The sequence below is a fragment of the Trachemys scripta genome, chromosome 7 (genome assembly GCF_013100865.1).
Source record: "Trachemys scripta elegans isolate TJP31775 chromosome 7, CAS_Tse_1.0, whole genome shotgun sequence".
NCBI lineage: Eukaryota > Metazoa > Chordata > Testudines > Emydidae > Trachemys > Trachemys scripta.
In genome coordinates this window covers 78190516-78262604 of record NC_048304.1, presented here as the reverse complement: position 1 = coordinate 78262604, position 72089 = coordinate 78190516, and positions in this window count along the sequence as shown.

Genomic DNA, 72089 nt, shown 5'->3' with positions numbered 1-72089 from the left:
GATGGAAGACAACTAGGGCCAACCACCCCCCCGTTAGCTTATGAATTTCACTCTTTTTCTTCCCACATCAGTCTTCCAGGCCCCCAACCACTATCCCACGTCTCAGAAGGGAACACTCCTCCTAATGGTCCAATTTAGAATTACACCTCCCACCTCTGAACAAAATACTTGATTAAAGACTATATAGCAATCTGAAACATACTCCAACAGGAATGTCACCGATACTGGAAATTGGCCTTATTCTTCTGTGGTCCTATACAGGCATAGATGCTTTGACATCAGTGGAGTTGCAAACACTTACAGAAGCCATACATTTAGCTCAGAAGACAGAAGACGATCACATCCAACTGAAGTTACAGGAAGAAGTTAGGAATCCTGCTGTGGATTAAATAAGAAATGACTCATTGCTAAAGACTCAAACTGAACAAAAACTTTTTGAAAGTTCACAAAAAACTATATATATTTTTTTAAAAAATGCATTTCTTCATTTCCTCGTTTCAGTGGGAAATAGAAGTAAAAAAAACACTTCGATAAAACCCCACTCCTATCACATCTGCTCAGACCACCACACATCAGGTAGTGCAAAATTGAGACTCATAGGACTGGAAGGGACTTTGAGAGGTCATCTAGTCCAGTCCCCTACACTCATAGCAGGACTAAGTATTATCTAGACCAGTGGTGGACAACCTGCAGCCGATCAGGATAATCCGCTGGTGGGCTGCAAGACAGTTTGTTTACATTGACCTATATTGACATTTCCTAATGTCCAACCTAAACCGCCCTTGCAGCAATTGTGACAAAGCCTGACCAAATGAAGCTATCCACCTTATTCACAGACCAAAAAAGGTTTGAGTATGGCTGAATTTTGGTAGGATTATCTGAACTGAACCTTTTGAGCTTGGCCCATCATTGAGGCTGTGCTCTAAATTTGTCAAATGTTAAAATGCCTATAATTAAAACAACCTACCTTTGTCTGTTGTTACTATTTCCTAGTAGAGAACAAAAGCCATAACCTTTTTAATTACACTCCTGCTAAGCCATTAAACCAAAAACCACATACCACATCTATAGGGACATAGGAATTGCCAAGCTGTACTCAATCATTTATCCATCTAGACTGGTGACTTTGGCCAATATTTTTCAGTAGAAGGCACCCTGAAGCCCAAATATAATGCACCTAGCCAGTGGTGTAATCCTGTCTGGCAAAGGGTAGAGGCATTTCCTATCAGCTTGTGCCTTGAGCATGAGATTTGTTATCTTACCTTAAAGAGTTAGAAATGTTATTGGCAGTAAAATTATTCAGCCCCTAAAGATCCAGCCACAGTATTCATCTTGGTAATGTCTCTTGGAACTGAATTAAACAAGTTTGCTAGATTCTAAGGATAGTACTATTTCCCTTTATTGATTTAATGTCAAATTCCTATATTGAGAGAGCAAAGAAGAAGGGTTTTGTCTATTTTCACTGTGCCCTTTAATTTTGGATAATTCAACAATTCCCCCTCTTTTCCTTTTCAATTTAAGCTTATATAATAGGTTTGTACTAATCTCAAAAGCTAATGAGTATTGGACATTGTTGTATTTTCTTGCACACATGCCCTCCAGTGCCATCAGCATCTCTCCTTTACTTGTCATCCTGTTGATGTGACTGAAAATTTTTGGCTGTGACAAGGAGCATGGTTTATAGATTTCCACTCAAATACAATCACTTTTGTGGAGATCTTCAACTCTGGATCCTGTGTGTGTCCTGACATACATTCCCAAGTTAACAAATGTGGCATTCTTCTAACTAGACTAGGACTTGGACTACATATTCACACAGGAAGTAGGAACCCCCCTTACACACCTGTTTGACCAACTCAGACCTTGGGCCAGGTCAGGCCTCAGTAAGCAGGGCTACTCAGTCACTTGTTCCATTCCTGGAACCTGTTGCATGGAGAATGGGCAGAGTCGTGGCTTCACCGCCCTGCTCATTGGCCAGAGTAGCTGGGCCAGTAGATGTGGGTGGATTTAGGTGTTGGTGGTGGGGTTTATTATACAGTTTAGTGTAGGCCAGAAGTAAATAACCACACCACCACCACTCCCACCAAAGGTAAGGAGGGGAGGAACTGTGACACAGAAGTGTGTCTTTTGTCATAATGCCTCCTGGGGAGCTGCAACTTATGCACTACCCCTTGCTCAGGGCTGTGCTTAGAGTCACAATCTAGCCCTCAGTAACTGTACTGTATTGAATTTGACCTGAACATTTCAATCTATTCGTATATACACGTACTTTTCCCAGGATCAATTTTTTTTTTATAACTAACTCTGAATGAGCGCTATTTTCACATTTATTTTAGCTCCCTGCCTTCAGTTCATCTCATGAATCTCAGGCAGAGGCTTTGAACAACACTACAATCTTATTTCTCTTTTAATAGAGCCACTCTTCTTTATCACACCTTCACTTGAGCATTTTTATGAGTACAATAAAAAAGATGGAGGGACTCTGCATTCAAATGCTCTGCTTTGTGGCAGAACTGTACTCTCCCACCCTTGCTAGCTGGACTGCATACCCCTGTCACAGACCGCATGTAGGAGTATGTGTGACACTGGCTTACCACAGACTTACTTAGCTAAACCTTGAAGTCAACGGAGTGGGAAAATGGAGTCCTTGGTAGAAACATGAAAATACATGTTCAAGAACAGGATGCTCTAGTCAACTTTTTACATGGATTATCCCTTGTAGAGCAAAAGGATGATTTTGTGGGTATGACTCAGCCAATCGGGGTTCAATTCCTGGATTCACTATAGTCTTTCTATGTGACCTAGGAAAAAGTCACCCCGTGTCTCTTCTCCCCATTTGTACAATGGGGATAAAAGTTCCTTACCTCAACAGAGTTAGACGATAAACCCATTATTGTTTGTCAGGTGATCAAGTACGATAGTGGGGCGGGTGTCTTATAAGTAATTGGAAATCTAGAAAGATATAGGCCACCACCTGGTTGTGGGGTCATTAATCATTCCTGCTACACAGCATCAACCCTGATTTGTCCCTTTGTGGCTATTGCTGCTCGCAAAGGGAGAAGATTGTCAAGAGAGTCATGCTGCCATGAGAGCAAGAGAGAGTGGAAGGGCTGGAGAGCAGTGTGGCAGATCTGTGAGTAATGGGTTTGGAATAAAGGTCCTCATGGATTCTCATGCTCTACAGGTAGAAACCCTTAGATTAGCCGCATGGAAATCCTGGGTCTTTTGTCCCCCTTTTGTGTCTTTTCTGCAGAAAAGTACAGAGTGGCTCAGAGCCAAATGCAAGTAAAGTCCATGAGAATTTTGCCATATGCTTTAATGGGATTGGGTCATAGGTCAGCACAGCTGAAGTGAAATCCAGTTTCCTGGAAAGCTGCTATAGATTTTAGACTCCTATGCAGTCCCAAAGCAGCTAAAATATGGTTCCAATCAAATAAGCTGAACTAAATGGAAAACATAAACAGGTGATACAATATAAGGGAATACATTTTTAAAACTCCAGTGTTTCATGCAAAAAAAAAAAAAAAGTCTAAAAGTAAGAGTAAAATCTTTCCAACATATTCCAGGATTCTTTGTTTACGTGCTCTAGGATGTGTTTCCAGTTTCAAACTTTGGCAGTATTTATCACGATGCTCTTGAGCCACATGTTTATCAAATTCTAACCCACACCCTGTCGAGCGTTATTGCTTACTTATGTTGCAGACAGGAAATAAATTAATAACAGAGCAACACTAACATGAATGGCCGAATTTGAAACAGCAGCAAGCCATCCTTGTTCTCTAATTTTTAATAGATTGATATATTTGACACATACAAAACAACATTAGAAATTGTACTTCTAGTTCTAATTGTATTGTCCAGTGTTCTCTGCTCCTTAGTGGTCTTAAACTACAGTACGAGATCTGGAAAAGCAAAGCTGCCAGGAAGTAATAAGTCAAGAATAGTTTGGCAGTTTTGGATCACACAATATGTATCTTCATTGCCACTTCTATCTAGAGAAATATATTCTTCCTCTCTGCTTCTAGAATGGTGATTTTTTTTTTTTTGCTTAACCCAAAAGATAGAGTTAACACCACCATTCATTATCCACATTTAAAGTTCCCCAAAAGTATCACCTATGTGAAAGTCCCGCCTCTTCTTTGAGCACCCATTTATCAAAACAAATTGTAAGCCACCTCTTCCATTCAGATAAATGGGATACATATATGCATACAGGAGAATATTCATAGACTCATAGACTTTAAGTTTGAAGGGACCATCATGATCATCTAGTCTGACCTCCTGCACATTGCAAGCCACAGAATGAGGTCTCACCAGTGTCTTGTATAATGGTACTAACACTTCCCTGTCTCTACTGGAAATACCTTGTCTGATGCATCCTAGGTCTACATTAGCCTTTTTCATGACTACATCACATAGTCATCCTGTGATCAACCAATACACACAGGTCTTTCTCCTCCTCTCTCACTTCCAACTGATAAATCCCCAGTTTATAGCAAAAATTCTTGTTGTTAATCCCAAAAGTGCATGACTTGGCACTTTGCACTATTAAGTGCACAGAGTAAGTGCATTAACTCATAATGAAAACAAACTCTGCAAACTCAGATGGCTAGTATTAATCTCTGAATTAATTTACTGTAGTTTTTCCTAAGAAAATAAGTAGGGGGAGAGGTTAGTTGTAGATCTGAAACTGATAATATCTTGTAATATTGTCAGCAAAAGGCACTAACTAACACATCCTTTGCTGTGATTTACACTCTACAGAATAAACTTCCTTCCCAGAAGAGAAAAAATGACTAAAGCATACCATTTCTATTTTAATAAATCAGTGTGTACTACATGAAAAATGAGACGAGCATTTTTCAAGTTTTTGCTTTCAGATGATATGTCTTACCATGAAGATTGATCCATCTGAAGGGAAATTTCTGGAGCATACTTCTCTGAAACTAGCAAAGTCAAATGAATGCATGAAACCTTCTCTTTCCCCCCAAGGGAGTCATATCCCAGAGACTCCTGCTGCAGTCACCTGCTGTGATCTATTCGTTAGAAGTAGAAGAACCCTAACTTTAGCAAAAAAGCATCTCCCAGAGCTGGCCTCCTGAAAAGTTATTCCTCCTCTACATTTGGATTGTTATGCCTGAAGGTGCAGATATCCTCACAGGGGTGGAAATATCTTCCTATTTCCACAGAATTCTGTTTTCCTTCTGCAGCTGACTCAGTAAATATTTTCTTAGGCTGGAGTAACTCTATTGCCGGAGGCCACTCTGGCTATAGGCCAATGGGGCAGCAGCCTAGAGCAGCAGATTCCTGTCATGACAGAGGGGTGGCCAGATGAAATCTTCCACCCTAGGCCTATGGGGGTGACACCGAACTTCTGCCTAGGGCAGCAGATTGTCTTGAGTAGCCTCTCTCTAATGCACAGCTGTGCAAGGTGAAGGACACTTAGTAGCCTGTATCCACAATAAACCTTTAAAAAAAAAACACACACACACACACATGTATTGACCTCTTGGGGAATTCTCTTACATTTGGAGCATCTTGAGCCATTTGCTCCTTTAAAATAATCAGCTGACAGGCAGGGCTGGAGCAATAATCCTTATTTCCAGCAGAGTTGCTTCATGGGTTGTTCTTTCTGGCACGCTTTGTTCCTTTAGTTTCATCTTTTTAGCTGGAGGACAGTTCCATCAGATGAATGTTACTACTGTAAATTTAAACTCCCAGAGGCTAGATTTTGACTTCAGACACAGCCATGAGCAAAGGGTGGTCCAAAAAGTACACTACTCCAGCAATAGCAAGAGATTGTGACTGTACATTCAACTATTCACTTCTACACAGTAGTCCAGAGCACCACTACCAGGCCATAAGGTTGCCATTTCTTAAGTGCACTTAAACGTTAACAGTACTTTGTTCCATACCCCTTGAGTCAAAGACACGCTGTGGCATGTGTAAAAGGCCACTGATATCCATCTCAGATCTGATACAGGCACTCAAAATGGAAAAATGAGGCAGAAGAGGGTTGGAAAACAAAGGCTAAGAGGGAACCAGGAAAAACAACTATTAGAGGGAACCAGGAAAAGCAACTGTTAATCAGAAGCAAGAAAGATAACCACACAGACAGGACCGGATTAATCTTTTGTGGGCCCTGGCACCTGGACCATGGCCCCAGTCCCTGCTCTGCCCATACTCTGCCCTGAGGCTCCACCTCCCCTCAGCCTCTTCCCTCCGAGGCCCCGACAATGCTCTGACCCAAGGCCCCACCCCCACTCAGCCTCTTCCCCCAGGCCCCACCTGCTGCTCTCACAGGGGAGAGAAGGGGGAAGAGGGCAGAAAGGAGTGAGCGCCAGGGGAGAAGAGATCAAGTGGGGGAGGGGCTTGGGGCACAGCATGGGCGGAGCCATGGACCAATCACCGGGGCCCCTTCTGAATGTGGGCCTGGTTCCATTGGCACCACTGTAAACCCAGTAATGCACACAGCCAGTTTCTAAAAGGTGAACTTTCTGCTTGTCCCAATCTTTAGGAAAATGAATTGTTTCTTTCACCATAATACGTGCACCAAGGATCAAGGGTTACAGCCTTGGATAAAAACCTGTCTTGGCAAAAGGAATCAATTCATAGCTAAACATGCTGTCCTATCCCCACTTTCCCCTTCCTGCTGCTCTTTTTATAAGGAGTCATGCCCTCATCACCCAGTTTATTAAGGTCCCACACATGTCCTCTCAGTGTGTCAGGCAGGGCTAATTGGACAGGCTGGCTCTGAAAGGAGTAGGCTACCCATTTACAATCTGGAATACACACTCGGGGGGGAAAACTTCATTCTCTTCTTTCTTCTTCAATTTAAGACAATCCCTCCCTCCACAAACAAAAAACAAAAACAAAAAACAACCCTAGGTTTTAAATCCATATGCCCAAAAGCCTTAGGCTAGGTCTACACTACCCGCCGATTCAGGCGGGTAGAAATCGATCTGTCGGGGATGGAATTATCGCATCTCGTCGGGACATGACAATCGATCCCCGAATAGACGCTTTTACTCCACCAGCGGAGGTGGGAGTAAGCGCCGTCGATGGGGAGCCGCAGAGTCGATTTTGCCGCTGACCTCACAGCGGGGTAAGTTGGCTCCGATAGGTCGAATTCAGCAGTGTAGCTGAATTTGCGTATCTTAAATCAACCCCCCCCCCCCCCCCCTAGCGAAGACCTGCCCCTCGTGAAGAAGTGTCTAGGGAATAGGGGTGGGGGGTACAAATAAACTGGAAAAGTAGAAGTCCCTAATGTGAAACAAACTTATTAAAAATAAAAGAAGCCACTAGATGGCATAGAAGTCTGTTAACTGCAGTCTGTCGCGTTTCCACTGTAGCTAGTTGTTTGCAGTCACTGTCAGCATGACTGTCACAACAATTAAGAATCAAAGTCTGTTACTTGATTAATTTGCGATCATGATTTAAGCAAGTTTTTCCTACATCATTTGCTGTTTTGCTTATTTAAGTCCCATTATACACATCCAAAGCCTGAGGTTTGCAATTCTTTATATTTGAGCAAATGCATTGTCAGTATTCAGTATTATACAGTACTTTAAATCACACTGAAATATTTAGCAACCTAATGGTATAATGGCTCCCTGGGTTATTGAAATAATGATAAAATAATGAAAAAAACAATATTTATGTTAGCATCACTTACATTGTTTTCAGTTTCTCTAGAGTTTTTTTTGTGGGGGGAATGGTTGAAGGTAAATTAAAATTATTGTTTTATAAGGGGAAAAACACTATAGCAGACTTGGCTAAAATATACAACCACTTGATAAGGAATGAATATTGATATCTTGGGTTTAACCCTCTCAGAAATACTTATTCTCACCTATCATAAAATCAGTCAATGAAAAACATGTTATCTTAAGTGGCTAGTGTATGAGATAGTAGGAGAAGTTATGTATGTGTGACTGTAATACATTTATAGCTAACAGCAAGTATGAAGCTTGTGATGGTGTCTCAAGAGTCAACGTACAGATTTTTGACAGGTAATCTGGTAGATTTCAAATATCACATGATCTTGAATATAAAATAACATCTAATACACATAAAAGGGTACATTTTCCTTTAGCTTCATATCTCATAATACAGTATATAAAACATATACTACTTGTATAGCATTCAAATATGTTACCTAAACTTTTCCCATGTGGGAAATTGGAGACATCATTGTCCCTAAGCAGAAGGACACTATATGATAAAACTGATATCATTTAAGACCCCAACCCTGCAACTGATTCCACATTGGTGGAGCCCCGCTAACTTCAGTGGGGATTTGTGTGAGCAGAGTCATTTGCAGAATCAGGACTTACACTCTTAAAATGGCTGGTTTTGTGGTGTAATGCAACTCTAGTCATAGTGGTGCTAAGGTCTAGAAGAAGTGTAACCCAACTAACTCAGCTTAGCTTCCCAAACCCTGGAGCCTTTAATGTTGTGGGAACAGGGTCTCAGATGCAGAACTGGAGCCTTGAAAAGAATCCAAAGAAGAAAGGCATACATGGAGATTAGAAAACTGAAAAGTGGGGTAGGAAATGTGTCCAAGGTGCAGATGAGAGAGAAATATTTGTTCCTAACTGTGGATATCCAAGTCTGAACTAGCACACTTTGCTATTAAAAATCCATTTTTTGTTTATAGCTTAAAGAATTACTAGAGGAACTGAATGAGTGTATGTAAAACTCGCATCTGCAAAGACTGTCCTTGTGACAACCCTGCTTGTTTACATTTTATATTCCTTTTATTCCGGCAAATAAGTACAACACACCATAACTCCCAACCCAATGAGTCCCACATATTTCTTCAGTTTCCTTCCAATAACTTCCTTGTTCTCCTCCTGTCCCCAGTTAGGTCTCTGACTTGGCCATCTCTATTTAAAATCAAGGCTCTTCCTCAGTGGGAAACACCAACTGAAAATAAAACCCACACTTTATTTTAAATTGATTTCCTAATGTCCCTGGAGAACATATTGCTAGTGCAAGAGAGAGGTAGAAATGGGACTCTTCACTCAGAAATTTAGTGCAAAATAACTACGACTTTTTATGTATTTTAGGTCCAAAGGAATGACTTCTATTGATTTCTAATGTCATTGGATCGGTTCTTTGTTCTGCTCACCCGTGACACTTTCTATAAATGACATAACAATCCGAGCCCTTCCTTTTGGTAAAGGGAAATCAGAGGCCACTGAGCTTCCTTAAGGTAGTCAGCATGAGCAAGTAATATAATTTCAGGGTCCATTTTCCCACCAACATATGCACCTAGCTCCCATTATTGTCAGAGCTACATGCAGATCAGAGATGAGAGTCTGTAGTTCATTGCTTTCTTTAGAGAGAGGAAAATGCTGAACAAATATTGATTTTCCCCCTTTAGAACATTAAATATTAATGTCAACAATACATTAATGGTTTAAACTTTCATACAGAGCAGTAGTTTAAATAATTTATCTGGAAAATGAGAAGATAAATGTGTAATGTGTTAATTGCTTGACTGAGTGGAGCAGATGGCAGGATTTAGTGTTACATTGGGTGGAGGGCATGGGGAAGCATTATGGGACTTGGAGCCTGGCCCAGGCTGAAGATAAGGTTACATACATGATTTCTGCTCCTTCCCATTAATAGGGCCCCAGTTTTATAATTTGTAAAGCATTTCAGTTCAGATTCTAGGTAGACGAAAAACCATGTGGCCAAAATGTTTGTCATCTCTCCATCGCTTTATGCTGGCAGTGAGTGAGGAAAGAAAGAAAACACAACTAGCTTTACTGCCCATTAGAGGTGCCTCTAACTCTGGACAGTAATCCAGGTGGACAAGGAAAAGAGAACATATATATATATATATATATAGAATTCTTAGCTGAGGTGTAACATAACCGCACCGCATTTCAGTGATGGGATGGAAACCACTGTGAAACCACATCTTGACAATTCTTTGACTGAACTACCAGGTCTAACTGAGGATTTATTTTTAGAGAGAACAGAGAACTGTCAGCTTTTCTACAGATTTTCAAAAGACTGCAGCCAAGTTATAATACTAATGCTATTTTCCTACAACTTAGGTGCAGATGTTTTTAATATTGGAACATTAACACGCTGCCTTTCTAATTATAGAGGTAGAAGAGGTTACAAACCTGGTGTAATAAATCTCAGCTAAAACATTTAATTCAAAATATGTGTACAACTACTTTCAAAATTACTTATAAATTCCATAACATTAGCAGGGCTCTCGTGTTTCCAGAAGGTTTTGCCAACCTCAGATTCCTCTCCTCTGTATTGTAACTTATTATACGTGGAGAATACTCTACCAAAAGTGCTGAGGTGAATGCTCAAAGCATACTAGAGAATTATATGTTTGGCATAGTGGCCTCTCCTTTTCTATCCAGGGAAGAGGGGCAAAGTGCCCCCCCCCCAGAGTGGGCTGTGAGAGGGGCGGGGAACCCATGGAATAGAGCCTATTCAAAGAGAAACTCCATATGTGGGGTGAAAAGGGAGATGCAGATGTTTCCATTGTCTTTATCAACCTTGTTCATCAGCTGGTGCAACTCTTCAGAAGGTGAGGAGCAGTGAAATGAAGGGAGAATTATCCAAAAGGCAAACACAGCCCTAGGACACACCTAGAAATTTAAGTTTTATTGAGCCAAATTGTTAGGCAGAGATTTGAAAAAAAGGTTGGCACAAAGGCTGGCTACAACTGGACAGGAATTTTTCAACAAAATGTTTTATAACTGGAAAATACTAATTCATCAAAACCAAACATTTTCATGGGAAAGACTTGGTTTTGACAAAACTTTTGTCAAGAAGGTTTCTCAAGTTCATAATGGAACCTCTGGTCACAAACAAAAGATGTCCTCTCCCCAGAATACCCAGTACCTGGGGCGCTCTCCTGGAATATGGGAGGTCCGGGTTCAAGCCCCTCCTCCAGAACAGGGATTTGAACCTGGGTCTTCCACATCCCAGGCTATTGGGGGTGGTAGTGGATAACTTTCTTTTTCTGGTATTTCACAAAAAAGTCAAAAGGTCTCAGTTTTATTTCAGTGTGGAGTGGATTTTTTTTTTTTTTAATTTCAAAACATTTTATAGGATAGGAAAACTGTTTTCCACCAAGCTGTATTGTCCACGCTTTCCTTAAGGAAATTTGGTACACTAAAAAATTTGTCAACACCATTGTTTAGTTGGCTCAGAATACATCTATACTTACCTCTGGGTTCGGCGGCAAGCAATCGATCTTCTGGGATTGATGTATCGCGTCTAGACAAGACTTGTCTAGACGCAATAAATCGATCCCGGAAGTGCTCGCCATCGACGCTGGTACTCCTGCTCCGCGAGAGGAGTACGCGGAGTCGACGGTGGAGCCTGCCTGCCGCGTGTGGACCCGCAGAAAGTACCTTATAGTTCAAACTAAGGTACTTCGACTTCAGCTACGTTATTCACGTAGCTGAAGTTGTGTATCTTAGTTGGAACTGGGGGGTTAACGTGGACCAGCCCTCAGTTATCATGGTGTCACTAGATCAGGTGGCTGGGGGTAAACTGCCAGATTATGACAATCTCCTCCAAAGGCTAAAGAGGAATTTTTCCATAGCCAAGCCAGAACCCCTTCAGCTCCAAGCAGAAGTAAACCCAGAAGTACCATAGAGGATACTGTTTCCAGTGTTTCAAATAGCAGTAGAATCCTCTTTCCTTCCATTCCTCTTAGCTGTTGAATGCTGACCTCAAGTTCTTTAACTAATGCTGGGCTTGGCTGAGGCCTAGTGACAGCTCCTGTCAAGTTGTTGACAAAGGTTCTGAATCTTTCTAGAACAAGCTAGGGAGGATAACATTGACTCCTTTGTCTCATCAGATAAAATACCCCTTTAAAAAGGGGAAAAGTGATGGCAAAAAATATTATTTTCAAATGAGAATTACAACATGAGAGCCCTGCTCCAATCACCTGAAATCTTAAAGTATTAAAGGGGGTGGAGAGAAACCCAGAAGATTCATGCACAAGGATAAGCCACCATGTCACACAAGAGTCACTGATTCCATAATTCATGTAAATACAGATGACATTTGAGGTTCTAAGTGAGTAGATGGGATAGAACCTTGGAGATCTATAAAGCTGAACAGAGGGTTGCTTGGGAAGCTAAAGGGTAGCAGGAACTCAATGACAACTCTTTGTTGAGACAGAGAACCAAAACAGAGAAATCTCAAGGGGGTTATGATCCCCAAAGAGGTCATCAGGTTCCCAAAAATGTTAACAAATTAATTTTTGGCATTTGCAGTGTCATGTTGAGTTTATGAAGATGAACTCTGGCATGGCAATTTCTGTGTTCTAATTTGCTAACACAGTATATCCGCTGTTTGTATTTATACAGCAAATATGTTATTTGTGGTGTTAAACAAACCATGTGACTTTTGTTCCTTAATATCTAGGGTTTTTTGCCCTCTTCAACATGACCGTGCTATGACTTAGGGCTATGGATCAGCTTCCATATGAGAAAAGATTAAAAATACCAATTATACCAATTAAAAAAAAAATAGAGATAACTAAGGGGAGATATGGTAGAGGTCCATAAAATCTTGACTGGTGTGGAGAAAGTGAATAGGGAAGTGCTATTTACCCCTTCCCATAACACAAGAACTAGGGGTCACTCAATGAAATTAATAGGCAGCAGGTTTAAAACAACAAGAGGAAGTACTTCTTCACACAATGTACAGTCAACCTATGGAACTCGTTACCCAGGGATTTTGTGAAAGTCAAAAGTATAACTGGGTTCAAAAAAGAACTAGATAAGTTCATGGAGGATAGTCCATCAATGGCTGTTAGCCAAAATGTTCAGAGGTGTAATTCCATGCTTTGGGTGTCCCTACACCACCAACTGCCAGAAGCTGGGGGATGGATCATAATAAATTGCCCTGTTCTGTTCATTCTCTTTGAAGCATCTGGCATTGGCCACTGTCGGAAGACAGGATACTGGGCTAGATGGACCATTGTTCTGACCCAGTATGGCCGTTCTTACGCTCTTATGACTTTTTGCAAAATTTGATTTGATAAAGTCAGAATAGTCCTGCTTAGCAGAGAAGGCCAGAGGCTACTGACCCAATAATGAACAAATGTAATTTGCAGGAATTCATTCTCTTAGCACAGTGTGCACGTAATCCCCATCCCTGGTAGAATGATGGGCACATATAAGAAGGACAGTTGTCAATTGTTGTCAAAACGTTGGACTAAACTCCAATCCCTGTAGCAACTGATCTGGGAATATGAATGTAGGCAAGAAACACTCCAAAAACACATTCTGTCAAATGACTGGGTGCCTCTGAGAACTGAGTGGAACAATTAACTTAAAGACAATTAGCAGATAAAAGGAGAAGAATAAAAAATATTTTTCCAAGCTCAAGTACTCTACATCACCTTCCTTCTGTAGACTTTAAACCACCTCTGAGCTATATTCAAGTCTGTCTAATTAGCCATGTTTTTACCTGGTTTGTTTAGACTGAGCAACAAAATAATTAGAGTCTTGAAATGATGAATTACTAAGGACTGTATGATTTTTCTGAATTTCTCATAACAATGCTCCACATCACATTTATACTGACGTGCTGTATTTTTGAATTTGACATGTGACAGGAATGATTTTTTCATGAAAACAACATCCTGACAATGCCTAAGATACCAGCAGTACATCTTCTGAGCATACCAGTAGATTGATGGATGAAAAAATATTGTTTAGTGATTCATTCTTCTGCATTAACAGGAAGATTTATAGATTCTTCCCTGGCAATATTGAAAATTTACAATGACACTGACTGAGTAGTGAACATGAAGACAGCAAATAGGTCAGTTACTGAGTGAATTATTCCCAAGGGTTTCCAGAAGCAACTACAGGTTCTGTACTATGAATCGCTGTAAAAAATTGCTGATTGGTTAGTGAGCTGAATGTTTACATCTCATAGATGCATCATTTAAATAGCTTTGGTTTGCAGTCTCTGTCCCAGGAATCACATTAGAAGCCCCACTAGTTGTGTCATGTAAAACTAGACTGGACAAAACACTCAAAGTACTAGAGGGAACATTCCTACATTGGCAGAAAGAGCGAGGATGAACAAAATGATCCAGTAGGTCCTTTTTCACCTCTATTACCCCATGTTCAATGGGGGAAAGTATCAAACATAAATGAAGGAAGCACCAGCTCCACTGCATCTTTCCCTTCTGTCCCATTCCCTCTGACCCTGCAGAAATACTCAATGGGTGCACCAAAGAGGTTGAGCTAGTGAAGAGGGCAACTCTGAACAGCATCATCCTCCTCAGCCCCAAAGGCAATGTGCCATGTAAGGCAGTATAGTCTCAAAGCACTTTTGGAAGGGCTTCTATAGAACTGGGAGACAATATCAAAAAGCCAGCATTCAGCTTGCTCAACACTATCTTATTCTGGTGCCCATATGTACCCTGAAACCTGCAGCTCTCTGCCCCGTGCACGCTTTTCCATCTTTCTTTGTTTTCAGTGTCCTGTGCTTGTCTTCATGTTTACTTCAAGGGCCTAACAATTTATTCCATTTTTTTAAAAACTATGGTTTCTTTAAAGTTTCTCACCCAAAATCATTATGAGATTTCTCTGTATGTGACTATGTAAATAACTTCAAATAACTATTTCAAATAGCATTTTTAAGATCTTTGGGGGCTCAGGCACATGCATCCTCACTTTCATGAGATCCTTGCTGTAGCTTTCTGAATATTGCAGCAAGTTGGCTAAAGGGCTGGCAGCAGCTTCCATCCTAAACTCTTGATCTACCCTCCATGTTTGTGATGGCAAATCTCCAGAAACAAGGGAGACATGGTGGCGGCAAAATGAATCTATTATTCCTATTCGACAATCTGAAAAAACCCAATCTGGAGATACCTGAGTGAGATTACATTTTTTTTTCCAAAGTAAAAATTAATTTACACTCTGTGGCTTCAGCAGACGTGAAGTTAACAAAGATGAGTGGCTATATGGGATTTCACACATCTTTCAGCTAAACTGGCACTGCAAATACAAATTCAAGTACATTGAGATGTTGTGTGGGTTTGTGCCACTCCCTGGAGGACTTCAGGCCCATAAATCAATGAACGAAAGAAAGCAAAATTAGAATCCTCTTTCTGATGTACATTTTCCTTGAGAAATAAAAAAAGCTTAAATTCTGCCTGAAGGATTTTACTCTCCTGAGACCTGATTGTGAACATATTTGCAGCATTCCCCCCCTCCCTCCCTGTTCTTATAAGCATGCTGCTGTAACTCATTGCTCTCTGTGCAATGTTAATGGATACCCACATTCCACGTAACTCTTTAACTCCATTTCATACCATACTTGTAAATTGCTTGGGCTTATTAGGACATCAGAAAATGCTCTTGAGCCAGGAAATGCTTCTTACATAGAGGAGTGCTATGCAAAATGAAGGGCCTGGATAAGATCAGGCCTCAGTGCTCTCTCTTTTAGGCAGCTGGGTTATCTAATTACTCTGAGGGCAGATCTACACTACCATTTATGTTGATCTAACTTACATCACTCAGGGGTGCAAAAAAGACACACACACACACACACACACACACACACACACACACACACACACACATGAGTGATGCAAGTTACAGTGACCTAAGTGCTGTCCACACCAGCACTATGTTGGCAGAAGATGCTCTCTCACCAACATAGCTTCCGCCTCTCGTGGAGGTGGAGTAATTATGCTGACGGGACAGCACTCTCCTGTTGGCATAGAGCGTCTTCACCAGACATGCTGCAGCTGCGCCAATGTAGCGCTTCTAGTGTAGAACTTCCCTGAGTCTCATGATAATTACACCTGAAAGGCAGGTGTAATAATTTTCACATCGTAGGAAATGTTGTTATTTAATGAACATTTGATCAGCCAGGAAAAAAAAAAAAAAAACAGTGCTTCCAGAACACTTATTTAGAGAGCATTCTTTAAGTATAAAAGGTATCCTGAGAAATGGTGCTAGAGAATAGGATGAGTCAAGCAAATATTTCTGTTGCAGGAGAGACTCAACATTACAACTAGTGCAAACAAATGTCTTTCACTTACCAGAATGCATAGACAGAAGAATTGCAACTGTAAGCCAGACTTGACTACAACATTGACTGCAACACTCATTTGCTGCAGCATCACATCAGGGAACTTTTTTGTTGCGGTTTATTTTAATCTTTTCCACTGCACTGGAACTTTTCTAAGATAGTAACAAGAACAACAGTGCCCTCCAACTGTGGAAATGCACTGAAGCAGCTGAACACAAGAGAAGCACATTCCATTTATACCTTTAACTTATGATTGAACGTGTACAAAGCATAACTGTGTAAAACAGAGTCCCTGTGATAATATTGTCTAATTCCAACTGCTCTGTGAATCTATTCAAACCCCAATCCCCTGCCAGCTCGCTGCTGAGGGGACTCATGCTTTTATGGAACTTTCTCCTCTTGAAAACGATGAATCCATTTCAAGAACCGATGGATAATCTGAAGGGAAATATAGGCTATTTCTTTGTGCTCTGTGAAATGACAGCTTGCAATTATTACTCCAAAATTTTCCTTTTTGACTGAAAAACTAAAAATGTATGTGTGTGTGAGTGAGAGAGAGAGACAGAAAAAAATCAGGATCATTTTTGAAAATTCAGAATGTGAAAATTTCAATGTAAAGTTTTCACATTTTGCTCTGAATCTTTCTCACCCCTCTAGTGTTTAAGGGTGGGATCCATGAAGGCACTTAAACCGAGGGTTTAGACACTGAAACCCCAGGTTTGGCTCTACTGCAACATTTCCACCAAACCATATAGGTGCTTAATTCATTTGGCACATAAGTTTTCAGGGTAAGAGTTCCCTTGTCGTCTATGTTCCTGCCTCTGGGCATTCACACTGCTACTTCCCTGTAGGTGTCTGGATGTCTATCTCCTGCCTCCACCCCAGAGTGATTCATGAACCAGGGAAAGATGTGTTCAGCCACCTAAGTCACATTTTCAGAGGCCACCTACTGGATCAGGTACCGTTCAAAATCTGGGTACCATCTCCTCCTCTGGCCATTTTGTGTGAAGCAAGGTAGGGTGCCTAACTCATTCCATCATGAAACTTCTCTAGGTGCCTAACCTGCCTGAGTAAAGGTGGTGGGTTCCTGTTCATGGATCACTAAACAGAGCTAGGCAATTTATTCCAGTGCTTAACTACCCTGACAGTTAGAAAGTTTTTCCTAATGTCCAACCTAAACCTCCTTTGCTGTAATTTAACCCCATTGCTTCTTGTACTATCTTCAGAGATTAAACATTAAGTTAGATGTCCAATTGCTACTAAACTTTTTGGTGAAAACTGAAACAAAAGTCATTTAGCACTTCTACCAGTTCCACATTTTCTGTAATTTATTTTCCCACCTCATCGAGTAACAGGCCGACCCTGTCCTTGGTCTTCCTCTTGCTTCTAAGGTATTTGTAGAATATTTTCTTGTTACCCTTTATGTCTCTAGCTAGTTTAATCTCGTGTTGTGCCTTGACCTTTCTAATTTTGTCCCTACATACTTGTGTTATTTGTTTATATTCATCTTTTGTAATTTGACCTACACTTTTCGTAGGACTCTTTTTTTGAGTTTCAGATAATTGAAGATCTCCTGGTTAAGCCAGGGTGGTCTCTTGCCATACTTCCTATCTTTCCTATTCAGTGGGATAGTTTGCTCTTGTTCCCTTAATACTGTCTTTTTGAAAAACTGCTAACTCTCTTGAACTGTTTTTCCCCTTAGACTAGCTTTCCCTGGGATCTTAACTACCAACTCCCTGAGTTGCTAAAGTCTGCCTTCTTGAAATCCATTGTCTTTATTGTGCTGTTTTCCCTCCTACCATTCCTTAGAACCATGAACTCTATCATTTCATGATCACTTTCACCCAAGCTGCCTTCTGCTTTCAAATTCTCAACCTGTTTCTCCCTATTTGTCAAAATCAAAACTAGAACAGCCTCTCCCCTAGTAGCTTTCTTCACCTTCGGAAATAAAAAATTATCTCCAGTACATTCCAAGAAGTTGTTGGATAATCTGTGCCCTGCAGTATCATTTTCCCAACAGATGTCTGGGTAGCTGAAATCCCCCATTACTGTAAATTTGATGAATTTGTTAGTTGTTTATAAAAAGCCTCATCCACCTCTTCTTCTGGTTAGGTGGTCTGTGGTTGACCCCTTACTGTGACATCACCCTTGTTTTTTTACCCCTTTTATCCTTACCCAGTCTTTCAACAAGTCTGTCTCCTATTTCCATCTCAACCTCAGTCCAAGTGTATATATTTTTGATATATAAGGCAACACCACCTCCCTTTTTCCCTGCCTGTCCATCCTGAGCAAGCTATATTCTATTATATCAATATTCCAGTCATGTACACAGTCATATTATACACACTTCTCCCCCAGAAAGTAGTAGACACCTTTCCCTAGATAGAAACACCAGTAGATTTTTTGAGGGATTATCCTAGAAAACAACTTTGTTCTACTTGTCTAAAATAATCAAGTACAGCTATAGGGCATTTGCCAAACTGCTAGTGTTTATGCCAGTGCTAACTACAAATTTAACAATGTTGCAATCTGATCTGTATTAATTCTGGGACAGAAAAGCACTTTAAACTTGGCTCAAAAGAGCTGAATCTCACACTCAAATGTAATAATTATTCTCACTCCTATGCAAACAACAGCACTTTTTTAATTTGAAAAAAAAAATGCTTTCATGAGCTACACTCTGAATACTTCAAAAGCCAAACCCTTAAACCCTGCAGATTAAGAATGAATTCTCGTTACCTCTGACACATGTATATTGACATGCATTCCCTAGTGTCATGTGCCCAATTTCAAAAACACCATTATAAAGTCACAAGGTATGTGCACTTGAGTGTGACCATACAAATTACCAAGAAATTACACATTCATCTTTGTGAAAACATGGCTTTGGAACTTCACATTTTGTTCCTTCTTGCTCATCATGAACTTGCTAAAGAGACAGACTTCTCGATATTTTTTTCCCAGACACAACAATGAACAGATTTGGACTTAAGCAAATTTTTAGTGACTGTTGGTTAATGGCATAGCATTCAGGAAGCTTTCCAACACCCACGTAGGGATGAGTCTCATCCTGGCAGACTTTTCATCAAACATCTGGGAATATGGGGCTAAATTCAGCTCTGCGGCTTATCAGGAATGCTGGCTAATAATGGGCAAATCTAACAATGCATCTACTGAATAGCAGGAATACTAGTTGCTATCCAGGAATTTCTGAATATGAATCCAAAAGCTATTCAACGAATGGATATTTGCTTCACCCATACAGCAGAGACAAGCTAGGAGTGCTGATCAACTCCCCTAACTCTCTGCCAGCAAATCACCCTTTGGGCTGATGGCCAGGGTCAGCATCAATCCTCACCTTGAATAAGCAGGGCAATGCTGAGCAAAGATTCCTAGAGCATGGCAACTCTCTTTTCCTTGTCCTCTACAGGAAGGAGCAGAAAAAGCCCCATGACCACCACACACCTGGGCCTGTGCGAGGATGAGGAGAAAAATTGCAGGCTTCCACAGGGAGGTGAACAAATACTAGCCCTCTCCCCTCCACAAGACAGAGGAGGTTTCAATTAGGCCAGGCAGGAGAGAGCATGGGACTTTCTTGTCAGTAAAGAAGGTCTGTTTTTCCTGCATATGAAGGCTGAGGGCTCCATACTGCTGCTCTGTCTCCTTTTCTTGCAAAAGGGCATGAGATGAGGTGTACAGAACCCACACTGGGCAGACATACAGGTGAAGGGTTGATAGTCTGGCCTGTCCAAAGGGGCTATAGTTCTTCAATGCAATACCTGCCAGAAGCATCAAGCCTGGAAGGAGGGGAAGATTGAGAAGGGAACATAAGAGAGATGAAAGGAAACTGGCTGCAGGGATTTGACAGCCCTGGTCAGCAGAGGATCTTTCTTGTAGGTTTGGAAGGAGGTCCAGGGGCCTGAGAACTGCAGCCCGCCTAGAAGAAAGAGGAAGAGCAGCAAGAAGGCTTCCCTGAGGAGAAGAGAATCCCAGGCTGTTCATGCTGGCTTCTGTAATGGCCAGTCATCCCTCTCTTGACATAACTCTGTTCCAGAGTATATGTGGCTTGTCCTGCGTAGCTACCACAATTGGGCAGCACACATGTGCTGTTGTTTCACATACTGTACATGGTATATACAATATCCATTACAAGAAGTTAAACCAGGCTAAAATCTTTGGTCTTTAAAACCACATGGCAAAACTTATCTGTAATGGAGTTTAAGGCATTGCATTAGCTGCATTTCTTTACCTATTAGGACTAAGTCATCTGAGTGATGGACCCTCCTTACCTTTTCTGAATTTGATCATGAATAAATTTGGCTGTGCAAGTAAATCTACTTTTTAGTCTAATTGCACTTACAGAATAATGAAAATGTGTATATTTTCTGATTGATGTGATATGTAACTAAATGTGTGTGCAAATTATTTCATAAATAACCCTGTCCTCAAAATGGTGTTCTGCCAAGGGGGGAGGGAGTCTCCCAGGAGAAAAAAACAAAAACAAAAACAAAAAACAAACTAAAAACTATCTTTATATTCCCAGGTATTTTTTGTTTGTTTTTGTATTTGTTTGTTTGTTTTGTTCCTGTAAAATTTTGCATCAAGTTTTGTTACTTTCAATTGTTTACACTTTCCCCTGATTATTTTGGCATCCATGATTCACTGATTTTTTTCAATCCATAGCTGGTTCTAAAATTTATCCAAACTCTCCAGCCCTAAAGCAGCCTAATCAAATCAAATACCTAAAACAACTTGTCCCAATGTTACTTTCTCAGTTTATTACAACTAATTTGATGGTACCCAGTAGGGTAATATCTGCCCTATCTGTGAAATATCACAGCTATTTGCAGGTAGATCGCAAAATGCTACACAGAGTCTTTGTAAATTTGAGAAAACTCTAGTTTCCCTGCAAACAAGTAAAAGTTCACATTTTCAGGCATCTTTGCATTTGAAGTTGAAAGATCAAGGATTAACAAACTGCTTCAATAAACTCCTCCCAGTACTAGATTCATCTACATTAAAAAGACTACTTGTTTGAGTCTCTGAATTACAGCTCTTAGAACAAGACCACCTGAGGATAATGATCAGCTGATTTAATTTTTAATCAGCATTTAACAGCCTTTATATTCTTCTAAATTAAGCCCATTTTCATTAGTTTAATGACAGAACACCTCTGAAAAGTGAAAAGGTCATTGAACCTTTGGAAGTATATGTATGCCAAAACTTCAACTAAACCTAGGCGGCCTTTTTTACTGCTTGTCAAGGGATTTATTTAATATAAATATGAACAATTGCTCATTTCTATAGTCAAATAAAATAGACTATAAAGGGTTTATCATCTCATCAATATGTGTCAACTTCCATAAGTACTGTATTCTGAGTATACTTTGGAGGGACAGTATAAGCATCTCTTCACACAGGACCCAACATGCAAGGTGCTGAGAACCCATTGACTTCAATAGATTTGGGGAGTACTCTACATCTCACAGGGTTGGGTCTATGGTACATAATGTCATGGTAATAGAAGAACTGAACCTTCCTTGTCATATGAAGGGCTGAAGGATTTGGCTCCTAGGCAGTACTGTGTGAGATTTCTGTATTCGTTTCTGATGTGTATTGGTCACTATTCCAATATCAAATTATGGAACTGTACACACTCCCACAGTATATTGTGGATCCCACACATTGAAATAGACCATGCTATTGATTTTTAATGTCTTTTTAATCCATTTTCACCAATTTTGTTTTTAAAACTGGATTAGTCTGGTAGCTTGTAGAACAGATTTTAGACTAAAAGGATGATTTACACACCTTTCAGGTGTTTTTATAATGGAGTATAATATGAACAAACAGAGCTACCACCAAGGCTTGAAAAATCCACTTGGAGAATGGGAAGCGTACCTCAATGAGGGAGGAAACCACTACCTTCAGGATTTCAGCTATTTTTTGTTCAGCTTCCACCCAGTTGTAAAGATAAGCATCCAAACATAAATAGATTGTAAACTAATTCAGTGTTATCTTTCTAAATCTGCAATCCCAGTGTCTCTGCTGCTGCTCATAGCTTTGCAAATGTAGGGTGAAATTAATGAGACTCTAGCCAATTTCACTGACACCCAAGGTGTTCTGACTAACAGCAGTGCAAGTGACCAACTTTATGTGGCTGCTAATCCAGGAGAAAGAAGGCTCAGTGGAGAGGACAGGGGTGTACTGTGTGATGTGGAGCCTACTTCCTTTTCCTACACATCACATCTCTGGGTGGGGTCCACCGACTCCTCCACAGAGCAGCGGTTGATATCCAAGGATCTCTGTTGAGTGTCCCAATCCAAATTTGTGACCCTCACTGTGGTCCTGGTTTTTTCATTATTTGCCTAAAGGAATGAGTTGTTTTCTGGGTTCTGTGGCCCACTCCCCTCATTTGAGGCAGCAGGCCTGTAGCTTTGAGTGGGCTGTGGAGTCAAATAGGTTTGTGCAGCTGCTGCTGTTTGGGGAAGCTCAGAGGAGAAACAAAGGCAGACACCAGGATTTATTCACAGGGGGAAGAAAACTGTGAGCAGTTGCCATTTTCACCTTGTTAAAGTACAAGCACATTGTAGAAGGACAAATTCACCCTTTTCTGGAATCTTGTTTGACTGGTAATTCAAATAAGAACACAAACACAAGCCTTACCCTATGTTTTCTCCCCAGACACAATTGCTCCCAGGGCTTCCTGTATGACCTTCCCCTGACTGTCCTTAGTTATTTCTAAGCAGAGTGTAATACTATGCTCAAGCCCCAGCTCCGCCCCTTAGAATCTTGTGAAGCTGACACTCTGCATGCACCTGCCATAGGGAGTCAGCAGAATTTACTCAGCAGCTGTGTGCAGGGTATAACTCCTGCTAAGACGGTGAGCCAATAGAAGAGTGCTACATCCCCCTGTAGGGACAGAACTTGCCACCCCATTACAAGACTCAAAAAGAGTAGGCTGAAATTAGGGGCAGAGTAACCAGAAACCACCCCACAAGCCTTTTCCCAGCCAGCAGGCTTGGAGTGCGGGGGGAGGATGTACAGTAGTAGAGATCACTCACAGCATCTGGGGAAAAGCAGAATAGGAGACAGAACAGAAAGCCCCTTTTCTCTTCAGCAGCTAGAAGAAAAGGTAGCTTCAACTGCATAGCTCTAGACAGAGAAGAAATAAGTACTTCCAGGCAGGACCCAGGGGCAGCACCCTCTCTCCCTTTTCCCAGCAGCTGGAGGTGGTTGTGGGATAAGAGTTCTCATCAGGGTACTAGCCTGGCCTTCACTGATCAGAGTGGGCTCATCCTCTGTACTTCTGTCTGGCTAATATGTATAGTCCTCCAGCTAAGGCCTTGGTAACTATCACTTTACACTGCTCTATAGTGTGTTCATCAAGTATTAAGGGCCCAATATTGAAGAGATGATGAGCACCTTCTGCTCCCATGGACCTCATTGTACGTGGAGGATAATAAGCACCTGCTAAGACTGAGCTCTAACTATTCTTAGATATGCTTCCACTTCCCCTTGTATTCAATGGGCATTGAACACTCATATCAAAAGGACAGCATTTGACCCATGTTCACAAATTCCATTTAACCAGAGCAGTTCTTTGGACTTCAGTTGTTTCTCTGAGTCTCTTGTGTATATTTACATATGCAAAGTGAGCTTATGAATCCTCCCTAATTTACATACCATGCCAAATAAAAAATTCTCTATGCCCAAATTTTATTGGCAGCAACATATACTTTACTTTCCTATCAAATCAATATAATTATATGGCTAAAATGCATCCTTATGCACAAATCACTTCTATGAAAAATAAGTTCCCTGAACAATGAGGATTTTTGATCATAGATTTGTGAAATCAAAATGAGTTTGATATTGCTTTCAAAATTGCTTTAAAACTTCCTCACAGTGAGAAGGAAAATATTCTTTTTCAAGTACAAGGGAAAGTCAAAGCTACATATGTATGTGTATCAAGAATACTGGAAATATACTATATTGTTAGCTGTTACAGAAACTGGTAGTTATCCTGAATGAATCAAGCAATTAGCTGTTTTTACTGGACAAAAATAAGTTTTTTATTATAAACATATAAACTAGCAAACTTCCCCTTTTTACATTCTCAGAGGAATCTCTGACAGCAGTTCTCTTTCCAGTCCAAAAAATATAGCCCTATTGAGATATACTAAAAAAAAAAATAAGGGGGAAGGGGCGGTTTCACTATTTAGCATTAGCAACACTGATTTATAAGTTGAAAGTCTTAAGATTTTACTATTTAAAATATTTGTTAGCCTTCATCTATTTTGGAAGAAGCTGCCATCTATCTATTTCCACCCCATAAATCACAACAAAATGATTAAATATATTATACATAGCAATTAACATAGGACTTTGATCTTTTCCAGAATTTATTCAGGAACTGCCATAGCATGAAGATAACACACAGTTGACTGCTTCCAAATAGGAAAAACTCCCAGAAATAAAGAACTTCTGGTTTAAATTAAAACGAGGACTAGGTTTCCAAGGGCATGTGATCATTAATTTATAAAGGCCCTGACGTACTTATCAGGTGACATTAATGGAATCACTGACCTGTATCAAAAGCTGTGGAAAGAAACCCTTGTGTTCTTTGTAACTAATAGATTGGTGCCGTATCTTAGACACAGAGACTACACTAACTTGCTTTAGCCTACTAAATAGCTATACCTAGTATGATAAAATGAGGTGTTTGATGGAATCCCCAGAAACCTCTGACTGCAAATGATGTAAGCAAGTGAAACTAGGTAACTAATAATAATCATAAAAATTCCCATCATAAGTGTAAAATAGGTAGCTCTGACTCCACCTTGTGTTGCCTAAGCCTGAACTATCTCTTCTAAGCTCTGAAGAAATGGCCCAGTTTCTCCACCTACTGCTTTAGCATAGAAGTTCAAATTATATTTCACCAGTGGGAAGAGACCAAATATTATGATGCCAAAAGAGTCTGCCATCTATGCACTAGGGAGTCCTCTGGTTTCATTACAAGGGAAGTCTCCCTCAGACTGAAATCTATTCCTCTGTATCTGCCAGTGAAAGATAATGATAAACTGAGAAGCAGTTAAAAAAAAATCATGTGCTCTTGATTAGGCAGGAAAAATGCTTTCAAGACAGAAAACAAGGGAACTAGGGGCCTGATTTTCAGAGGTGTTGATCATCTGCAGTTCCAGTGGCGTTCAGCTGGAGGTGTGGATATTCAGCCCTTCTGAAAATAGCACAGGGAGTTATACAAAGAAATCCATAATGGTCAGTTACACTGGAAGTAGATAAGGGCTGAAGCCAAACAGGATGTTGAAATTAGATTAGAAACTGCCTTAAATTAGACATTAAAATATATTTTAGAAAGCTGCACCAAACTGTCCATTGGAGTTCTTATGAATAATTACCTATTGTTTCAAACAGCAGTGTTGCATTAAAGCTCCAGTGGTGTCACGAGAACTTTACAGAGCTCGTAACTCCATGAGTGGCTCTCAAAAAATATTGTCACTTTTGAATTTAAAAATAAATAGATAATGTTTCTTCCCCTGTCTGCAGTCAGCTTCTGAATGCGGCAGACATTGAGGTCATCCAACTGCAAATATGTAGTCATCAAAGGCCAGTAGAAAGTTTTTAAGGGCACCACTTTATACTTGCAGTCACATGTTCCAAGGAGATGTTAGCAGCCAAATTGCAAAAATAGAGAAGCGCCCAAGTTGTTAAAGAGATGATCAGGGGCAGCCCTAGACTAGCTGCCAGCTACTGTCACCCTAGGTGAACCATGCAATCGGTGCCCCCCAGCCCCAAACCACAAGGGCAGATCTAGGCTGAGGTTTTTGGTAAACTGGGAAACATTTTGCCCCTTTTTTCCTTTTAATGTTTTTTAAGCCTTTTTTTAAAACAGGGGCTTAATTATTTGGTTTGTCCGTCAGTCCATCTGTCCAACCAATGTTTCTGAAATCAGATAAAATAGAGACAAGAAATTTTCAGAATAGATTTGTACACGACAGCTAGATGATATTTCAGTCCGATTTCAAATAAAAATGCATTAAAAATGTTAATTATAATTTTTATTATTACAAATCCAAAATCATCCATTATGCTATCCTGCTTTAACTGCCATTACCACCACATCCAATAAAGAAAGAAATAAGAAAACTCTTCAATGAACTTTAACCTGTATTTACAAAACACTCCGAATAAAAAACACACTGTACTCTTAAAACATGACTTTTCTTGCTTTAAGTTTTGACAATTCAGTCACTAGTTCTTTTAGATTCAGTTTTCCAGCTATTTCATGCTCTATTGACATGGTGGCAAGTCCAACAAGTCTCTCTTGCACCACTGTTGAACGCAGATTTGTTTTTATCAATTTTAACTTTGAGAAGCTACGTTCCCCACTAGCTACGGAAACTGGCAAAGTTAAAAGAATGCGTAGAGCTATACAAATGTTTGGCAATTTGTCTGTGAGTTTATTTTCACAAACAAACTTCAGTACTTCTTCAGGAGTTGAATGTTTCTTAAGTCGTCTTGAAAAAGCCTGAAGCTCACTACACAAATCTGTAACATCAATGTCTTTTGAATTTTCATGAGTAAATGCCGACTCCAGTTTTATACAAAATTATCTTACCTGTTTTGATGTTTTCTTTTGCAAGCTGTGGATATCATATAGAAAGCCAAATATTGACTCTAGCTGCTGCATCTGTTGAAATCTTTATCAACCGAGTGAATAGCCATATCAAGGACTGCAAAGTAAAAATTCACTTTGAACCTTTGTTTTGGGTTCTGAATCATAGAATCATAGAATCATAGAATATCAGAGTTGGAAGGGACCTCAAGAGGTCATCTAGTCCAACCCCCTGCTCAAAGCAGGACCAATTCCCAGCTAAATCATCCCAGCCAGGGCTTTGTCAAGCCGGGCCTTAAAAACCTCCAAGGAAGGAGACTCCACCACCTCCCTAGGTAACGCATTCCAGTGTTTCACCACCCTCCTAGTGAAATAGTTTTTCCTGATATCCAACCTGGACCTCCCCCACTGCAACTTGAGACCATTGCTCCTTGTTCTGTCATCTGCCACCACTGAGAACAGCCGAGCTCCATCCTCTTTGGAACCCCCCTTCAGGTAGTTGAAGGCTGCTATCAAATCCCCCCTCATTCTTCTCTTCTGGAGACTAAACAATCCCAGTTCTCTCAGCCTCTCCTCATAAGTCATGTGCTCCAGACCCCTAATCATTTTTGTTGCCCTCCGCTGGACTCTTTCCAATTTTTCCACATCCTTCTTGTAGTGTGGGGCCCAAAACTGGACACAGTATTCCAGATGAGGCCTCACCAATGTCGAATAAAGGGGAACGATCACGTTCCTCGATCTGCTGGCAATGCCCCTACTTATACAGCCCAAAATGCCGTTAGCCTTCTTGGCAACAAGAGCACACTGTTGACTCATATCCAGCTTCTCGTCCACTGTGACCCCTAGGTCCTTTTCAGCAGAACTGCTACCTAGCCATTCGGTCCCTAGTCTGTAGCAGTGCATGGGATTCTTCCGTCCTAAGTGCAGGACTCTGCACTTGTCCTTGTTGAACCTCATCAGGTTTTTTTCGGCCCAATCCTCTAATTTGTCTAGGTCCCTCTGTATCCGATCCCTACCCTCTAGTGTATCTACCACGCCTCCTAGTTTAGTGTCATCTGTAAACTTGCTGAGAGTGCAGTCCACACCATCCTCCAGATCATTAATAAAGATATTAAACAAAACCGGCCCCAGGACCGACCCTTGGGGCACTCCACTTGAAACCGGCTGCCAACTAGACATGGAGCCATTGATCACTACCCGTTGAGCCCGACGATCTAGCCAGCTTTCTATCCACCTTACAGTCCATTCATCCAGCCCATACTTCTTTAACTTGGTGGCAAGAATACTGTGGGAGACCGTATCAAAAGCTTTGCTAAAGTCAAGAAATAACACATCCACTGCTTTCCCCTCATCCACAGAGCCAGTTATCTCATCATAGAAGGCAATTAGGTTAGTCAGGCACAACTTCCCCTTCGTGAATCCATGCTGACTGTTCCTGATCACTTTCCTCTCCTCTAAATGTTTCATAATTGATTCCTTGAGGACCTGCTCCATAATTTTTCCAGGGACTGAGGTGAGGCTGACTGGCCTGTAGTTCCCCGGATCCTCCTTCTTCCCTTTTTTAAAGATGGGCACTACATTAGCCTTTTTCCAGTCATCTGGGACCTCCCCCGATCGCCATGAGGTGTGTCTTGTCCTTCATACAAAAACTGCTGTTTCTTTTGCCAAATGCAAACTGGCTCTGGTTCAAATTCTGTAGGAAAGCTATTTCTTCAGCAAGCTTCAGCAAACAGTGTTCTTTCGAACCCTTCATCACTTCTGAATTCCTCCAGAATATTTTTAGTTTGCTGAAGTTTTTGAATAGCAGAATGTATGTTCAAGTTCTTTTCCTGAAGTTGCTTACTAGTGAGGTTAATCTCGAAAAGGATATTATGCCACAAAATGAGTGAAGTCACAAATTTGAACTTGGAAAGGCTATTTGCAAGAGCTTCTGCATCTGAACGTGCCGTATTGCCAGATGATCCAGTAAAGGTAGTATCAGAAATTTAAATTAGGGCATCATAAATGTTTCCAAGTTCATAGCAAAGAGGCTTCAAAGCATCAGTGCGACTCTCCAATCTTCTCTGACTAAGTGGTTTCACAGTTAGAAAATTCACAAGACAAGTCAGAATCTCCCAACGGTGTGTTGAGCCTATGAAAAATACATAAACACGTTGCAAAGAAACTGCTTGCCTCCAAACTGCATCTAGCAGCATCATTCACAACAAAATTCAGAGAATGCGGACTGCAAGGAACGAAAAAGGCCCTAGGATTGATTTCCATCATTCTCCACTGCACACCATTGTTTTTACCCTTCATATTACTCCCATTATTATAGACTTGGCCACGTAAGTTTTCAACAGATGACATTGTTTCAAGCTCTTGTAGAATAGTTTCAGTCAAAAATGCTCCAGTCTCCTTCTTCAGTGGTACGAAACCCAAAAAATGTTCCTTTATGAGCATTTCAACATTATCTTCATCTGCAGACTTTCCATATCCACAAAATGAATGATCATTGTCATTTGCTTAATATGACTCACATCTGGTGTACAGTCCAGTATTATTGAAAAGTATTTTGCAGAATGGGCAGCTTCTACAATTTTCTTTTTAATGGTATTTGCTAGGATTGGAATCAGTTCATTCTGCATATTTTTTCCTAAGTAATGAACCTGTGTTTCATTATCAGTTATTTTACGTTGATGCTCCTTCATGACTGGATCAAACAAAGCTAGGTATTCAACAAATTTTAAAAAGTTTCCATTATCTGGAGTGTATAAATTTTCATTTCTACCGTGGCGGCGGAATGCTACATTTTGCCCACTGAGAACTCTCACTAAAGCAATATTTATGCTTTATGTATGTATGCTCTAATATTTGTTGCCAATATTCTTCTTTTTCCTTGATCACACATAAATTTTCTTCGATAGTTTTTCTTCTTTTCAATTGTAACTCAAGTTCTTTCCAATTTTGAAAACATTCCAAATGTTCTTTACTTCTTTCATGTGAAGAGAGAATTGAAGATATGTTTTTTCCAGTCCTTTGAACCATTTTCAGTAAGTGATGTACCAATTGCTTGATTTCTATACAACTTGCAGCAAAAGCAAAACACAAGGGCCTTTGACACTGAATATTGTAACCAGTTTTGATTAATTTCTTCCCCATTAATGAGTTTCCTCTTGTAATGCTGAGGAGAGAATTTTCTTTTATTTCCATCCTTAGGGAAGGGAAACTCATGAACTTGTTCGGGTCCATGTTCCATGATAATTTGCTGCACACTGTCATCACATCTGGGCCATGAAGCTGGGTCCCCATACTATAACTTGTTTGTAACTTCCTCATCCTTTCTTCCTTCTACTTCATTTACTTCAATTTCTGCATGTGTCTCTGAAGGTGAGTACATTTTCTCCACTTCCATATCAGTCTGATGCTGTGAGCTGCCTTCCTCTAGAAGTAAGTTTCCAACATCTTCAGTTTCCAAACTACTTTTTTGTGGATGTGAGCTACCCTCATTTCGAAGTAATATACCTTCATCGTGATGTTCCAAACTGCTTCCATGTGGATGTGAGCTAACCTCCTCTCCTTCATCTGGATGCTGTGAACTGCTTCCATCTTTATTTGGATTAAAGAGAATATTTCAGGAAGGATCCCTGCTGTTTTGCTTGGTCCTTTTCCTTCTCAGCCTTTCGTTTATGATACTCAGCTCCTGAGGGTTTTCTTTTTCCTCTTTCTGCCATGGGGCATTTGAATATTGTTATGTACTGTGCTCCCGACAGCAAACATTATAGCGTTAAGGATGGCTGACACAACACATGGTTGGCGATTTAAACCACATTGCAGCCATCCCAACACGTCTTTTCACTGCTTAAAGGTTCAATGATTAGTAACATACACTCACTTACCTATTAAAATAGTTAGTTACAGCACTTACATGGAAACAAAATGACCTTTTTCGATGTTATAACCCGACGCCGGTTGTTTGGAAAGTAATCCCCTTCCTCACAGTTACCCACTTGGAGTGTGATGTCATCACTTTCATAGTCTATTAAGCGTTAACACTGTTACTGTTCTTTTATGGACCTTATTTATTACATGTGAACCAGTTATAATAAAGAAAAGTTCATAATTATACAGCCCGATAATAACACTAAGGTTTACTAATGCTTAAAGATACTCACATTTTGTATTTATAATGCTGAAAGATTTCAGAGTGGTAGCCTATTAGTCTGTATCAGCAAAAAGAACAAGGAGTACTTGTGGCACCTTAGAGACTAACAAATTTATTTGAGCATAAACTTTCGTGGACTAAAACCCACTTCATCGGATGCATGCAGTGGAAAATACATTAGGAAGATATATATACTCAGAGGACATGAAAAAATGGGTGTTGCCATACTAACTATAACGAGAGTAATCAGTTGAGGTGGGCTATTATCAGCAGGAGAAAAAAAACTTTTGTGGTGATAATCAGGATGGCCCATTTCCAACAGTTGACAAGAAGGTGTGAGTAACAGTGGGGGGGAGGAATTATTATAATACTGAAAGATGTTATTCTTTATTCTTTGGCACCAAGAAACACAATTTTCCACAGTATTCGCTCAATTCTTAACCCTCTACCTGCGACGTGTGTTAAAATGACCGTTTGACACGTATCAACTCACAATATCGCCGCTCTACATGAATTTCCAGCTATGCAACCTTGATGTATATTTGAGTTAGGTGTCCCTAGCATTGCAGCTCTTGCCGCTGGCAGATATGTTTCATTGTAGCTGAGTTATTGCTTATTAAAATTGCAGCGTGGGTCATCTTCGCAAATTGAAATTTTTTTTTGCTAAAATATTACTTATTTTTGAAGTAAATAAAAGATTTGACATATTAATAAATTCTCAGAAATGTAGAGAAATGACTTATAATTCATATTCCTTCTGTACACGCACAGGAATTGAAATAATGACATCTTCATTATTTTATTTGTAATTTTTTCATCTTTTTCATTTTTTTTTTCATTTTTTCCCCCAAATTTAATTTTTTTCCTTGAATTTGGCATCCCATTTAACTTGGCACTCTAAGCGACCGCCTAGTTCACCCATATTGACAGGTCACCCCTGGAGATGATTTAGTTTTGGGGGGGCCTCCCCATGTCATTTCATGTGTATGTGTGTAGTACTAATCTTTACTAATGATATCAGTCTGGAGAAAATGACTCTAATACCAGAAATTGGAGACTCTTTTCTCCCCCTTTGATGTTGGGGATCCTCTAGGTATCTGCTGATGCTGGAAAGTGTATCTGCAATTTGAGTTATGCTGTAGGGATCCAGTGCTAGAGGATTATTATAAAATCTGATTGCTCAGTAGCTAATTAAATACTTGCTGAATTCTGGGGAACCCCCTTTATATTTGGGTGTCAACCAAAATCGGCTGCATTTCCAGCACAGGGCAGCATGGACAGCGAGTTAGGGAGACTTAGATGAGGGATTTCTGAAATCATCAGAAAGCTTTTCCATTGTCATTAAAGTGGGTCCTTGAACTTTGGTGCAGTAGGTCTGAGTTAAGCAGGACCTGAGGGGAAGAAGTGTAATAACATGCCCAGACTTGTAAGGGGAATGGTCTAAACTGAAGACTAACTGAACACATTACCCCTAGCTACCGAGTCCACAGATGCATTCAGCAGCATTGAGAGTGATCACAGAAATACCTGCATCCTTTTCCCACCCCAGTCCAGCCACCCTGAAGGTCCCCAAAGCATACTCTGCTAAGTAAATAAATACAAACTTGAATGAACAGATATCAAAGAAAAATTTCCAGGAGAAAATTAATTGCTTCTCTTCTAATAATTATTGCCATATGTTTATTGCTTATTTTACTGAGGCTTTTTTTTTTCAACTAGTTATATTCATAAGTACATGGCAAAATTATATCTAATGTGTGCATGTTGCATACTAAAAATAAATTATGTGAATGTATTAATTGCCCTTGTGTTATTTTACTCTTACAGTGAAATCTAACAAACTCCAAAGTGCACATACTCCAAAGCCGATAAATGCATGATTATATGATGTCTGGTGGGGGGCAGAGATTTTATTCCTGTTCTTTATGGAGAGCAAAGTACAGATGGCCCGGTTTTAACTGAAATGGGGCTGTCATTTTATCTCAGCAGGAAGGCCTCTGTATTCTTACAGGTCAAACAGTTATTTTTAGCAGTGTGGAGCTGTGAAAACGAGTGACATCACTGCTTCATTCATCTGCATTCTTCCTGCAAGATAAATTGTCTGTCACTACTAATCCAGACAACCAGTAACAGGAAATAGTTTCTAATTAGACACATATCACATTTATTTATTAGAAGAGCGGTATTGCTGCAATGTATTTTATTATGTGTTTAGTAGACATAGAGAAAAACCTAATATTTGGGGGAGATAAAATTTCAGTTCTTAGAATGTAATCTACTGTAAAATCATGCTATATCTTGTAGGCACCTTTCAAGGAAATGTACTAATTACTGAACCTCACTGGCCATTTAATTAATTTTATTGATTCCATTTATTTTAGTTTATTAAAATGCACATATCCATAACTGTATTGATATGCAGCATCTTAAGAAAGGCCATTCAAAGAATTGCACTGTGGCTGAATATAATGTTACAAGGCTCCAGGGACAATAGGCAGGTAATTATTTTAACTCATTGAACAGTGTTCTAGGCAGAGCTGGTATTGCCACCTATTATTAAGGTTGCCTTACACATCCCATTATAATAATCTGTTTTCAGATGCTTATAACTTTGCCAAACTATAATTTTGAGGTCTAAAATTTTCCATGGCAGATGTCTGATTCAGGCTGAATTATTTTGGAAAATAGAGCCAGAATTGTTTCTGTGAAAGAGGCTAGGGAAAAATATATTGTTTTGCCAATGTTAAAAAAAATTTTGGGGATGAGAGTCAGACCTGCAAATGAACATAGAACATAAGAATATAAGAGCGGTCATACTGGGTCAGACAAAAGGTCTATCTAGCCCAGTATCTTGTCTTTTGCCAATGGCTAATGCCAAGTGCCCCAGAGGGAATGAACAGATCAAGTGATCCATCCCCTGTCATCCACTCCCAGCTTCTAGCAAACAGAGGCTAGGGACACCATCCCTGCCCATCCTGGCTAATAGCCATTGATGGACCTATCCTCCATGAACTTATCTAGTTCTTTTTTTAACCTTGTTATAGTTTTGGCCTTTACAATATCCTCTGGCAAAGGGTTCCACATACTGACTGGGAGTTGTGTGGAAAAATAATTCCTTCTGTTTGTTTTAAATCTGCTGCCTATTAATTTCATTTGGTGACCCCTAGTTCTTGTGTTATGAGGAGTAAATAATACTTCCTTATTTACTTTCTCTATGCCAGTCATGATTTTATAGACCTCTATCATATCCCCCCTTAGTCATCTCTTTTCCAAGCTGAAAAGTCCCAGTCTTATTAATCTGTCCTCATATGGCAGCCGTTCCATACCCCTAATCATTTTTGTTGCCCTTTTCTGAAACTTTTCCAATTCCAGTATATCTTTTTTGAGATGGGGCAACCACATCTGCACGCAGTATTCAAGATGTGGGCGTACTATGGATTTATATAGAGGCAATATGCTATTTTCTGTCTTATTATCTATCCCTTTCCTTCTGATTTCCAACATTCTGTTAACTTTTTTTGACTGCCGCTGCACAGTGAGTGGATGTTTTCAGAGAACTATCCACAATGACTTCAAGATCTCTTTTTTGAGTCATAACAGCTAATTTAGACCCCATCATTTTATATGTATAATTGGGATTATGTTTTCCAATGTGCTTTACTTTGCATTTATAAACATTGAATTTCATCTGCCATTTTGTTACCCAGTCACCCAGTTTTGAGTGATCCTTTTGTAGCTCTTTGCAGTCTGCCTGGGACTTAACTATCTTGAGTAGTTTTGTATCGTCTGCAAATTTTGTCACCTCAGTGTTTACCCCTTTTTCCAGATCATTTACTCCTCTCCATTCTGAAAACTGACCATTTATTCCTACCCTTTGTTTCCTATCTTTTAACCAGTTACCAGTGGAGGGAACAGGGGGAGCAATAAAAAAAAAAGGTGCCACCCACTGCGGCGCTTTTACTCACCCGGCGGCGCTCCGGTAGTGGGCCCTTCACTCGCTCCGGGTGTCTTCGGCGGCACTGAAGGTCCCGCTGCCGAAATGCCGCCGAAGACCCGGAGCGCCACCGGGTGAGTAAAATAAAAGCGCTGCAGCGGGTGGTGCCTTTTTTTTTAAATCATTCCCCTGGGTGAGTACAAAGGCGCCAGGAAATTGACAAAGTGCCACTAGTGCTCAGTGGGGGAGTGGTCGCTCCCCCCACTCCCTCCCTAGCTACGCTACTGCCAGTTATTGATCCATGAGAGGACCTTCCCTCTTATCCCATCACAGCTTACGTTGCTTAAAAGCCTTTGGTGAGGGATCTTGTCAAAGGTTTTCTGAAAATCTAAGTATACTATATCCACTGGATCCTCCTTGTTCACATGCTTGTTGACCCCCTCAAATAATTCTAGTAGATTGGTGAGGCATGATTTCCCTTTACAAAAACCATGTTGACTCTTCCCCATTAAATTATGATCATCTATGTGTCTGACAATTTTGTTCTTTACTATAGTTTCAACCAGTTTGCCTGGTACTGAAGTCAGGTTTACAGGTCTGTAATTGCTGTGATCACCTCTGGAGCCCTTCTTAAAATTGGCATCACATTAGCTGAAACTGATTTAAATTACAGGTAACAGACTACAGTTAGTGGGAGTACATTAGGATTGGGATGAGGGAGGGTAGAAACTGGGACTGGGAGTTAGTGGTGGGGGAGAGAAGACTGGAACTATCTGGACAAGGAGACTGGGAGCTGTCAGGAGAGTCTGAGACTGGGATTCAGACTGCAAGAAGTCTGAGACTGGGATTCATGGAACTATGGGATTTCTTCACAGGTGAAGCAAGCATGACTGACTCTGACCATTGTCACACGCAAGAAAGATTTGCAGGAGAAAGAGGAGCTGGAAGAACTCTGCCTCACCTGAAATATGACCACTGTCCAACTCAGAGAAGGGATAAGATAAGACATGGGGACTTCTGTTGTTTTCAAAGATCTGTAATATCTGAGTGCTTAAGAGTAATGTTTCTGTGATTAAGAAATTCCTTTACTAAGCCTGTATTTTTTGACTCCCCACCCAAAAGGGTAAATCTAGTAGCCAGAGTGCCTGCAGCTTAGGTAGAACTCTGGGCGACCACGTACAAGCAACTGAGAGTGGGCTCAAGGGATCTCAGACGCTGATTTTGGAGTCTAGGAAAGCTGGAATGTGTACCACATCCCAACGAAGGGCATCAGACAAATGGTCTAAGGCCTGGTCTACACTAGGTATGAAAAATCCAAACCCCTGAGAGATGTGGCTATACTGGCCTAATGCCCGGTGTAGACAGTACCAGGTCAATATTTCCCTTAAAGTTAAAAGAAAGAAGACTTTAGCATGTTTATAAAAGAAATAGTTTTCAATGGGAATATCTCTAGAACTCTTTGTCTGGATTTAAAATTGAGGTATTTCTTTTTTAAGAGAGGAGGATAGAGAAAGGTGGGAAGAGACTCCTGGCTCAGCTTTCATGGCCTTGATATACTCGGTGAGAGACATCACTTCTCTTGAAATTTCCTAGAAAAACAAATTCTCTTCGCATCCTTTCCAAGAGGGAAGAATCCTGCCCTATGAAAAGACACTTCTGTTGTTGGTTTGTTGGAACTAAGCAATTCCCAAGATTGCAATCTATAGTAGCTTCATCCACAATTCCCAGTTAACGACTCTTACCAAACACTATTCAAGGCAAAAATCACAACTAACAGTAGCTACTCTTTCTAACATAATATATAATAGCACATTATACAATATTAGCACAAAATAGTAGTTATAAATTCCAGGCTTCTGTGCAATCAGACCTGGAAATGATCAGTACAACTTTATGACCAAGGAGCTATTATTCTCCTTCTTGCCTCACCCTGACTGACAGAAAGCAGAGATTTCCTTGCATCTTCTTGAATTAGCCTGGATGTTTCCTATAAGAAACCAGAAAATAAGCATGTGTTCGCCAAACATCTCCTAGAATCTAGTAAAAGTAAGTTTGTAATAACCTAAAGTCATCCTAATATATGACAAGACATTCATAATTATTTTGCAGATTATTGAGGATTGTCCCTATAAATGGCTGCTGTAGAGCTCTTGTAATGGACTTGTGGGGCCTCTATGCCAGAAAGGATGGCCAGGGCATGCTGCACTCCAGCCCCTCTCTGGGAATGCCCTCTGCTCTGACATGCTCCATGTATGGGGGGGAGGGGAGCCAGAGAGGCTGGTGTAGAGTTAGCTACTTCCCCCGCCACCCATACACATGCATGCTGAGAGAATACTCAATTGCGCATTTTGGCTGAACGTCCCTTCCTGCTACTTCAACAGCACAAAGGGCTCAGCAGGGCCAGGGATCTGGTTCAGTGTGGTCTGAAGACTCAGTGGATCTGAGTGTATGTCATCAGCACTTTGTCAGATAAAGTTCCATTTTCAAATGTCCAGGTGTCTCACACAACAAAAATGTAGCCCACACAGGATGCCAGGTCATGTATCAAATGATATTCTGGAGCCACCTTATTTGTTTTTTCTAAAAACTTGAACAAGAGCACTTAAAAATGTGAAAAAACAGGTCTGGGGGAAGTTGACAGGTAACCACACACAGCTCACAGCACACCTCAACAGCAGCGTGAACATCCCCCTAACAGACTGGAATGGAAAACCTGTCTTGTAAAAGGAGACTCAAAGAGCTTGACTTTTTTAGCCTAACCAAAAGAACGGTGAGGGGAGATATGATTGCTCTCTATAAATATATCAGATGAATAAATACCACGGAGGGAGAGGAATTATTTAAGCTCAGTACCAATGTGGACACAAGAACAAATGGATATAAACTGGCCATCAGGAAGTTTAGACTTGAAATTAGACGAAGGTTTCTAACCACCAGAGGAGTGAAGTTCTAGAACAGCCTTCCAAGGGGAGCAGTGGGGGCAAAAGACATATCTAGCTTCAAGACTAAGCTTGATAAGTTTATGGAGGGGATGGTATGATGGGATAGCCTAATTTTGGCAATTAATTGATCTTTGACTATTAGCAGTAAATATGCCCAATGGCCTGTGATGGGATGTTAGATGGGGTGGGATCTGAGTTACTACAGAGAATTCTTTCCTGGGTGTCTGGCTGGTGAGTCTTGCCCATAGATCGGGGTCGGGAAGGAATTTTCCTCCAGGGCAGATTGGTGGAGGCCCTGGGGGGTTTTCGCCTTCCTCTGCAGCGTGGGGCCCAGGTCACTTGATGGAGGATTCTCTGCACCTTGAAGTCTTTAAACCACAATTTGAGGACTTCAATAGCTCAGACATAGGTTAGGGGTTTGACACAGGAGTGGGTGGGTGCGATTCTGTGGCCTGCGTTGTGCAGGAGGTCAGACTAGACAATCATAATGGTCCCTTCTGACCTTAAAGTCTATGATTCTATGAGACTGTCTCTCCATACACAGCAGGTGGTGGTGTTATGTCAATAAGCGGAATGTGAACATGACTTATCTGGCTTCTTCAAGTACAATCTCACACTCGCTACATATAGAAGATAGGATCAAGACAACAGTATATTGTGGAAGGAAAATCCTCTGAACCAATTAGCTGACAATGCTCTGTGGTCACTAATAACTCAGGGAAGAATGGTGGTCTTGCGGTAAGGCTCTGTACTGGGACTCAGGATATCTGGATCAAATTCCTGGTTCTGCCACAGATTTCCTGTGTGACTTTGGGCAAGTCACTCAGTCTGTGTGCTTTCATTTCCCATCTGTAAAATGGGAATAATGATGCTTCCTTTTGCCTGTTTGCAGCCAAATTCTCAGAAACAGCTCATAAGAGGATGGCACCATTACACGTGAACCTTAGCCCTGTTTCACTCTTGAAACCTGAATTCCAGAACATAGCCCTAAACTAATTTGGGTCCAAGTGAAAGGAAGCATTTTTGTGGCCCATCAATTCCATGAGAACATTCATTTCAGTGAGTTCTTATGGAGAGGTATGGGGGAGCAATTTTTGATGCAGACTCTGTACCATGTCCCCATTATTTATTTTTAAGTTACCAGGCAGAACAGTTTATCTGACTACTAAAGACCACAGTCTTTACCCACAAGTAGCCAGATGTGGGGGTGGAATTTTAATTGCAGCCCATCTCTCACTACTTTGTATTATTTATTTGATTCCATTAGTGCCCAGGATGCATGAGGCACTTACAATCATAAAGGTACACCTGGCCCTTGTCTTAAGAGTTTAAATGTAAGAAGGCCAAAATAGAAAATATGGTTCTTATTAGATACATGCTTCTCAGCTAACAAACCATTTCCTCTCAGTGCACACAAAACTACATGAGCAATGGATACACACAAGGACTATAGAGCCTTTAACGGTCCCTCAACTGAAGGCAATGGAGCTCTTACAGGAATACCTTCCTTAAAGCACTGGATGCACCTGTTAAAAGAATAAATTCTTAATAATAACATGCAGTAATAAGATTCCATTGTCTCTTCCTATTGTTACTCCAGTCTGCTCTAAAATACATTACAGCTGCTCTCTGCTCAAATTACTTCCTGTCTGACAAAAACGTGATTTGGCACTTCAGCCTCAGAGTAAAGGTGATGGAAAACCTGAATAAAATTAGACAAGGAAGTGCAGAGAAAGTACAATGCCACCTGCTGAGGCTGTTCTATGCTACCAAGGTACAGTCCCCAACTTTCCCAATTAGCTAAGTAGGAAACAGCTGGTTACCCTTGAGCTACAACCTGCATCATCACCAACAAACTCAGTTGCTGGCATTACAATTGGTCGACCTTTCAGATGCTAACAACTTCTACCAAGTGATTAAGTATGCTGGGCAGAGCAGAAGTGATGAGAGAGAGAGAGAGAGACTGACTGACTGACTGCAGAAAGAAAATCAGTAAAGCCAGGGGACAGAAAATACTCAGAGTCCATTTTAAGAAAGATTGCAGAATTCATTAGATTTTAAATCACATAATTCTTTGATTCTGCAAGTATGCTGAAGCTGTGTCAACTACTATACAGTTTGCTTTAACTCACTCCTGTTTGTAATAACCTCTTAAAAGCTTGAAAAAAGAAAATTCACTTCCTTACCTGTGTGTCCATCTACTTACTAGTCAGGGCTCTATTCATGAATTACCTGCTCACTCCATAATCACAGGGGCAACTTATGCATTTTCCCCTCTCCTCCCATCATCCTTCTGTGAGTTCAGTCTGCCTCTGCTGAACTGCTACAGCACCACAGTCTCAAGAGACAACTTCCAAACTTGAAACTCAGTGGAGAACATTATCTTCAGCACCAGTGTAGAAGATTGGGTTAATAGAATTGAAAATGTAATAGCTACTGCTGTCATTTTATCAAGAGCACTTATATATATATATATATAGAGAGAGAGAGAGAGAGAGAGAGGGTCTATCTAGACCAATGCATGCCCCCCTCCACTAGGAGAAATAAAAACTACAGGTCAAACAAATTCTCTCATACATTGGCATCCACTGTTTTAGATGTGGAGAGCAGTGAGCCATAAGGGCTGATTCTTAGGGAAGGAAGAAATATTAAATGCAAAGTAAGACAAATCCCAGTAGGTGAAACAAGAAATGAAAAACGTACTTTATTTTCTTATTCCCTCTTTGATTTCAAATTGTTTGCTAGCTTACTTTAGATTAAGGGTGGCTGGAAATAGCAAAAGCTGCATCAGCCAAGGAGTCAATGTCAATCTAATGGCATTTGGTGAAGGAATTGCATGTCTCAAGTGGCCACACTGCAAATCTTATTGTATAAAGCTCTATGTTCTTCTTCAAGTGGATGCAGACATGTATTCCACTTAGGAGTGTGCATGCCCAGAGCACTGGAGCAGGAAAAGTTTTCCACAACTGTTGAGGTTGGCGCATGTGCCCTGTGCCTCTTTGTGGCCTCTCCCAATGCTATATAAGAACAACGCTGCCCCCAACCTACCTCATTTCCTTCTGATTACTCACGGCCTGAGTTATAATTCCCTGTGTGGCTTTCCTCATGTTTCTCTCTCTCTCTCTCTCTCTCTCTCTCACACACACACACACACAGAGCTAGATCCAAGCTTCATTAATTCTGTAAATAGTTTAGCAGTTAGTACCCTTTAGATAGGTTCTCTTTACTGTTTTCATTTCTAGTTAGTTGATAGAGCTGAGCACCGGGGACATGCAGTGCTCTCAGGGCTTCAAGCACTGCCCTTTAGGGGATATCTATTCCTCAAAGTGACCCCCACACCCTACATTGTGTCTTGGTGAAGGACATGTCTAGGAGAGGTGTAGCATCTGCTGCTCCTTTAAATAACTCAAATTTCCAGGGAAGCACCTCCTGGAATAGGCCACAAGGCCTACTTTGGCACTGGTGCCAGATTGCTCTGTCTGCGCAGTCAACCACTACTATGGCAGAGACTTTGGGCAGGCCCTTGTTCTCAGGCTCCTCTCCAAGGAGGAGAGGTTTATCTTCCCTTCCTGGGGTTCCTCACCTAAAAGGACCCATAAGACTGATAGGAGCCACTCAAGCTTCAAGGGAGGCTTGTCTTTCCCCTCAAAGAGGGGACTGGAGCAACATCGAGATTCACTGGCTACCCAGGGTAGTGCTGGACCATCAGCCCTTGTCTCCCCAGTACTGAAGCAAGAGACCCCTGATACTGTACTATTGTCTCTGGATCCATTCTCACGGAGGCCATCAAGTCTGGTACCAAGAGACACAGTTTTCGTGCCACTCATTTTGGAGCCTACAACCCCACAGTTATATGAGGTGGCAAAGGACCTGCTCTTCCTCTCTGTCCTTGGTTCACTGGTCATGCAGGAATACACATGGCTATTACCTCTTGTGCTTCCTGGGCCCTCAACCTCTTCAGCCACATTTTCTGCCCTGGTGCCTGCCCCACTGTTTAGGAGACAATCTAAGACTGCCTCATCTGTGCCATCCGATGCCCAGGTGCACTCTTCATTGGAACCAGGATGTTCTTCAGTGTCAGCACCAACTGCACCCTCAACTTTGGCTCCAATACCAGAGCCTTCACTGGCCTGGCTGTTGACACCAGGCTATACACTGCCTCCTGTGGCCCCTGCTTTGGTACCAGATATAAAGGTAAGACTTACTACATCCCGAGAGACATTGAAGGTACTGTCCACAGTACCACCACCAGTAGCAACTTTACCTCTGCCCTGCTGAGAGTTGGACACATTGGACCATTCAGTAGCCTCACCTGACTGTGTGCTTCCTGTGCTGATTGATTATTTGGGTCTGGGTCAGACTCATCTAACTCCTCTCCGTCCCCACCAAGGCATGCAATAAATCATCCAGGCCACCTCAAGAGGGGGACTCTTGGTACTGGGATCAGTACCAGTCACATAGCAAGCAGAAGCCAGTTGGCCTTCCACCTTAATCATATTTTGGCCTCCAATGTTGTATTTGGCCTATACGGAACCCTTGGGGGACTCCTAGCTCCCATAGATCTCAATCTCCACCCTTTTCCAGGAGAAGGTCCCCAAAACTATCCACATCAGGGCCTCATGTACTAGAAGCAGCTCTCCCTGCAAAACAACTAGCCCAACAAGATGAGTAATTGTTGGAGGAATGAGCTGTCTCAGAAGACCACTTCTGCTCCAGACAATTTGTCCTCAGAGGACTCAGTAATCTTAGGCTCCTCCTCACCAGTCCCAAAGGATTTTAAATTCTATCCTATTAGAAGAATGGCCTCTGCACTTGGTGTACAAGCTGAGTTTTTGCAGGAGAATATCCACAAGTTGTTGGACATTCTTCAAGGTGCAACCCTGGGAAGGGCAGCCCTCCCAATTTATGAAGCAGTTTTAGAGCCAACAAAAGTCTAATGGTATACACTTGCTTCACAGGCTCCCAAAGCTCAATACACTGACAAACACTACCATGTGCCCACCTAGGGATTCAAGTGTTTTTACTCTCCTCCAGCCCCAAATTCCGTGGTAGTCACTGCACATGAGAGGTCAAGGAAAGGAAAGTTTCAGTCAGCCCCCAAAGAAAGAACCAAAAACTGGTTGCATTGAGGAGAAAAAAATATTCTACATCCTCTCTCTAAATGCAAATAGAGAATCAGTAGCTGCTGTTAGCTAAGTATGATTTCCTTAACTGGGAGGCTTTGTCAAAATTTACAGATAAACTCCCTGAGGACTCCAGGGAAGAGTTCAAAGCCTTTAGGCAGCTGGCCATCTGGTTGTGAAGATATCTCTTCAATCTGACTTGAATGTCTTGCTAGTTCCTCTAGGATTATGGCCTCTACAATCATAATGAAAATAGTATCATGGCTACATAACTCTGGTATAGTCTCTGATCTTTCCTTTGATGGGGCATTTTCTATTTTTAGAAATAACTGATAAAATATTGCATTTGTTTAAAGACTTCTGAGTGACCTTCGGCTCCCAGGGGTTTATGCCCCAGTCTCCAAGAAGAGACATCCAATGATGCATGCCCAGTACTCCCAGCAGTACTATCAACACTCTTTCTTCCTGCCCAAGAAAGCCAGTATAGACCTCAGAGGAGGTCCTCTAGATCAGACTCCGATGAGCAGGCCCATTGCTCAGACATATGTAGGAAAATCTGCCTTTTGATTCTTCCCATGAGGACAGCACCCCAGTTATTCATGATCCACACACTATTGTCTCTCCATTTGAAAGTAGACTGTCTCACTTTCTGGATACTTGGGAGGCCATAATGATGGACAAGTGGGTCTTAAGTATCTTGAGACTGGGATATTCAATCCAATTCCTCTCCATTCCCCCTTCCCCATTATCCCTCCCTGTCTCTTTTCAGGGACCCATCTCATGAGCCTCTGATGGTTCAAGAGGTCCAGAAGTTGCATGCCCAAGGGGCCATGGAAGAAGTTCTCATGAAGTTTCAAGGAAAGCAGCTTATTCAAGATATCTTCTAAATTCCCAAGTCAGAGGGTGGTCTAAAGGACTTCAAAACTGATTCCTCATTCACAGTATGCATGGACCACACCTCTGACCCAAGGCCAACTCCTGGACTATCCCCTCTCGAGCCCTGGCCAAAGAGGACCTGCTGAATCTGACCTTGGTTGTTTTTCTTCCTCCTGTGACAATTTGAGTTTGTGACTATTCAAGCATGAGTCATAATTCAGGCACATTTAAATGTAGCTTTAATATTTATTTATTTTCTAATTATCTATTTTCAGTGAATATATAAACAATAAAGGAAAATGCACAGATGAAAATCCAAAGAGTATAAGAAATAGGGTATTGAATATGACTAATAAACAAATATATGTTGATATATTTATTTGAGCATATCACTTGCTATGATGGTATCAAAGTTACAGGCCAACAACCAAGTTATCTACTGAGATGTGTCCAAGTGAGCTGAAAGGTTGGAGTGTGGCATGTATTTTCCATTTTTATCTGCTGCTTTCCTTTTATATTTAACTACCTGATAGGCCATGTTCATCCAGTTATGGAAATCCAGCTGTTGAAAGAGCTTCTACTTTTTTTTTTTAAGATGGCTTCAAGTACTGTAGTTATTGTCCTTATGGCTTTTTTAAATCACACTAGATAAAGTGAGATTATCACTGAGAAACATTTCTAAGGACTTGACTGAAGTTCAATCTCATGCAAACTTCCAGCAGAGAAAATGTACTGCGAGAACACTGTGCATTCATTTTGTTATCCTCTAATAACTTTTTTATATTAAATGCTTTTAAAAACCATTTTAAGCAGGACCAGATGTTTACAGAAACTCTCTCTGATTGCTGTCCAAATGAAACAAACCCCCTCTATCATTGTAGAACTGTCTGAAAGGGAAAAACAGAACCAACAATAGCTGCCAGGATTAAACAAGGTGCAGATGGAAAGAAAACATAACTTTCTGGATTTCTTACAGCTTTTGTTGTTTGGTTGCCACTAAGGGCACCTCTTCCTGGCCACTCTGGGGATTAGCTCTTTCAGACTGATGCCCTCTGCTTATGGTTTCTCGGCCCGTTAACTCACTCTGCGGCCCTCTCTTACTTCTCGGGAGCTGCAGCGCCTCATCCTTGTGGCTTAGCCCTCTGACCAAGTCACAATAGTCCTCCCCTTCCAGGGTTTTATCAAAGTCCTCCACAACATCCCAGGCTGTCCATAAGTCCACTGCCCTGACTAAGTCACTCCCTCAGTAACTGGGACAAACGGTCCCAGACAGACTTCAATAGCTGTACTACCCTAAACCTTCCTGCCTCTCCCCCTGACTACTTCTTACCTTGCCTATCCCAGGCTCACATTGTCCACCCTAGCTAAACCCCCTACCTCCTAGGTCTGCTAGACACATCCTGCATCTTCAGTCCAAAACCCCTTTTTCTCCCTTATCCCAGGGAGAGTAATTGCAGCCCTCTTTCCATTGCCAGCTCCCTGGTTTTATAGAAGCTCCTCCTGTTCCTCCACAGGTGAGCTTCCCTCAATATAAATATCCCCTGTTTGAAGCCTAATAGGTTACTTGTCCTAGCTGGCCTATTTTAACCCCTTCAGGGGGAGTATGGGGTGTATACCCCCTCATACTTGGTATTACAGTAGAGTGTTCAGTGTATAAGGGGCTGGTCAACTGGCATACACCAACTGCTAATCAGCTAGGCAAAGTAAGGGCTGGCATAGCTCAGATGAGATTTTTTTGGGTGATTAACAGGCTGAAGGTGTGTTAAGCACAAGCAAGTCTCCCTCTTGCTGGAGGTAGTGATGTAAGAAGGTGACTCCCAGCCATGGGCACCCCGAGAACCATGACAAGTTCTTGACTTCTTGCCTTTCACATGGTCTGCTGGGGGTATGTGCACTACTTGCAGGGTGACCCCAACACACTCCTAGTCCTGAATTTTCCCCCAAAATGTGTGTTCTGCACTGTCCAGCCCTCTCCTGGGCAGTTCAGATATTAAAGGTCCATTGCATCTGTAAAAGGTCAATATTCTACCGTTTGCTACTTTAAGTGGAGTTACCAAACAGTTCAGTTTAAATACAGCACTGGATTGGTTTAGTTTAAAACATAAAAAGTTTATTAACAAAAGAAGACAGGATTTTAAGTGAATTCAAGTATCAGGTACTAAAGTCAGAAATTATTACAAGAGAAATAAAGATAAAACAATTTCTAGTAGCTAAAATTTAACAAGCAAGACTTGGCTGAAGATAATATTCTTACCACATGTTCCCAGCAACATGGCTGACCAAACTCTCAGGTCAGGATCTCCACCCAAAGTAAATGGGTTGTTTTCCTTTGTCTTCTTAGATGAAAGAGTGACAGATAGTTTGAGGTTTTCTGCCCCTTTTTTAATAGTCCAGTTAATCTTTGAAATAGATTCTTGTGAGGGTTGTCCCTCAAAGCAAATTTTATTCAAACAGTAAAGAAGGCAACAGGGAGTCTGGTGATGAAGGAAGCTCTATGTTCTGCCTTCTCACCTGTGGTTGCTGAAATGCAAATTTGCTTATTCTCCTGTGATCTCTTCTCCCCAAGGGACTCGTGGTCCCTGTTTACTGTTTATATGTAAACTGAGGTAAAACACACATTCCTCTGTTTAGGAAAGACCAGTTTAACAACTTGTGCCTGGATAAGGCTAATGATTTTGAACATATGCTAAAAACATCATACAGGGGGATTTAATAAATTTACATACAACGTTTTTACACTAACTTCATGATATTATTGGCCAGTGAATTATTAGTTTTCAAATGATACCTCACAAGGCATATTGTGTACAAGGATTACTACAATAGTGTGTAGGGTGTGAATACAGGGGTCCTTTTGGTCACAGTGGCACAGGCTGGAGATGCTGTGTTGCTTCCATCTTCAACCCCACATACAGTGAATTACAGAAATCCAACCTGGTGTTGATGAACATATGAATCACTGTGGCCAGGGTCCTGATTCAAGAGGGAGGGGTCATGCCTCCTAGACACTAAAGGTGGAAGAAGGTTTTCATGACACTGATGGTGTCTAGGGTTAGCTATCACATCAGCAAAACCCATGACTTTGTACCACCCTAATAAATGCCTTTGAGTATTCTTTTAGATATTCAGCAGAGATCTGGAGTTAAGGACTTGCTTCAGCAAAACTTAAGCACGTTTAAGTGCCTTGCTGAACTGGGGTCTAAACTAAGAGAATAATTTCAGTGTTAACTTCAAGGGTTCAAATGTTGTGGTAAAGTATAATGTATTAGGAAAAGAGTATATGGGGGGAAATAAAAAAAGTGCATGCTTTCAAAAGTCTAATAAATACAAGCAATGCTCTGAATAGGACATTTAACAGGTTTTGCTCCAGTGACTCCATCCAGATTATCTTCAGAAAATATCTGCACAGATTTTTGAGCCCTCTTTGGTTAGCCAGACCCTAAGGTTTTAACAAGATGGAAATCCAGGCCACAAGTAGGCTTCTGACAGGTGATCCTGACTTCATTAATTGTGGAAGTCAGAAAGACATTGAGGTGAAGTCACACTATTTAATGTGGACTGGCATGGCTTCTGCAGTAGCAGAATTTTCATAATAAACTATGGTGCACGTGACCACAACTTACATTATTTGAGCAGGAGTAAGACTCATTAGAAGCAATAGCACAGCTCCATACTTCAGAAGAGCAGAGGTGGGCTGATAACGATAGATAACGAAATCCCAGGCAGAAACCAAGCTCTCTTTTTTCATGGCTTCTGGGTTCCTAGTTCTGAATGTATCTCCCCTGCATTAGATTTTTGTTGTCCTTTATTCCCATAAAATTCCCATGGGCAGCAACATGGGTTCCCCATGCAGACTGATGGCAAGATGAAACCTTGAGACAGGAGTGGCTGGAAATTTTCCAAATGTCCATTTTCAACACATTTTTACAGAAATGTCGTCACACATCTTGACACAATTTTTCAAAGACTGTTCTCAATTTTTTTTACCAGTACTCAGTGATGCTTTGGTCTTAGATAAGAAGATACTATAGAACCACGTAAGCCTTCCAGGGTACAGATTATCTATGAATGAGGCCTGTAGCTCAATGGGGCCCCAATTTTGACTACGGCCTTTGCGTGACACTGTAATATATATATTCAATAATAATTGATTAAATATTTAATTATAGTAATTAGTAGAGAGTCAGAGAAATGCTATAAACACTGATTCTTAGACTAAGTCTGGACAAATGGACGATTAAGTGCCATATCCATCTAAAAGAGGTACATAAATATGCTACTAAATCAGCATTATTGCTCTCTACCTGTACACCATCCCCAGGTCCTATCCTGCTCCCATTGAAATAAATGGAAGTTTAGCCTTCAGTTTCAATGAGAACAGGATCAGGCCCAACTGTTAACACTGAGGCTGGTCTACTCTAAAAAGTTAGGTCGAAGGAAGCCACCTTAAGTCGACCTGTTAATGTACGTGTCTACACTACCGGGTCCTTTACACTGACCTAAATCGCCTCTAATGTCGACTTCTGTAATCCACCTCTGCGAGAGGCATAGCGCTTAATTCCATTCCAATTCATGTGTTGACTGCGAAGTAGTGCAGTCACAGTGTTGTATAAATTGACTTAATTGGCCTCCAGATGGTATCCCACGATGCTCATCTGTGAACACTCTGGAGTTCACAGGAAACAGCCCATCCCTGCTAAAGCCCCAGGAATTTTTGATTTCCCATTTCCTGTTTGCTCAGCACTGGGAGCATGACAGCTTGAGCACAGCTGATCATGGAGACTACATGCCCCAAACGTGCTCCATCCTCATCTGCACAGGAGGTGGTGGATCTCATTGTTGTGTGGGGAGAAGAGTCTATGCAGGCAGAGCTCCGATCCAGCAGAAGAAATGCTGATATCTATGCAAAGATTGCTCGTGGAATGGGGGAGAAGGGCTACATGAGGGACACACAGCAGTGCCATGTGAAAATAAAAGAACTTTGCCAAGCATACCAGAAGGCAAGGGAGGCGAACAGTCGTTCTGGTGCTGTACCCCACACATGCAGGTTCTACAATGAGCTTCATGCAATTCTTGGGAGCGACCCTACCAGCACTCCCACAAGCAACATGGACACCTCACACGTGTGTGAGTCAAGGGACAGTGAGGAGGATGATATGATGGATGAGGAAGAGGAGAAGGAGGAGAATGGGAGACAGGCGAGCTGTGGATCCATTTTCCCCGATAGCCAGGAAATATTTTTAACCCTGGAGCCCTGAAGGGTGCAGGACATCAAGGTGGCCAACCGTGATGCCGGGGAATGAAAGTCCAGTTAAACTTTAGCGGGGACACACATTCGGTGGTATTGCATTTTTACTGTGAAGAAAAAGCAAAGTGCTGTGGTTCTCTGCTTACAAGAGGCTGCTCCAGCTACGCAGAGGGTGACCCCAGAAAAGACCGTTTATGTGGACTGGGATAACCCATGAATCCTCCATGGATATCTCTAGAAAACTTTCATGGAGATACTCTGCAATCTTCCATCCTTTGCAGAAGATTTCTGAGCAGGGCAGTCTTATTTCTTCCACCATGGTAAGACACTTTCCCACGCAACTCCTGAATTAATTCTGCTCGTATCATTGTGTTACACAGCATAGTAGCATCAGGACCAGGTCTATACCCAGACGCTTGCAGCATCTCCTTCCTTTCCGCCTCTGTTACCCTCAGGAAACTGATATCACATAGTGTTGCCTAGGGGAGCATAAAAATGCTCTTACAAGAAAAAAAAGGGCACGTAGACTCACCTCACCCCACCCCACATTTCGATCGCCAAATCACATGGCCGTTAATGTGCCTTTACTGTGCTCGGCATGGGTTGGCAAGTAGTTTAAAGTGGCTGATAGAGGACTGGGGCCCCACATGAGAGATTCTGCAATTTGGGAGTGAAAATGTTCTCCCCGCCAACCCCGTTCGTAAACAGTTTCCCGTGGTGCTGTGGGGAAGGGCAATTGTTCGACTAGCTACCTCTGCTCCCGACATGAGCCTGCCATAAACTTCATTAAAAATGCGGTCACCCATGACCTGGGGACGGTGTGGGGGACTACTCACCATGGCTGGAGCAGCAAAATGGCACAGTGAATGGTTACGGATTCTGATCATGTTATGGCTTGCACCTAGTGTAATGAGGGTATTTTAATGAAAACGGCCTTGCTATGGAAACTTTTTATTCATGTACAATGGCTCCTTTATTTTTTCCTATGACTGACAGCTGGAAATGCTTCCTTTGGCGTGTCATTAACACCTGAAAGCAGACTTGCACTGATTAGAAGAAGGAGAAAGAGAACACGGGAGGACATGTTCACCAAGATAATGAATGCCTCCAGGACAGCTGACACAGAGCTGAGAGCGTGGAGGATTTCACTGTCCAAGAAGTTAGACATGAACACGGAGAGCAGGAAAGTTTCCAATGAGCAAGAGTGTGCGGCGCAGGATGAGATGCTTCGGATTATGGGCGACCAAGCAGGCATGTTGAGGCATCTGGTTGAACTGCAGGAACAGAAGCAGGAGGGTAGAGTCCCTCTGCAGACCCTGGTGGACAGCCAGCCAGCATCGCCTGGTGCAGAATCACCCTCCCCCAAGTGTTCCATGAGGCATGGGAGAAAAGTCCATTATCCCTTTCACTTAACTCAGGGGGAGGGTACAAGGACAGAAGATGCCCATTCACAGAACTCTGATGGTCTGGAATGCGGTGTTATGTTATGTTACACAGCTGAAAATGTTTCTCCCGTTCCAACTTTACAACCCCTTTTCCCCAAGGTTACCTTTTTTTTTCTGTTCTCCCTCTTTACTTATGTTTCTTAAATAAAGTAAATGGATTCTTTATTGAGTAGAAGCAGTGGGCTTGGGCTGGGGGTTGGCTTTACAGGGACAGTGATACAAGCCAGGTGAAGGTTTGGGAAAGCACAATGCAGACAAGCAGCTCACGTTACTGTGACTCATTACTGAATCGGCTTTTCAAAGCCTCGCGGATATGCAGCGCCCCTTGCTGTGCTCTTCGTATTGCCCTGTGGTCTGGCTGCTCAAAAATGGCTGCCATGCGACCTGTCTCAACTGCCTACATCTGTGGAAAATTCCCCCCCCCCCCTTTTTTTCCACAGATACTATGGAGCACACAGCAGGCAGCTATAGCCATGGGGATGTTCTCCTCTCTAAGGTCCAACCTTGTTAGTAAACTTCTCCAGCACCCTTCCAAATGACCAAAGGCACATTCAACCACCATTCTGCACTTGCTGAGCCTATAGTTGAATGGTTCCTTACTGCTGTCCAGACAGCCTGTGTATGGCTTCATGAGCCATGGGGGCAAGGGGTAGGCTGGGTCCCCCAGGATAACTGTAGGCATCTCAAGATCATCAATCTTCATTTTGTGGTCTGGAAAGAAAGTCCTGGATTGCAGCTTTTTGAACAGACCCGAGTTCCTAAAGATGCACGTGTCATGAACCTTTCCTGACCATCCTACGTTGATGTCAGTAAAATGCTCCCTGTGATCCACCAGTGCTTGCAACACCATTAAAAAGTATCCCTTGTGGTTTATGTACTCTTTGGCAAGGTGGTCTGGTGCCAAGATGGGGATATGCGTGCCATCTATCGCCCCACCGCAATTAGGGAACCCCATCGTGGCAAAACCATCCACTATGTCCTGCACATTTCCCAGACTCACAATCCTTCGTAGCAGAAGTCAATTAGAGGCCCTGCACACTTGGAGCACAGCAGCTCCCATGGTTGATTTACCTACTCCAAATAGATTCCCCACTGACTGGTAACTGTCTGGCGTTGCAAGCTTCCAAATAGCGATCACCACTTGCTTCTCCACTGTCAGAGCAGCTCTCATTTTTGTGTTGCTGAACTGCAGGGCTGAGGAAGGTGGCCTTCGGCATTTGAAAGTTCTGCAGCCACTGCTTGTAATCCCATACCTGCAAAACGATGCAGTCCCACCAGTCAGTGCTTGTTTCACAGGACCAGAAACGGCGCTCAACAGAGTGCAGCTGCTCTGTGACTGCCAGCAGCAACTGTGAATTGTTTTTTTCAATGGCTTGCAGCAGGGCTGCTTGCAGGACATCACTATGTTCCATGCAGCAGACCCTACTTCAGCTCTGGAAATGCTGCAGATGAAGACGTGAGGTGTTTGAGATGCTCACAGCAAGAGTACACAACTGAGCATGTTCCATGCTTTTGGGGCTATGGCATCTGCGTGGTGGTTTTAATGCACGAAAACCACTGGGTTATTTGCTGTTGATATGCGGGAGGAAGCACAGTGCATCATGGGATGCCGACGCAAAATCATATGTGTAGGGACTATGCATAGCAATTGCACCTTTTGCCCCTTGGGCATACTCCATTGCCCTCATTAAGATTACAGATCACAGAAGGCAAGTAACACTTGCAACTGTAAGATGCTGAGATACTACAGTGAGGGGTGCAGTAGAAGAACAGTGTTTTCTTGAACCAAGCTCTGCTACAGCAGTTTCAGGAATATTACTTCACAAAGCAGTGAACCAGGTACCTCTTTTTCTCTCTGCTTTTACATCTGCTTATAGGCGTTCCGTTGGAATTAATGGGTGTATATAAATTGCATGGTGAGCAGTTCGGGCCAGATTTACAAATGTATTTTGGTGCCTAAAGATGCAAAATGTCAATGCAGTTAGGTGCCTAACACACTTAGGTGATTTTGTACATTCCAGTAGGTGCCTAAATACCTTTGTAAATCTGGCTCTTAGCCCATGAAGTTCACTCCTCTATGAGGTCAGAGTCAAATATTGTAGCTGATTATTTTTTTAAAGGCTGTCGTGTATTTATATGTACTAGGAAAAGCTTGATGAAGTCTCATACTTTAAGGCATATGTAGATCACTACAAGGCTCAAAATGGATAGGGGAGGGATAGCTCAGTAGTTTGAGCATTGGTCTGCTAAACCCAGGGTTGTGAGCTCAATCCTTGAGGGGACCATTTAGGGATCTGGGGCAAAAATCTGTCTGGGGATTGGTCCTGCTTTAAGCAGGGGGTTGGATTAGATGACCTGCTAAGGTCCCTTCAAACCCTCATATTCTATGAAGAGATGTAAGATGCATTATGAGATTTCCTCCTACATCTGAAATATTAAGTGTTAGCCCAGCTACTTTCTTTCTTTCCTTGAGCGCTCTCTTTGCTAATTTGCAGCATTTTTCTCTGCTTCCCAACCCTTCTAACTTTTGAATTCATAGGATGGGAAGGTACAATCTGAGATAGCCAATTCCAGTTTGTGTGTTCTGATAAATCCAAGGAACACACAAATCTCCCAAGAATACAGTGGGCCTTACACTACAGTGACCTTAGATTTTTCCAACATCAACAACTGAACATACTGTGGTTGACCCTACTTCATAATAATAAGCAGAACTTTTAATGTGGTCTGATTTGGGACCCAGCCCTGTACACCTTATTGAGGTGAATGCTTTCCTCTAACTTTCAGTGGGCCCAGATACTCATGTAAAGGCACCAGGATTAGGCTGTAATTAGAGCTAGGGGAACATTAGGGAAAAGGAGAGAGACACTTTTGTGAATTCTGAATGGCCCTTGGATTTTGTTCATGTTTGCAGTTGCTTGACCATTGGTATGGATAGGATTTTTTGCTCATGGGAACATTGGAAAAGAGCTGTTCTTCATATGGATACTAGGATGAACATACAAAGGAGGGCATTTAGCTCAAATATGGGGACTCCTATTATCTAAGGATTTGGATGTACAGACTTGGATAGTTCAAGCTCTCTCTAACAGATGATAAATATTGTTTTAAAAACAAAGTTTATTTGTAAGTACTTTGAGAGAAATAATGTTAGAAGACATGATGAGACTTGGATAAATTAAAACTACCTACTGTAGAATCCTATGGAACAACTTGTGGTCCCCTTACACTACTATCACTTCGATTTCAATAGGACCACTTGTGGAGTAAGCTGGTACTATTCAGTGTCAGGCTATGAACTTTTTGAAGAAATTGAATTTTCCAATTAACAATAGACATGATAAAAAAACAACCCTCTTCTAAACAAAGATTTTATATATCCTGGGGACAAAGCCTGTTACGTACCAAGTCCCAAAATTCCCAGCGAAGTCAATGGGAGTTTAAATTCTCAGCACCTCTTTGGCTTTGAGCCATTCTAATGGGACTTTTTTAAAAACATTTTCCTTTCAGGAACTGCAGCTGCCATAAAAACTGCATTTTAAAGCAATTGCTTTTCAGCCAATTGTGGTTTTAAGGAGTTACTTTTCCCCCTTCTTCTGAAAACACTCACATTCTTAATGGGCAGAACATCTGGAACCATTTACCTAAAATGGCAATGTAATCTCTAATGGCAACAATTCTCCTCTTACTGAATAATCTGATAAAGAGCCTTGTAATATTCTCATAAGGTTTGATTTTGCTCTCACTTAAACTGTTGTAAATCAGGAGTCTACCCCAAAAGTAGAATTGCACTGGTGTTAAGCAGGGGCGGAAGCAGGCCCGTTGTACATTTCTAACATGAAATTTTATAAATGGTTAGAAAATGACTCTGGTGAATTTGTATGTACTTGAGTCATGAGTCAGACAGAGTAGTTGCTGCTTATCCAAATGGTCAATCAAAAAGACCTGCTTAATTCTCAAGGTATTTTGCAAGTATTTCATTTTTCAAAACCTGTTACTGGAGATTACACTGCTCTTCTCCACCTCCGAGCAGCAATATATAAAACAAATTAGTCTTTGGAAGACAGTAATGCTGAAACTATAACTGAGAATAATTTCCCTTGGGGGTAAAAATATTTGTGTTAAATGAAATGAAAAATCAACTTAAATGTTGGTATGAATGCCTAAGGGAAAGATATTTAGTAATTGTGATAAGCTCCTACCAAAGTTTTTTCTCTTGCCAAGGAATAAAGGGAAAGATTTCCATTAAAATTATGTTATATATGAATTATGCTTTGCCCAGAGGGACTACAGAAAATTACAGCCTTTATATGCTGTAATTTAGAGGGACATGACACCTACTTTGGGATGTACTAGACATACTACTAGATTGATGAGTATTAAGTGTTTTCATAGTAAAAAAAATCCCATGCTGAAAAGACAATCTTTGTGTGGAACATACACACAAAATAATTCTACTGTTTGCCTTTTAAGAGCTTGATTCTGTTTTGTTCTTCAATAATGTGCAGAAAATTTGGATCTTTATATAGCTGATTAGCCTTATTTAATGCACACGCAACATTCTAACTAATGAAGTGATCAGTTATGATACGTTAAGATCTTCCTAAGTATCGGATAATACTTGGCTTAGGATAGGCTTGTCTAGTGGTTCTTGCCAGCAGTTAAAAGGCCAGGTCTTCAGCTGGTATAAATAACTGTAGTTCCACTGAAGCCAATTGCGCTATTCGGATTGACACTAACCCAGAAAAATCTAACATTAATGAAACAGAGATTAAGGTTATAAAACCCTCATAGCCTCTACTTTGTCAACAAGGAATAATCCTTCATGGCTGTGGGTGGGGGGAGACAGAGCAGGGAATCAGGGGACAAAGAGCAGCCCCCTGTGAAAGCTCAGCAGTTCCAATTGCAATTTAATATTCTGACCTGCAAAGCTGTCTGCCATGCATCCTAACATTTACTGTCAGCAACAGTGGCCTTGCTTCTGTGAGACTTATCAAGTGGCACAGGGATCATGTCGTTTCAGGGGGGCTACGTCTCCATCTCTTGTACACACCCAGACCAGAAGCCATACTGTTATTCCCCTTTTGTAGTTTTTTCTAACTCTAGAAGCTGCAGCAGAGACTAAAGTCCTCTGCTTGGCAAGCTATACTACAGTCACATCTCCTGTCTTTCTGTTCTTCTTTGGGTAAGAGAGCTCACCAAAAACTACGGAGCCTCACAAACTTGGGGAACTACTTGAGCAAAACCTCAGAGGAGACTTCATGCAGGCAAGAGGTGATTGAGCATGGTGAGGAAGACAGCATCACCAATGTCTGGAGAAGAGAGACCCGTCAGAGTTAGTAAAGGACCTGGTTGGAGCTTGACATAACTTACAATGCTCATGGCTCTTACTAGGTTTGAGAGTGAGCCATTTCTGGGTGTAGAACCATGTGCTACGGTAATACAAATTATTATACTAAAGTCAAGCACTCAAAAATTAGGAAGTGTCAGAATTAAGGTTTCCTGTGCTACTTTAATTCAGTCTCCTTGTGTGCATACATTATGATACACTCTTATAAGTAACATAATAGTTTTTACACAAGGCCTTTGCTTCATTCAGTGCACAGGATAGATGATTCTCTGAGAATGAATCAGAATTGTGTGGTGAAGGAGACTGCTCTCTGTAGGACCTTTGCCTTGTTGGTTGCAGAAATTGGAAGACATGTAGTGAACATGGCAAGGGATGGCAGGAAGACAAAGGATGGTCTCATTGTTAGGGCAGTTGAATGCTGCCCTGGAAAACTGGATTCTATCCCTGCCTTTGCCACAGTATGTCACATGGGGCAAGTCACTTAAACCAACCTTCTTCCAGGTGGTCACTAATTGTGGGCTGCTCATTTTCTGGGTCCCTCACTTGAGGCCCCAGGGTCTGATTTGCAGAAGTGCTGAGCACCCACAGCTGCAACAGAACTCTATATATTCAAAGCACAGCTTCTAGTCAGTGCTAGATAATGCTAAGTACTCTGAAAAATCAGGTCCTAGGTATCTCAAAATTGAGCATCCAAATTTAGTGGATAGTTTTGAACTTAATCTCTGTGCCTCACCCCTCCTCACCTCACACAGGTGTTGTGAAAATAAATTCATTAATGTTTGTGAAGCACTCGGATACTGTAGTGATGGTTCAGCCTGCCTGGCTGAATTACATATTACAAATAAACACTAGTACAGTAACAGTATCTTTTTGCAAGATACTATCCAAAAACCTACCATATCACTGGTGAGCTGAGCTGCAAAAATTACACATCTATGAAATGGTCTGTACTTTGAAGCATCCAAAATGTTGATTCATAGACAAGGTCTATCTTATAGAATAAGCTATAATCATGTGTGGTATGGCAGTCAGTGAAACGCCATTTTACCTCAGATACCCAAATTAGTATTACGAGTGGGTGACTTAAATTTTGGAACCTCCGTCTTCTTCTCAGCCAGCGGTCCCTGCTTGAGCATATGCTGCAGAATGGCTTACCGCGCTGTGCAGAAAAGGGGTGTCCCAAGATGGGCAGGGTTGGGAGTCAGTGTGACCTAGTTCCACAACCCTTCTTCCAGCTGTTGTTCCCACAAGAAGGTCAGTGCCTAACTAATGGAAGAGGACATTTGAAGAAGAGTTTTCCTCCACTTTAGGCTTTTAAATGGGAAGGGACAATCTGGTCATAAACGTCTTGTGAAATCACTTCTGGAATGGGATTGCTTATCCAGTAGCATAAAATGGTTGTTAGCTCCATTAATTTTCAGTCTTGCATTTTTAGGTCAGTTCAGCTTGGTCCCAACTCCTAGCAATTAAGATATTGAAAGGAAACTTTTTCCTATACTTTCTCTGCATTGGCTTGTAATTGTCTTTTGTGTCTTTAAACTGGGATTTCATTTTAGCTTGAAAGAGTCTGTTGGTCCTCTTTTGAACTGTCCCTGAATAAAATATTTTTCCTTTGGTATATAGAAATGTTTACTGCCAATCATATGCTGAGCTTGAGAATGAGAAAGAAGCGAAATAGATCAGATGTGTACTTCCTCAGTTCTATTAATAGCAATGGAACCTAGTTTTCATTCAGTGAGGGAAGCACCTTTCACTAGTAGACTGCTGGGACTGATTAAAAGAAATCAGATTTACAGTGAAGGGAAAAAAGTCTATCGTATGTTTTTGGGGTTGACCAACTCTAAATCGAACTGTTAAGAGTGGACTAAGCAGAGCTAGGCCATTAGTGACCAGGAACCAACAGTTAGAGAGTTAAGAGTGTATAATGCTGCTTTCAGGTGTTCCAAACAACAATAGGACAGTGTTCAGGTGACACAAATATTTCCTTTTTGTCACAATTTTGGGGACACAAGAAAAAAATATATGGCCAGAAGAGTTAATGACAATGAGTTTTTTCAATGTAGTAGGAACAAAAAGAATCCTGACAATAGTATCGTTCCATTACTAGATGGAAATGGTAGAATTATCAATAATTCAGAAAAGACAGAAATGTTCAATAAATATTTCGTTTCTGTTTTTTCCTCAAAATATATGACCTAGTCTCATTATATGGTGATGATAACACTATTTCCATTTCACTAGTAGCTTTGGAGGATGTTAAACAAATCTACTAAAGTTAGACATTTTTAAAACAGCAGGTCCAGATAAAACTCTTGGATGCAAGTTAAAACAGCAGGCTAAGACGCTTGCTGGACCATTACTGTCAATTTTTAGTAAGTCTTGGAAAACTGGGAAAGTTCCAAAAGACTGAAAAAGCAAATGTTGTGCCAATTTTTAGAAAGAGTAAACAGGATGACCCAGGTAATTACAAGGCCTCTCAGATTGACATTGATCCCAGGCCAGATAATGGAGTGGCTAATAAGGGACTCTATTAATAAAGAATTAAAGGAGGGTAATGTAATTAATACAAGTCAATATGAGTTTATGGGAAATAGATTCCTGTCAAATTAACTTGATATCTCTTTTAATGTGATTACAAGTTTGGTTGAGAAAGGTAATAGTGATAATGTAATAGACTTCTCAAAGGCATTTGACTTAATAACACATTACATTTTGATCCATTAACTAAACCAATGTAAAATTAACATGGCATACATTATATGGATTAAAAATTGGCTAACTAATAGGTCTTAAAAGGTAACTAAACAGGGAATCATCATCAACAGTGTGGATTTTCAGTGGTGTCCTGAGGGAATCAATCCTTGGCCATATGCAATTTAACATTTTTAATCAACAAAGTGAAAAAACAAAACAAAATCACCACTGATAAAGTTTGCAGATGATACAAAAAATGAGGGGGTGATAAATAATGAAGAGGACAAGTCACTGATTCAGCGCGATCTGTATTGTTTTGTAAACTGTGTGCAAGCAAATAATATGCATTTTAATATGGCTAACTAGAACTGTATATTTCTAGGAACAAAGAATGTAGGCCATATGTATAGCATGGCGGGTCTCTATCCTGGGAAGCTGTAACTTTGGGGGTTGTGGTGGATAATCAGCAGAACTTGAGTTCCCAATGTGATGCTGTGGCCAAAAAAACCTTCTGCTATTCTGGGATGCATAAGTAGGGGCATCTTTAGTAGGGGTAGACAGATTATTTTACCTCTGTACTTGGCATTAGTGTGACCACTGCTGGAATACAGTCTCCAATTCTGATGCCCACAATTCAAGAAGAAAGTTGATAAATTGGAGAGGGTTCAGATAAGAGTCACAGGAATGATTAAGAGATTAGAAAAAGTGACTTATGCTGATAGACTTGAAGAGCTCAATCTGTTTAGTTTAGCAAAAAGAGAAGACTAATGGGTGACTTGATTACAGTCTATATCTACATCGGGAACAAATAAGGGGTTCTTTAATCTAGCTGAGAAAGGTTAACATAATCCAGTGACTGGAAGCTGAAGCTGGAAAAGATCCATCTGGTAATAAGGTGTACGTTTTTAATAGTGAGGATAATTAACCATTGGAACAATTTATCGAGGATCGTGGTGGATTCTCCATCACTGACAATTTTTTTAAAATCAAAATTGGATATCTTTCTAAAAGATCTGCTCTAGGAATATTTTTGGGGAAGTTTTATGGCAGACTAGATGATCACAATGGTCCCTTCTGGCCTTGAAATACATTTATCTATTCACTGCAGTGGGTGGCTATTGTTGTTTGGGGGTGGGGAACAAGGCATCTGCCCCTTTCAGTAAGTGTAGCAGCTTCTTTGTGGAAAGTTGCCAGTGTCTTTTCCTTCTCTCTCTCCTTTCTTTCACCCACATTCCTGCCAATATAAATATTCAGCTCCTAGAATTGCAGCAAGGTGGCTGATCTCTGACAGGATTAGTGAAAACTGGGCAGGCAGAGGATGGAAGAACTCTGAATCTAGCTCTCAGGAGGAGCAGAAGACTGATTCTGTGAAATACTTTACAGGGGCTCTAGTAGCTGCATATATTGAGCAAGACTTCAGGGATTCAATAAACCTGGCATCAATATGAATTGACCAGCCTGTCCCATTTAAGACAAAAAGAACTAGCCAGTGCCAAGTGCTACAAAAATAGACACTTTAATTCAACTGAAAAGTCCTCTTTTGCTTAGTGGCACCCACAGCTCAACCACCTGCATCCATCGATTAACCTCAGATCACTTCTGCTCTAAACAGAACCATTGGCACCAACCAAGAGTTATAATTAATCAATTGGAACCAAGTGAAAACACAAGTCACAACCCGTTTCCACAATTTGCTCAACTTGCTATGTGTCTCTTACACTGCAGCCTCATCCATGTTTTGGGGTTAAGTGTACTACTGTAAGTTTAAGACTTGTTTTTTCTCTGATAATGTGACAAGGTACAATGTGGACTGTTGAACAGCTGTGTCCCCTCAAGTCGCCATTCTAGGGTGCCTTTTACTCTGCTTTGCTGTGAGACCAACCACTCCTGGGCAGACTTGTCCCCAGAAATGTGTGTCTTGTACTGCCCCGCACCCTCCTGGACAATACAAACTCATAGAAATTCTGTCATTTCACCAACGGAAAATGATATGCACAAACCCTGTTATCTCAAGTGAAGGTTCCCAAACATACTGGTTTAGATAAAACAATAAAACAAGTTTATTAACTACAGAAAGATAGATTTTAAGTGATTACAAGTAATGAGGCATAAAAGTCAGAATTGGTTACAAAGAAAACAAAAATTAAAATGTAAAAAAACCCCTACTTTATCAAGCTAAATGAATTTAGAGCAAAGGTTTTTCTCACCACATGCTCTTTGCAGTCTTTATTGGCTGGAAACTTCCAAGACAGGGCCCCTCCCCAATTCAGTTTTCTTTCAGGTACTGTTGCTGCTGTGAGCAGAGAGAAAGGAAGGAGAGAGAGGGGTAATTTGTGTTGTGTGTTCTCTGTTCTGATACCTTTCTCTCCTCTTTGAGGATTATCTCCAGCTGGGGTTCAGATGACAGGAGGTCTGTGGGATGGGACCTCCAGCTGTTTCTTTGCCAATATGTAAATTTATCACTTACACCCTTATTCCTGGCAAAGAACAGCCACTTTAACTAGGTCATAGTCCACTTGATTTTGTTGACCCCTGGCTTAGCTGTTGGTTTGTCTTTTATTTCTGAGGAACTGATCTGTGCCTGCTTTTCTAAACTTGGAGCATGTTACAGAAATGTTGTACAGTAGAATCATATAACTTTACATACAATGTTGATACACGTTTTGCCAAGACAATAATGTTCAGCGTATTATGAGTTTTCAGATGAACCTCAGAAAGCATATTTTTGTAAAAAAAATTCTCTCATTTTGTAAAAAGGGTGAACATAATGGTACAGGCTGTCACACATAAGTAGGCAGGCATTATTGTGGCATGATTCTGGCTGACCAAAGATGCTTCATTAAGATGGGTTATAGTATAGGCTGATTTTTAGCATCTGAAAAGTATTTTGGCTTTAATTTTTTTGCTGTATTCAGGTTTTTTTATGTTATTTGGGTTTTGCAGATTAATTGATTTGGACAGACTCCAGGTATTCCATATCCATTTTCAATCCAGACCTAATATATAATTATTTTGTATATAACTCTGCCTCTAAATTGGTTGAATTGGTGTTATTGAAATGAAATACATATAAATGCTTCCTAAGAAATACTTGAGATTTATTTACATCTTTTTAAAATTCTAATCCAAAAAGTTAACACTGGGGTCATACAAAATGTCATTTACATTTAGCAACAGTATCCTGAATAAATATTTAGAAAAACTGCAGAGGTTTATTTTAATTAAACCTGTTGTAAATGAAAGATCGGATAAATAATGCAAACACTAATAAATTTTCCTGATTCAATTCACACTGTTGGCAGCAGCAGAGTTAGTTTCTAAACATTTTTAAATAGTCAACATCTGAGCATGATCATTTTCATTTTTTCCATTATTTGTTGCCTGTGTATATACACTTTGGCTGATTCTCAATCTGTTCATTTCTGCCTGCAAAAGGATGCTTGATATTTTGTTAATCCTGAAAGAATCATAACATAAACAGCTCAAACCCAGACAGGACTAGTCTGAAGGCAGAGTAACCACTCTATTCCCGGAGGAGCTGACCGAAGCTATCTGACATGGTGATCGAAGTCCACAAGACTCATCATCTTGAGACTTCAAAGTCCATATGGATGTCATCTCTGATCAGATAACCTAAAATCTCCCCTACCCACATTAGACGTCTTGCAGGTAAACTCTACACTCTGTCACATGGCTGGCCACACCGTGACCTGATTCTTCATGCTGGATGTGGACAAAAGTAATCAAGGAACTAGCTCCACACCCAACTTTGGGAAGAACACATCCTTCAGGTGAAAATGGGAATACACCCCCCTCTCCACTCAAAAAGAAGTCTGTCACTAAATTCCAAAAAAAAAAAAAAAAAAAAAAAAAACTTACCCTACAAAGAGGCCCAGGAGCAAAAGACTTAGTGAGGAGCTCTACCCCCCTGACTACTGAAGCACCTTTTCCGATTCCACTGCTCACTCCATTGTTCAGATCTCCAAGGTTCTCTGATAACCTTCACCAAAACATGCTGGAAGGAAGGAGACAAGTATTATTGGTGGGAAATGTTATTTGATATGAGTAAATTCCAGTACAAAGATATGTTTCAAATCTATGTCATGACAGGGAAGGAGGCAAAGAAAATCAGCTTGTCCTCTGCCAAAGCTGCAGGAAAGTCATGCCATATACAGTATCAGAGGAGTAGCCGTGTTAGTCTGGATCTGTAAAAGCAGCAAAGAGTCCTGTGGCACCTTATAGACTAACAGACATATTGGAGCATGAGCTTTCGTGGGTGAAAACCCACTTCGTTGGATGCATGTAGTGGAAATTCCCACTACATGCATCCGACGAACTGGGTATTCACCCATGAAAGCTCATGCTCCAATACGTCTGTTAGTCTATAAAGTGCCACAGGACTCTTTGCTGCATCCCACATACAGTGTCTCCAGACCGAAAATCAGTCAGTAAACCCAGACTGCAAGAAATGTGTTTGAGGCTGGCTTTACATCAGACATAAATAGCACCATCTCCCAGCTTTGTTAGTGCCTAGTTATGGGAAGTGAAAATGAAAGCAATATTGGTGGGAAGAGGAAAGGGTTTTGAAGACCTTATCAACCAGAACACCTCTATCTCACCCTCTTTTAAGTGAATTTGCCCTCAGATTTGTCAATCAACCTGAATCTTTTAAGTTCTTTTTTAGACTTCTCACTAATAATGGATACCCAAATAGGCATGCCAACCAAAAGTGTCATCTTTCTCTGGGTGGCTAGAAGACTGTGCCCTATCGTATATGACTGAGACCTGACCACATTGGCACACATCCCTGCCCTCCAGTCTATCTGTCTACCTAGGAATGAAACCACACACTCTAAAAGACTGTGACCTGGTACAGAAAGAAACAGCCCATATCCTAAGCGACACAGACCACTGTTCGTCTGTTACTCCAATTTCTACACCAGCCTCTCAATGAGTAGAGTCAAATTAAAAAGGTTCCATTTTGGTATTTAAAGCCCTCCATCAGATTGTCTCTGGCTACTTCATTCTGCAACCATGACCTCCTACAACAACTCTGTTCTGCTAGAACAATTAAACAGTTGATCAATAGGGGAACACAAGAGACAGAACTTCCTCCACTACCAAACCAAAAACTGGTGTTCGCTGCCAAAAGAGATAAGAATTCAGAGAAATTAGTTTTGCATTTAGTTCTTAAACGAACCTAACATTCCCTGTTTATTTTAACAAATTCTATATCCAAAATAAGCTATTTACTTGTACCTATGAGGAAAGGAAATGAGAGAAATTATTTCAATTTTTAAAAATTTGAGGCACACTGGTACTGAGGTGAAGAGCGCAGAATAACAGATTTGTAAATATATTACCCTACAACATTCTCATAAGAGCTAGAGAGCAGGATTCCAAAAAGAGAACTATATGGTAAAATTTGTGATATGATGTAAGGAAAAAGTAAGTGCTACACTGGTGGCTATAATAAGAATATTACATTTATTTTTAGATACAGGAAACTATAATATATGTAACACTGTGAAAAATTGTGTGACCCATAAAATGAATACTTTGTTCAACCACATAAAAAGTTGGCAAGATCTTATGGTTAGACTTTCTTAAAACACACAAACATTTGAGATTTTGGGATTAGTCCTCCCAAAGGGTCTTATACATAGCTCATCGAAGTTAAAAAGATGAAATGTATGTAATTAATCAAGTAACAGGAAAAAATTGAAATAACTAAATTGAAATAACCACACTGTGTAGTTAATAAAGAATCAATGCATACAGAGCTTATAGGATCAGGCACTTTATTTGATTATCAGTTCATGGAGGCTCCATATACACATTTAGAATTTTGTATAAAAATGGATCGCCATATTTTTCACTCCAGCCTATTGATTTTTTTTCTCTGTATATGGATATCTGCCAGTTACCAATATGAGAGCCTCTATATATCCTCAGAGCCCTAATGCGTCTACATCTTTGTTCCGCCAGTCTCTACAGTTCCATTTTTCCTTTCTCATGAGTACACTGGAACCTTGCCCAATTTCCATTTTTCTAGTGGAATGGCTTGAAGCTTACAAATGAAAGTGTATTTATCAATGTGTCTTTTTTCCCCTGAAATGATTTTTGCCCTTAAAGTTTTGAATTTAATCAAAATGTATGGGCAAAAAATTGTGCCTTCCCCCCAGTCCCACCTCGCCCAAAAATGTTTATCTTTTTTTCCCTTTACTAAAAATTGGAGTTTGGTATATGAAAAATTGATAGCCAGTTTGATAATGTTTCAACACGGCTGGTGATCAGAATCAGCTCCGGAGAGAACTGAAACTTGTCTAACACACACAACCACAACAGCAGCAGAACTTGCTAAGGATCTTATGTTGCTGTTACTGCCTCCTTGCCTTCACCCTGGTCCCCACTCCATCAGATTCTACACCCTGACCCTCCTCTTACATCTTGTCCCTATTCAGATTGTAACATCTTTGGGGCAGGGATTATGTTTGCTTTGCACCTAGCACAATGTGGCCTGGTCCTCAGCATGGCCTCTAAACTCTGCTCATTTGTACCCATGCTTAAATACTGAAAGGGTTTAATGGGTGTAATTGAGAGTAAGAATTTAATCCTTAAACAGCAAGAAGAGATAGTTAAAAAGGCATTATGTAAATTCAGTGAATAGGTGTGTCACGCCCTGGGAAGTTCTCTCAAAGCTTCACACAGACACAGCAAAGGATGAACATAGAGGGTGAAATTCTGGCACTGTTGAAATCAATTGAAAAAATTCTGTTAACTCAATGGGGCCAAGATTTCAACCAAGCTACCTATTGTCTCTTCAGATTGTCATTTTGACTATTCCTATTATTGACATTGCAAAAATTCCTATGCACACCCTTCTCCGTGGCTCAGAGCTTTTCAGTCCTAAACCTTTCACCTTCATCAGGTCAGCTCATAAATAGTTGGTTGTAAGGTTGGTTGTGTTTTTTCCCCTTCTGTCTCTTAAAACAATGGAATAGTTATTAAATATTTTTTACTCCATCTCAGTTAAGTTTTCCCTGTCTAGTACTAGTAACAGCTCCTAAATTCTCATCAGTAACTGTCTGTTTAACACTTCAGTATCTGAAGCAATTTATATCTGGGGATTTGATTCATTCCATTATAAAGATTGGAACTACTTTCTAAATCTGGATTTAGATACCAGTACAGATTATAAATCCCCTCCTCATGCTAGCACCTTGCCTTCCCCTAAAGCAACTTATTAACTATTATAGCAGTTATAAAAAAGAGATAAAAATAATAGTGAAATTGCATGTTGTTGCTGTTTAATTTTTGCTGCTGTGGTTTTCCTTTTGTGTTTAGCTGTACATTATAGAATACTATTTTCTGTTTGTTTACACCAGATAATAATCACTCTTTGCAGAAGTTTATGCTGCAGTATCTGGAACTATATTGCATGATTGGTTCTATTTGCCTTTCAAGTCACTGGAGGGAGCTAGGTAAACATGTACAATTACAGTGGAACTAGAGCTGTTGGAGCAAAAGATAACAAAATTTCAAACCAGGTTAAAAATAATAATCTGGAAATACTGTAAAACCATGAATGTTTAAAACCCCATCAAAACTAAACTTAACTATGTAAAGACAGGTTTCAGAGTAGCAACCGTGTTAGTCTGTATCCGCAAAAAGAACAGGAGTACTTGTGGCACCTTAGAGACTAACAAATTTATTAGAGCATAAGCTTTCGTGGACTACAGCCCACTTCTTCAGATGCAGATGCATAAGCTTTCGTGGATGCAGATACATCCGAAGAAGTGGGCTGTAGTCCACGAAAGCTTATGCTCTAATAAATTTGTTAGTCTCTAAGGTGCCACAAGTACTCCTGTTCTTTTTATGTAAAGACAAGGACACAGACTGTTCATCTAGTTGGTTGGAGAATCCTTTACTGAAGGAATTTGCCTGCTCAATAAAAACAACAAAAAAAGCACAGTAGATATGCAGATTCAGAACGTCTATTTTTAGGGCTGTCAATTAAATCGCAGTTAACTCATGTGATTAACTCAAAACAATTAATCGTGATTTAAAAAATTAATTGTATTAATTGCACTGTTAAACAATAGCATACCAATTGAAATTTATTAAATATTTTTGGATGTTTTTCTACATTTTCAAATATATTGATTTTTATTGCAACACAGAATACAAAATGTACAGTGCTCACTTTATATTTTTTTTTTTTACAAATATTTGCACTGTAAAAATGATAAACAAAAGAAATACTATTTTTCAATTCACCTCATACAAGTACTGTACTGCAATCTCTTTATCGTGAAAGTGTAGCTTACATAACCAAAAAAAAAAAAAAAAAGTAACTGCACTCAAAAACAAAACCATGTAAAACTTTAGAGCCTACAAGTCCACTCAGTCCTACTTTGTTCAATGATTGATCAGCCAATCACTAAGACAAACAAGTTTGTTTACATTTACTGGAGATACTGCTGCCTGCTTCTTATTTACGTCACCTGAAAGTGAAAACAGGCGTTCCCATGGCACTTTTGTAGCCAGCGTTGCAAGGTATTTACGTGCCAGATATGCTAAACATTCATATCCCCCTTCATACTTCGGTCACCATTCCAGAGGATGTGCTTCCATGCTGATGATGCTTGTTAAAAAAATAATGCGTTAATTAAATTTATGACTGAATTCCTTGGGGGAGAATTGTATGTTCCTATTCTGTTTTACCCCCATTGTGCCACATATTTCATATTATAGCAGTCTCGGCTGATGACCCAGCACATGTTGTTCATTTTAAGAACACTTTCACGGCAGATTTGACAAAACACAAAGAAGTTACCAATGTGAAATTTCTAAAAATAGCTATAGCATTCGACCCAAGTTTTAAGAATCCAAAGTGCCATCCAAAATCTGAGAGGGATGAGGTGTGGAGCATGCTTTCAGAAGTCTTAAAAAAGCAACACTCCGATGCCGAAACTACAGAACCCGAACCACCAAAAGAGAAAATCAACTTTCTGTTGGTGGCATGTGACTCAGATGATGAAAATGAACATGCATTGGTCAAGCTTTGCTTTGGATTGTTATCAAGCAGAACCCGTCATCAGCACGGATGATGTCCTCTGTAATGGTGGCTGAAACATGAAGAGACATATGAATCTTTAGTGCATCTGGCACGTAAATATCTTACGACGCCAGCTTCAACAGTGCCAGACAAATACCTATTCTCACTTTCAGGTGACATTGTAAACAAGAAGCGGGCAGCATTATCTCCTGCAAATTGTAACCAAACTTTTTTGTCTGAATGATTGGTTGACGAAGAAGTAGGACTGAGTGGACTTGTATGGCCTATAGTTTTACATAGTTTGATTTTTGAATGCGGTTATTTTTTTATACATAATTCTACATTTGGAAGTTCAACTTTCATGATAAAGAGATTGCACTACACTACATGTACTAGGTGAATTGAAAAATACTATTTCCTTTGTTTTTTTACAGTGCAAATATTTGTAATAAAAATAAATAAAGTGAGCACTGTACACCTTGTATTTTGTGCTGTAATTGAAATCAATATATTTGAAAATGTAGAAAACATCCAAAAATATTTAAATAAATGGTATTCCATTATTGTTTAACAGTGCGATTAATTGCTTGACAGCCCTATTATTTTTATTTATGCAGTGCTATTATAGACAATAGATTGGTTACTAATACCTAAATATTTGTGTGTAATTGACATCTGACAAAACTTAGCTTTTGAAGTTACTGCATGTCCCCATGAAGTGTACACTTACTTCTATATCAAGTATTTATAACACCAGATACTGGGTATTTTCCTTTTTATACATAAAATCTAAGATAGTGTTTACATAAGTCTATTGGTAAAGTATCTTCCCTGCTTAACTTACCTCTAAGAGACTACAGATTGATATAATTACAAAAACCCTTGCCTTTTAATTTTGTTTAACCCACCAAAACAAGAAAATCCTCTGAAATCATTTTCCAGACTTTTCAGTAAATCATATTTGTGATAAGATCACTTATAGGAAGAGATGTTACTATTATGTTTTTAATTCTATATAGCCCAATATTTGCTGACTCTCCCACTGCCTCAGATAAAGGGCCGCAGGACTGGACTCCAAGTCAGCGCTCTAGTCCAAATGAGAAACTTGCTGGATGCAATACAGTAGATTGCAGTTTTGCCTCTGACTTCTCTATTAAGTAAAGTTTAGTTGACCTGTCAACCGTAGGGAAAATGTCATATGGATAGGGTGGAAAGAAGCACTTTTGGTCTTCTTGGAGTGGAGAGAGCATAGCAGTTGGTGAAAGCATCTGAAGAGTCTGGGCACAGGTTTGGGGTGGAGAAAGATAAGGGCCTTGGCAAAGGGTTAAGATAGCAGAAGGGGCATGTAGATGAGTCCTCCTTGGGCTTTTCCCACTTTGGGTTGGAGCCTCTGGACACTGGGTGGACCCAGCGCAGTTCTCCTTTCTTAGTCCTTACAGTGAGCTCTGCCCTTTTTGAGCCTTCTCTAATTTCTTTACTGCTGTGAACCAAAAGGGAAATAAATGTTCCAATGAAACCAAGAATAAACTTTACTTGAAGCCAGCTCAAAAAAGAGACAATCAGCAAGCGGTTCTCCTGTTCTTTGGAGGTGCCTGCCTGCGTTGTGGTTTTACAGGTAGCCAGGTAGCTGAATCAAGCTCTCCCTGTCAGGCTTACCTTGGGAGTTCACTGTACTCCTCATAGGGCTATGAGTGAGGATCGCCGGTATAGGAGTTCCTCCTGCCGCTTCAGGAGCCACTCTAGCCGCTTCTGGCTCAAGGTGTCCTTCTCCACCTGCTTCCTGCTTTTTAAAGGCCTCCTCTCTACCGCATGATAGGCAGGGGTGGGGTTACCTCTGCACACAGAGCTTCTCTAGCCTCTTCCCCATCAGAGTGGGATTTATACACCCCCATCACAGAGCCCCTGTGGAAGAGAAAGCTGGGACATACTTAAGTATCTTTTATTCATATAGGGACAGATCCTATTTACTTCAGCTGGAGTTAGGGTACTCAGTGGCTCTGAAAATCAGGACCAGAGGTTTCAAGGGTTTTTTTAATAGATTGTTCCAAATACAGATCGAGCAAAATGACTGGGTTTGTGTCCAAATCCATCCTGAGTCAAGGATTTTTGTTACTTCACCTCTAGTATAATCTGGAAAGAGCTGTACCTGCAGAGACAGGCAAATAATTTAGCTCAGGTAAAAGGTTGTTAAGTAAAATTCCTAATGCTTTGGCCAGTCTGGGCTTCTTGGTTAACACGATAGACACACACATGTGGGAACCACAAGGTTCCTGGTCCTGGTTTGGTTTGCAGTAACATACTAAAGAGATACGTTCATCGAGCCCAGGCAGTAGCTAGGGACACCACTAACTGGCTGTCTAGTTACCACCAGCCAGACAAAAAAAACATCTACTGCTTAGCAAAGGTGATGCCCATCAGGATGCTTGTGCTGAAGACTGACTTACTGATTTCTTTTCTTGCTGTGCTGCTGGTAGTAATAGCCATGAGCTGCTCGATTCATGCTGCTGAAAGTTTCCATTCTGAAAAACAGCAGACTGTAATAAGAAACTTACATATGGGAAAATAACAGAGTGCCAAGCCGGGCTCCATTATGGCAGTTTAAAGTGAACTACATTGAATTTGATCTAGAAAAGATGTTATGAGTACAGTATTAGACTCTGACCGCTTGAAATAACGAAGTGGACTGTAACAGCCTTTATTCTCTGGACACATAGGGCCAAATGACATGCTGTAAGATATCCAATAAGACAGTGAGATTGCCCAGAGAGTACATTTGTTGCTTTTCACACAAGGCTAGGTGAATTTTGACTTAAACTGGCTTTGTTTGTTCTTTCATTTTTGGGTGGAAAAGAGACAGATTTAGTGAGAGCAAAACATTTTGTAAATCCATGTCAATATCAACTTGTTTTGCTCAAAACTCTAAAAATATTCCCCAAAAAGTCTGAATGTTTCATTGACATTTTTTAAATGAAACATTGATTTTTTTAATTCCAAATAACTTTCAAAATTTCTTTTGTTTTGTTTGAAAAACTAAAAAGTGCTCAAAATTAATCATTTTGAGTCCAATAAAATGTTTTATTCAATTTAAAATAAATGTTTAGTTATCTTTTAATTCACCACAATTTTTTTTTAAGTTTTCGGTTCAACCTAAAATGACTTGCCTCCCATCCCTCAATTTTTCAGAATGGCTAAGGAACCAAAAAAAAAAAAAAGAAAAGGAGAAAGAAAAAAAGAAAATCTGTTGTTCGCCTTGCTCTATTTAAAAATTTAAGAAGTTAGGATTAATAATGTAATATTAATGCCAAAATTTCCAATGTTTTGCAAAGGATAATGCACAGCAAGTAGGTGCTAGCAAAGTCTAAGACCCACAGTATTAGCTTGCCAACTGTCCTCCCATTTAGATTGTTAAGCCAAACTGATATCCACATCTGGTTTTTCTACCCCAAAGGAAAAAGTATCTAGATATTTGTCTTCACACACCATGAATACTTTGGTCTTTTTGAGATCTTTTTCTTCTATCAAATTTATTTTGTCTCCTGTTCACAAGTGTTTGATAGACAGCCCCGATCTTACCAACACTTACGCACATGCCTAACTTTTCTCCTGGGAGTGAAGTTTGTATAAGTGTTTTCAAGACTGGGACTAAGTCTCCAAAATCCTGTGTAGTTCCTCTATCAGTTTTTCCAGCTTTTATATGGTTACCATAAGAAGAAAACTCACCTTCAGATGAACATCAAGATATACTAAGCCAGATTCACTGCTGACATAAGATGGTGTCAATCTGACTCCAGTGGCATTACTCAACTTTACTCTAGCAGTGAACCTGGCCCATTGATCCAATAGGTAAAAATATTAATGGAGGAGATGCAGAAGGAAAACCTATTACCAGAGAGGCAAGTGTGCTTTAAGCATTCTAAGCATCTTGGACCAATACAAGTCCAACAGCCGTCAGAGGACAAGAAACTTGTCACTACTGATTTGACCTAGGTGATGGGGAATTGGTGATGGGTAACACTGAGTCAGCTGTTTCCCTTAATGCCAGTCATTAATTATACAGATTTACTTCACTGTATAATAGTCATGAAGGAAGGAAAAAGCCCTCAGATTTGATAATCTTAAACACAGGTATCACCCTAAGATTGAATAACATTATTTAGAGTTAACTGTAAACAAAGACAGGACTCGTTCTTGCAGTATTAGTGCAAGATAAGAAGCATCTAATCTAGAGAAAACAATTACTTAGGGCTAGCTATGTGCTTAGCAACATGTTCCCTGCCACACTGCTAAATGTCAAAGCTACAGCCATGCTTCCCCGCTATCCTTTAAGTTGGAAATCAGCTTTGCCATTTATAACACATAGCATTTTACTGAAGCTCCTGATTGGGTGATATTTTTAGACGACGGATGAAAGATTTGTAGGTTAATAACTGTGCAGCATTCCTGTATTATGTTGGCTTTGGAGAGGCATTGACAATATAACAATATTGAACACTATTTATTTGTTCTACTCTGTGCTTTACTGAATTCATCATCTTATTCTGGCAACTTTTAATCAACTGAAGCAAAGTTCAGAAGAACTC